Genomic DNA, 72,089 nt, shown 5'->3' on the forward strand with positions numbered 1-72,089 from the left:
ACCTGGCATTTGGAAAAGATTTACCCAATCAAAGAGGCCTTCAAGCAACTTCGCCTGGTGTTAGGGCATGAGAGTAGCTACTTAAGGTCTTTATACTTCGATATGCAATAATTGATGACTTATCAAGATATATTTAACAACAATAATCTCTAGGAACATTCACCCATTCATACATGGCCCATGCAATGACACAACGCTACAAAAGATCAGAATTCCCACAATTTCGCATAGAAACACAGTGAATTTCATATTTGTATAGCGAAAATCCCAGCAACATTTTATGTGACAAAGTAAATACAAGAATAAGCATGAAAAGGATCACTTACATGTACAAATGAGTATATCCAATCATCAAATTATGCCAATAATGAAGCTCCAAGACAAGAGAAATAGATCCAAACATCAAAATTCATCCATGCAATCCAAACTCGTCCTCCAAAAAGGAATGCGAAATTCTCCAGTAGCTACTAAACCCAATCCAAGTGATGATGATGAAAATGAATCATCTCACTTCTATTTATACAATCACTAATGAGTTAGATTTGCTTGATTTGGCCTAACTGAGCCCCAAATAATAAAATTATGTGCAATAATAACATCCCTTGGTGACAAGCCCACCAAGATAGCTCAATAACATAATAATAAGCCTCTCAAGAGGGTCGAATGATCAATAAAGTGAGTTGTTGGGCCTTTGAGGAGTCCTAATGAAGTCCTGAGTGTGCTATGATGTGAGAATGGACCTCAAACATAGTGGACAAGGGGTTGGCCCTTGTTTTCCAAGCAAAACTTTGTGGTGCCCCCAAGTGAGCGTGAAGGACACAAGGACATCCTCATGGGTCGCCAAGTGGATCGAAAATGGCTATAAACCATCTGTGAGGGCTAGGAGCTAGGATGATAACAGAAGCCCTCATCTGTACCCGAGAACATCTGCCAAGTGTATGGTGCAAGTGTGGAGTCGGCTAGGCATGGTGAATCAAGTGCATCATCTTCATCCAAAAAGGTGGAACATAAGCAATCAATGAGTGGTGTTGGGGATCCATGAAGTACTATCTGCTATGGTGGAGACCCATGGCTCTCAACGCTCACCCTACAAGTGCCAATGTGGCCCTCAGGAGAGCTAGAACCCCGTATAACCTAGTATAGGGAGACCAAGCCCCAAATGGAGACCCACTTGCAATCCTGCAAAAGATCCAATGCATCCCTTTGCCTTCCAATACAACAAATCATTAGAATAATCAAGTAAAAGAGTTTACAAGTCATGGAATCGATGGGGCACTTCATGGTGGCATGCCCTTCCATAGCGGGCTTTGGCATGTACAAGTGTCTCCAAGCTCAATGAGGGGTTAATCAAGGTCCATATTAGGTGGTTTCAACCTTTAAAGGGGGTGACATGTCCATGGTACATTCCTCAAGTGGCTGGTGGGAAATGATATAGTAATGGAACAGAGTGGGGATCAGCAAGCGCAGCTATAATAAGGGAAGCCCACACCTGGGTATATAAATGTAGGAGAGAGCAAATCATGGTACATGAGTTACCTTGGCCTTTGTTTTTCCACCCTTCTTCATATGCCTTTTGCCTTTGATTGATTTTTCTTCATAACTACTCGGGGTTCCAAGGGATGAGAGCATGTTGTATAATATATAGCAATTGATACCCCCTTAAGGTGGGGCACTTCATCGCCCACCAAGGGTTCCTTAATGTGGAGGGGGCTCATCTAAGGCCCATAGGAACTAGGGTGATGGCCATAAATAAGGGGTAGAGCTCATGTTTGGTGTTTGCCCACGTGCTATATTTGTATGTCCAAACCATCTTTTGCATTTTGTGGTACATTTCCTGTTGAGAGTGGCCAAATTATGCTTTTTCTTTTCTTTTTAGCTACATCAACTTCTGGGGCATCGTTCCAAACCCGAACCAAGGTGTGGACAAGGGGAGGGGGAGGCTAACACTATGTGGACCCAATGGACCCATGTGGGAAAAATGATGAATGGGGTTAGAATGAGCAGAAGGAGATCCCACAAGACTAGGATACAAGGGTAACCACCAAATCAGGTGAAGGAGACAAGAGTACAAACCTAGCCCACTCTTTTCGCTGATTCCCCCCACCAATCCATGCCCATTGCCCAAAAGTGTCCATGAAAAGTAAGGAAAGTTACTCAACTATAACAATGAAAAGCCATACCTTTGGGGTCAGTAGGCCCACCTTCAAACATACAATCATAACAGATGGGCGAGAGACCACATGGTTAGCTCAGGTGGAGGAGATAATGGCACATCAAGCTATCTGGTGGCTACAAAGGGCTGCTCGCTGCCGGCTGAGGACCATATAGGAGAAAAAAAAAATCTCCTATACACACTACCCACAAGTGGTGGGTATCAGTGCTAAAGCACTTGTCGCATAGGTAGCCCATTGTTTTCTTAACCCACTCAAGGCTGTCTTTACAAACTCCTCATCTAACACGGCTACCCCAAGAATTCCAAGTTTATCTCGAACTTGTTGAATCCTAGTGAGATATGATGCCATTGTGTTTGACTCAGTCATCTTGGTGTTTCTTGACTTTTCCCTCAACACCATTTTTCGGTTCTTGTTATCATTCTGGTATAAACTCATCACAACAGTCCACATCTCAAGGGCGCTATTCTTTCTTAACATGTGAAGGATCACATGATCCTTCATTGCATCCATGATGGTACATCTGCCTTTCACATCCTTCAAATTATGGGCAACTAGTGTTGTAGCATCTGCAAGAGGTGTAACTTGAGTTTTTACAAACTCCCATACGTTGTTCTCCATGAGAACCAACGCTATTCTCTCCTTCCACGGACTGAAATCATAGGTGCCCTCCAACCTCTCCTCAAACTTCAATCCAATCACTACCCTCTTCCCAAATCAGAAAATTAAAGGCTTGTTATTATACCCTGATTAGTATGGTTTCCTTCTCTTCCTTTAAGGGTTGACCTCCGCCAATTGCACTAGTATTAACATCCTTTCTGCCAAACTCTCATGGGCCTTAACCACACCTCTAGCCAACTACCCAAATCTACTAACTACTGAACACTCTTCACTATTTTGATTATGTTTGGACTAGTTGTCCTCTTTGTTGTCCCCCCTCCAATGACTCAGCCTCAACCACAGTGCTTATCTAGTGGCTAGTTGCAACACTCTGCAACGCACTTTTCTGCAGGGTGGAACCTACCTCCTGCACAAATTTTTCAATTGTTGGCCACTTCTCCCTTTGGAGGTTTGTTCCTAGTGCCTGCAGTTGTTGATACCCGATTACCCATTCCACTATTGTCACATGTTCTATTTCAACACTGTGGCCACTCCACCAATCCATCTACCTTGTCCAATTGTGCGCCTCAACTCCTTGGCCCAATCTGGCAGTTTTGCTTTAGCTGCCTCCAGATGACTTCACTTTCATTGGAATGCTTTGGTTTACACCTAGTCTGTCTCCCGCACCTGGCCACAACCCTTTGTTGCCATCGTTTCCTAGCCCATCTCTTGATCGGCCTCTACGTTTCTGCCCATCATTGAGCCTCCATGCACTGTCGCAACATGTTAGGCAGCAATCCACCCCAAAAATCTGCTAGTCGACCACAACTCCTATGCCTCTACGCACAACGCTTACAGCAGATGTTTTCTACGCAACCCGACTTTGTTATTTCGACAAATGTACCTTCCTCTTTGCATGCAGACAAAATGGTGCCAGCTAGTGGCTATCAACCACCTCATGACCCGATTCATTAGAAACTAGGTGCAATTGACCCTAATTCGTTAGAAACTAGGTGCAATTGACCCACTCGGCAGCCTTACAAATTTGATATTATTATTTACCTTTAAAACTCAGTGTCACAACTCCCCGCCCCCTTCCCCCCCACCCCTTTTCCTAAACTCAACAATTATCTTTTGTTCCTTCAACCTACAAAATTTATTTCTACTTCATATGATCACATCCAATCCTAGCCACAACGATTCCTATACAAACCTGGCTTCTAGCGTAATTCAAACATTGGTTTTTAGAGTTTCTCACTCTAATACCATGTTAATTTTTCCTTGAACCTAGCACACAACAATTCATTAACCTAGTAGATGGCAAACCCACTGAATGAAAGCACAGCTAAGTTCTTAACAAAATTAGTGGAAGCAAAACTACACATAACCAATCTCAATCATAATGACACAACTAGATTCTTCCCAATCAACGATTATTCATTAAATATGAACTTACTTGGGCTCTCGCCTTGGGATAATGGCCGAACTAACAAAATTACAAATACAACATATTTGGATCAGAACCAATAGATCAAGCTCTAGATTTGTCCTCAATCTCTTTGGCTGATCTGGATTTCCAATGATGTACTTCTACACTTCCTCAGACCCGGCACACCAAAGTGTCATATTCCTCACTTCAGAAAACACCTCTCTCAAAGGCTAAAGTCGTTGCATGGTGTGTCTTCTCATGTCCTTAGCCTTTTCTTTTATAACTTACATTGACCTAAATCCCTAACCCTAATCTCCAAAGAGATTGAAAGCCGAGATTATATCTCACCTCGCTTGAGATCAATGGTTGAAATTAAAACATAATCACTAAAGTAATTTACTTTATTTTTCTTAAGTTTCTTTAACTCAATTAACCAACATAATAATTATTTGCTTTTCCCAAGTTAGACTTAGGCTAAGTTACATTATCAACTTGCTCACTCTTGAGCAAGTGTCCTAAGGAGATCTATGGTCGACTTATTGCACGCATAGAGACATAGGCCTGTGCAGAAGTACCTGTTCGAGTTACAAACATTGACATTCTCCTGATAAATCTATATTTTTCTCTTGCTACACCACTGGTTAGATGATTTCTAGTATACAATATGCCGTTATTGAGCACAAAAATATCAGAGGTTTCACTTTTCAAGTCCATGAGCAAGTACACCTCAAGCTTTTCCATTTTTCCTGTAATTGGCCTTGCCAGTTGTTTCCAAAAGTTAAAACTTCATCATTCATAGAATATGCATTTTCCTGTAAATGGCAGGAAATTGATTCCAGTAGCAGAATGATTTGTTACAGTATATCTTCAGCGGTTATGGATGAGATCTCCTTGTGTAGAACTGATGCAGGAGCATCCGTCGTATGTAAGGATGATCAGGTGGAGCACCAGCAAATGCAGAGATATTGGCCAACGAGCACATGGGAGCATGAGAGAAGGGTGAATGGTGCTGGAGATCGGAGGGTTAGAGGTGGCAGTAAGGAAAGAGCGAACCAGATATAGGTAGAACCCATGGTGAGTGGACTTGAAGTTTGAGGGGATATAAAAGAATGGTAGAGCAATCATTGAGATGATGAGAGGAGGCACACAGGAGTCCACAGGGCAGGGATTGGCAAGCTAAGCGTTTTGAGGAACTTAGGAGAACGAGACAGCAGTAAAAGGCACACAGGAGTCCACAGGGCAGGGGCTGGCAAGTGAAGCGTTTTGAGGAACTTAGGAGAACGAGACAGCAATAAAAGGCATGCAGATCGTGGATGAAAATGGAAGCTAGAACAAACATGCAGGAAAGACAAACATTGAGATTTTCCAAAGAAACAAATAGATGTTGAGGGAGTTTGAATGACCCAACAGTTATGGGACTGTCATGAAGCCATAGATGGAATGATTATATCCATGGAAAATCAATCAAAATTGAATCAAGGGGCAGTTACAAAAGTAAGAGCAGATAATAAATAGAAGGTATCTTAATTAAATAAGTGCTCAACTTGTTGTGATATTGACTTCAAGAGGCGTGTCAGTCAGTTGAGTAGATAGTCAAGTTATAGGAGAGGGCAAGGTGCCTCAGATTGATAGACATAGTAGAAGAGAAATGGCATTGTAGCTTCAATTATATGCTGTAAAATGCACAATTAAATGAAAGCTTAGATCATCGTTTCTTTGTAGTCCTATTCATGAAATATCTTGCATGAATTTTATGAAATGATGCCTTTTTTTTCTTAAACATGGGAAACTGATAACTCATTAGGGAGATCTGGGCTAGGCCTGGGATCAAACCAACTGGCTGCCACTATAACCCAAGAGGATATCCAATGGCCCACAAGCCAGATATACTAATAATGTATAACCTAGAAAGGGGCGAGACATCTGGAGACACACCCACAGGTGGGTCAGGGGGGTGGGCGGAGTGGGGAGGGGTCTACCCTTCTAACCTTATCACAAGGGGCCAATTGTCTCATTGGGGGGATTTGAACCCCAAGTACTGAGATGACGCTTGAGTAATGAGAAGTTGTGTGTTTGTAGGACTGTGCATGAGTAATGAGATGCCCTTGATGTGCAGGGTTAGAACTGTGTGAGTTATGAGATGCCCTTGATGTGCAGGATTATCCATCTGATTTGATAATCTCATGCATTAACAGTGTTGTTGTATGATGCTTGGGTTAAGTGATGGCCAGTGTGCATTCTGATTTGCAGGGACCTGCAGGTAGGTCTGATTCAAGAACAAATCTCTAATAGGTGTAATGCAGGAATTAGTTGGCTACATTCCTAGCTATACACTCATGGAATCTTTAGGAAGAAAGACTAGGGGAGATATTAGAACTCACCAAGCAAGTACAAATAGATCCTTCAATGGGATGAGGGCATTAAAATATGAAGGTATAAACATCTGGAAGTAACAAGCAACAGGATTGATAATCGTTATACTGACATTTTATGCCAGTAACAAAATATTTAAACTCCCAAACTTGTAGAGGATAACATACCAAAATATAGCCTTACCTATTTACAATCATTGATCAAAAATGATATTCTTTGATATGAACTTGCATGGCCAGCTTGCATTAAAGACAAAAGCTACACAACAACTTTTACAAGAAAGAAGAAATGAACATTTCAATTGTTTATCATTATAAAAAACCATTTTTACCAGGATTTCAATTAACAGTAGAAAAAATTTAGATTACACTGTCATCACTAGCTTGCCATCGGTCAACATCATCTAATGAATCTTCTTCTGAGCTCTTTGGTGTCCTACTGAAGTTTCTTCTTCTCTTCAGCAACTTGCTCCTGTGTTGATCCTTCTCTGGGGATAAGCTCTTACCTTGGTCTCTCCCTTGTGACTGGTAGTAATTCTTGACTCTCCTTGGAGACTTGCGGTCTCCATGCCGTCTTTGCAGCCTTTCATGCTCTCTATTCTTCCGCGGTGATTTGTTACTATGATTGCCTCTCGACAACTTCATTTTCTCTTGATCCATGCTTTCTTTGACATGATCTTGGGATCTCCTTGATTCCCTGGACCTTTGTTTTTTCTCAGAGCACGAACTTTGTAAACCATCTTCCCTTTCAAATGTGAGCCTGCCTTTTGACTTATACTTAACAACATTATGATCATCATCCAATCTTACACAACTTCCTCTTCTTGAATCAGAGTGCTCTTTACCTGTAAGATCACTATCAACACTATCTGCCCTCTTTTTATCATTGGTATCATCTTCACAGGACTGCTCTCTGTGGTGCCTCTTTCTGTTCATCCCATGCATACTCCTATCAGTCCTTTGATGGGCCCCATCAATGATTTCTTTGTCTTCTTCAGCCATCTCATTTTCACCTCTCTTGGTTTTATCACTGGCTCCTCTATTTTGGCTGCACCTTATTTTATTTGCTTTTCTATTATATACATCAAAATCTTGATCGGAATCCGACCTGGTGTCTTTTGATTTATATTTAACAACATTATGATCATCATCCAATCTTACACAACTTCCTCTTCTTGATTCAGAGTGCTTTTTACCTGTACGATCACTATCAACGCTATCTGCCCTCCTTTTTTTATCACCAGTATCATCTTCACAGGAATGCTCCCTGTGGTGCCTCTTTCTGTTCATCACATGCATACTCCTATCAGTCCTTCGATGGGACCGATCTGTGATTTCATTGTCTTCTTCAGACATCTCACTTTCACCCCTCCTGGTTTTATCACTGGCTCCTCTATTGTGGCTGCACCTTCTTTTATTTGCTTTTCTATTATATACATCCGAAGCTTGATCTGAGTCTGACCTGGTGTCTCTTTCTTCTTCGCTACTATACTTTCTGGTTCTGTGCTCTTTGTATTTTGTTTCATTGTCATCACTACTCCAACGGTCCCTTTCGCGTAACCTATGCTGCCTAGATGACCTCCTGCAACTGCTCCTGTTTGAATAACCATGGCTATTCCGATTATCACGTTCTCTCAGCTTGTGATTATCATATTGAGTAATCCTTGACCCACCAAACAACATGTCCATTTTTATCATCCAGGACCTTGGAGGTGGATTGTCCCAATCTGCCCATTCATATTCCCCTCCCGGATTACGAAAGCAGTGAAGAAAGTTGCAAGCACTTCCATGTGAACAAGTCTGTCACAGAGCCCAAGGTTTTTAAAGACAAATAATGCCTACTAAGATCACTAGGATATTCAATGTTAGAAAAACAACTGATCAATGATGAAAACCAATTGTAGAGATAACTTGAAGATTACCTTATGGCGAGATTTCATATATTCCCCACAGATTGCCACTTTCCACCTTGTGACACCAATAAACTCGCAAGTAATCTGAGACATAAAAGAATGGGAAACATAATTTAAATATGTTTGGGCAATGTATGATCAAAAGGAATAACCACTAAACAAACTTACTATCACATAAGTAGTTTATTGTATGTTTTTTAATCTATCAAGAACTTTAACGTATGATCCATCAACGTAAGATAAAAAAAGATCAAGCTTCGAAGTGAAAAGAAGCCAAAGCTCACACACCTGACAAACAGTTTAAAGTATAGCTTAGCTAACATTAAGAAATTTTATTATAGCAAAAGCTAGAAAATGATTACATTCATTATTATAAAATGGAGAGACTGAAAAACTAATGAAAATACAAGAAAGGATGACACATCAAAAGCTAAAAGATTAATCAGTTTCAAAGTACGGAAACAATCAGCTTCAACATTGTTTGAGCAAAGCAGTTCAAAGAATGAACAAAATACTAATTATTTCAAAAATTAAGCTTCAACTGATAAAGCGGGATATAATGCTTCAATTGATAGTTAAGTAAGTTATTGAGCCCAGACCCAAGGGTTAGCTCGATTGGCAGATGCTCTTGCACCAAGTCAACAGAGGTCTTGGGATCAAATATAATCACTTTGCAGTTCCATCTAGAAATTCCATGGATGAGGGGAGAGAGCTCTGCAAGGGCTGTCCTAGTACCAGCGCTGAGGGTGAAGTGAGATTATTTCCTCAGGCCAAAATTATAAAATAAAAATAAATAAAGAAAACAAGCTACTGAGACTAAATTAATTTCGTTGGAAAGGTTATTCAGTATACATTGCTGTTAGTGCCAACAACCATATATATTATCAATATCCTTCTGGTGAATATTTTCAGGGATTTTTCCTCGATAAGGCCATCTGCTTCTTGTGCAATAAAATCAGAAGTATGATACAAGCTTTTTGAGTCAACATTCAGTTGTTCTCAAAGTCCCAATTTTTTATGTAAAAAATTGTCCTGTTTAGAGATATATACATATAAAGTTGGTCAACCATCTACAGCATGCTGGTGGGTTTGACAGCACGTATTCCTAAAGCATTTGGCTGCTGTAAGTGCCATTCCCTGAAATAAGGTCCATATAAAACAACTTCTGCACAAAGAACGTGATCTTGTTTTGTTAAGTACTAAGTAGAACTGCAATAAGAAAAAAAATTGTAAACCGGTTTTCCAACAGATCTTCTCTCTACATGTCAACATCAAATTCCAAGCTTATTAAGGCGTTTATTCACAGGCCTGGGGCAATGGACATTGTCACACAAAATAGGCACATACAAGATACACCATAGACTACAACCACAAAAATTTCACAAAGTATGCTTCCCTGCAATGTGCTGTTAGGAATGAAAATTATCAGCATGGTAAGAAGATAACATATACGCAAGAGTGGTTATTGGAAAGTACCCTTGAGGATTGCTGAACATGTCTGTGCAACAAAGAAATCAGGACTTCACTGAAGCTGGACTATTCTCAGTTCCTAGATATGATGTATGGCATTGAGTCTCCTGTCTAAGAATATCCATAATCATCTATAACTGAATGTATCAAACCCTTCTTTTAGTGGAGTGATTTATCCAGTTCATTCACATTCTAAGTTGCGTGATAAGGGGAAACGAATACACATTTCTGAAATGGAAACACACTGGAAACATGACCCCCCAAAATTTTGGAAACAGGAAAACACGATATATATATATATATATATAGAGAGAGAGAGAGAGAGCATTATGAATAAATGAGCAAGAACATTTAAATGACAACTAATGTTTCACTATCACTTATACTGGAATCCTAATCATTAGTATCACCCTTTGCCTCTACCTCAATACTCTAGAGACATCAGTCAGCACCACTCAATTTTGATGAAACTACCTAATCCAAGCTTTAAAATATGCTACAAAAAGCCTAGCATGCGTGATCAACTAAGTCACCTGACACGGGGATTCGGGATTCGTAGGATTCGGGAATCGTGGTGTCAGATTCGGACACGTTGACCCCCCGGAACAGGACACATAGGATTCGTTATATATTATTTTATTAAAAAAAAAATATATATATATATATATATATATATATATATATATATAAAAATTAGATATTTCCTACACAAATTTTAATTAATGATACAAATTTATTGATTTCAAACATAGATCTTCATCTATAGCTATTAGCATGCATAGTACATACAAAATTCAAATACATGTCAGTGGTACTGGTCACATAAATCATGATTCATAATTCATAACTGAAAGACAACTTACAACTACAAGATAGTAAGATAAACACACTAACAACTGTAGTTTTCTCATTAAGTCATCAAATCAAAATGTGTTACATAGGTAGTGCTGGTGCAATGCCAATGGCAAATAGAAATAGAAAATATAAAACAACTACAGGTATACAAGCCTCAAGGCATCAATCAGCATCAATGTCCTCATCATCATGGTCCCCACTGCTCTCCTCTGCATCCTCCTCCTCCCTTGTATCCATAGTCGCCTTTGCATCTGCTGGTGTGGAGGATGACCCCTCTAAGTCATCAAATCTAACAGGCTCTAGCACTGGATAATTGAGATCCATGTTGGCCAATGCCAACTCAACACTGGTGTCCAGACCCATATCATCAGGAACAGTGTTACTTGGGAGCGGGAGCGGAAGCGAAAACGAGAGCAGGAGCGACATTTTCAGAAGCTCCTGGTTTGGTGCTCTTGATTAAATACGAGTTCCATACCCTAATACATGACAAAATTCAATGGAAACATTGCAATCCCCCAATCCTAAAATCCTGAAAAACTGATAAGTCTCCTGGATTTTGAATGAAACCTAAAATTCTACTTTCTCCATATGAAATCCAATGAGGCCGGAACCACTCTCAAACATCCTAAGTCATTTCATGGTAATGTTAAAAATTTAAGTAAAAGGATGAAAATGAAAATTAGGGAGAATGTCACTTTTACTAGGGCCTAGACTTGATCATTAAGCTGCCAAAACGCTTGCCAAATGAAAATATGCGTGGCTGTAATGACCAAATGCGGCCTTTTCATACTCGCGCAGGTCACTTTTGCCGCCTAACGAGTCCTGGAAAACAGGACACGATTTCCAAAATCGTGACACGCTGCCAAAATCGTGACACGCTGGGGGATTCGACGTGTCAAAATAGGACACGATGTGTCATGTTTTTTGGACACGAATTTCGAGAGAATCGTGTCGGACACGACGGATTCGGATTCGTGGGCCCTATAGAACGAATCCGGTTACTTAGGTGATCAATGATTTTGGTTTGAGTGAAGGGTACATTTTTGTTAAGGCCATGACAGAGGAGTCCAACAAGCAATATCACTAACATTGATATACATAAAGGGCTTGGTGCTCTTGATTAACTACCAATACCATACCTCCATACATAATAGAATCTAATCAAACTAGTCCTCAAATTCTGGAAACTGTTAACTCTGCTAAATTTTGAATAAGGTATGAAATTCTACTTTCTCCAAATGAAGACTGATGAGGTTGGAAATACTCTCAAACATCCTGAAAGAATTAATGGTAATGTTAAAAATTTAAGTAAACATTATTTTACTTTAAGAATTTAATAATACCATAACTCAACATTTTGGTGCAAAGTGAGAGTGAAACCTTTTTTAAGAAAAAATTCTGGTCTTCCAGGTTTCTATAAGTCTCCTAAATTCATAATCAACCTTTGATTAGGCAATAAAACCAAAAATGTGGGTCCCAACAATTAAATCAAGGAAAAATCAGAGAAGTTTCATTTGGAAATGCATTGTACAGACATTGAAACATATTTGATTTGTATGAAACACATTTCCGACATGTGAATGTGTTTCATACAAACTGAAACACGTTTCAGCCGAGTTTCAGAGTTTCAAAACAGAAACGCGGCGGAAATGCAAGGGGGGGCAAGTTTCCTGCAACATAGTTCACATCTAATATAAACACAAAAAACATACATGATATGACTCATAGATGATAGCATACATTTCATCTTCTCATAGCTATATTATCTATACATATACATATGAGTCTGTGAAATGAAAACCAATTAAAGACAAAAAATAATTTACTAATAGGAAAAATATGCGGCAGCAGACAAATGCATCACACACCTGCTTCCCTGCAAAAAAACGACCATTTATGGCATTGTATGCAGCAATTGCAGAATCAAGAGACTGATAGTGCACATAAACATTTCCACGAAGATGAGCTGAAGCATTTCTACAGACCTGAATAATCAACTAAAAATTAGACTTGTAAAATTTAATTATCCATATAAAAAACTTAAATTAAAACACAAAATTTAATTTAAAAAATAAATATTTGAAAAAAAAAACACATAGGCAGTCATATTTCTTATGATAAGATACAGAATTATGACAAATAGAAAAGGTTACCAAATTAGTCAATCATATTTGTAATTACTTAACAAGCAGAAGGCCTGTTTTCAAAGACGATGAGAAACGGTGAGAAACACAAAATGATTACCTTGAAATTTACAAGTTCACCAAACTTCAAAAATTCTGTGTGTACATCTTCATAAAATTCATCATAATGAAGGGCAACCTCTTCATCTGTATACTGCAACGCTTCCCACAACAACAATGATTGAATGTAAATAATCAACATAAAAGTCATTAAACAAATAGTTATTTTTCAAGAACACATTCCACCAATCAAAAGCAAGTTATGACCAATGTTTTAATGTCCTCTTCAAGGTAAACTGCAAATGGCCCAGCAAAATAAACAATTCAATACTTGTAAATTTCTTACTGATATTTTGGTGTTTAATTTGGTACTTTAGGAAAAGTAATAATTTACCATAAACCTAATATCGAATGTTCATGGTATAATCTAAGTGGCAACCAGTAGTGAAATGCTTCTACACAGAGCTCAGTTCAGCAACATGAAAAGAAGTAAACAAAAATTTAACACTTCAAAGTTCAGAGATTAATTACGACCACTCAATTGAAGATTATTTTAAAGGATCAAACAACTACCTTCAAACCATTAATTATTTGAGATCCTATGAAATGGATAATGAAATCACCTTGGTTCTCAAACTTTGGATTTTTGAGTAATATTATTTAAATAACTTATCTTTAGACACATAAAATAAAATAAATAAATAAAAATTAAATTAACAAAAAAAAAAAATTACTATTAAATGGAAAGAGAAACCCATTGGTTCTCCAACTTTATAATACAAATCCAATTCAAACTTTCAATAAATATAAGTTTAGAACTCTTAACAACCAATACGCACCATTGCCAAGCAGAATGAAGTTATATTAACATGCCCTAAATGAATGCCAGATAGTAACTTTCAGAAAGAAAACAACTAGAATTTTCAATACCCATGAGTATTTGGAATTCGAAATATATCTACTTTGAATTTGCATTCATCTGATTCACTGCCAATCAAGTACAACCTCTGATGGGGCTAGCCGGAATCTTCCAAAGAAACAACCATGCAGCATCCACTACATAAGACACCAGCCATATACTGTCTAATGCCTTTTTGCAGGAACTACAGCCAGTTAAGGACCTGCCTCTTTTTTAGGGTAATTAAAGATGAAGGTTAACAACCATTGCAAAATCTGAAGAAGTCCATTTCAGAATAAACAAAAGATAAATCCCATTGCAGAAACAAATGCCATCATTAATACACTTATAACCAGTAAAATTAGATTAACCTTATGGACCATTGTACATGCTAATAAAAACAAAAAAACTGTGTATATATATGGGGAACAATACTTTGATGTACTAAACATGATAAAGATCACTCAAGCTCAGAAACCAGAATTTTTATATCCAGTGAATCTCCACTATCTACAGTCAGGATACATGTCTTCATCTCCACCGTTGGTCAATGCCAAAATCCTTGGATCTCCTTTGCACCATACTTTGAAAAGGATTTCTGAAGTAAAAGTCAAAGGAAAAGAAAAAAAGCCACTAGATATGACCAGCTTTGTGCGTATAGAACATAGATGTCAGAAAGCAATGACAAGAAAAAGATAACCATGAGAACAAATAAAAGGGAGAGAGGAAATTGATCTTCACAAACAAGTGTCAAACACAGAATATTCATGATGATTTACAAGCAACATTGCCAATTAACAAAAGATTACATCCAACACCTCTGCTTCACAATCTACAAAACAGCAATGCATGAAAATAGAATGCAATTTTTTATAAACTAACTACAAATGTTGCAGGGTGAAAGTCTATAATGATGTCTAAAGATAAGCCACTTCAGTGCTAAATTTTAATTAATCATACTTTGTGTGGGATTTATATTTTTTGTTGGTTGATGGATTTTATTTCAAAAAAACATCTGGAAGCTGTGCTTTATGGAGTAAATTTCATCAGCGTTTCAAGCCAATAAATCTGGCTCGTCATCAGGAGGTGTTGATGCTCATCTATTTCCATTACCACATAAATAAATTTATTTACTTAGTCATCAATTAGTATTTATGTCATCGATTAGTATTTGAATGTTCTGTGACTGCTGATTTTTCAATCTTGTTGTGCATTATAGCAGCACTGTGTTCCTTCAATCTTTCCTTGATCAAGCAACTAGTCTCACCTATGTAAACCTTTCCACAGAAGCACAAGATAGCATACACACCTCTCTGAAGCTTTAGATTGATAAGGTCTTTTGCTGAATCCAACATAGTCCTTGAAGAGTTCAATGGTGAGAAGGTACCTTTTATATTTCCTCTATTCAATATCTTGGTAATCTTATCAGTAGTGCCCCGACTGAAGCTTATGTCAATCAATTGTAGTTTTCTGTTAGTTAAAAGAGTATAATAAAATTTAATATCCCACATGGAAAACACAAAGAAGCTAAAGGGGGAACATTACTTATAAACAGGTTTTTAGACATTAGAGTGGGTGACTTATTCGGCAAATGTGTTATAGCAGGTAGTACCTAAGAGACCATTCTTGGCAAGGTACAGCGTCCATTCCACTCTTGGATTTGGGTTTGAGTTGGTATCCATACCTTCTCCAGGAAGCTTCAAGCTAAGTGTTATAGTTTTTTAATATTCAGGTGGATTTGCTACTGCTGGACTTTTTTGGTTGTTACTATGTTGGCATTCTAGAATCCGTATTAGCTGTATTCGCCCTGCAAGATACCCATTGCCCATAACGCTATGGACCAATTTATGAAAACTGTTCTACCAGATTTTAAGCTCGAGATCCTTGTTTGAATATGAGACTCAAAAGAACTCAAGATGATACCCCACACATGCAGTGCTAGCTTTTGATTCAGCAAAGGTAATAGTTGAATCAGCCGCAGGAAGCACCATTCCATTTGGATGCTTCATTCTAAATGTAGCCACGACCAATTGATGTATTTCAACCATTTCGGGCAAGAGTTCCAAGATTTGTGAAACATTCCTTTTCACTAAAAATATTATTGAACAATCCATAATTGCTGTAATCTTATCGCATTATCAAAGATGGATATGAACATGAATTATTGTAGTGTTTTCTATATTCTCAACTCACCGGTAAATGGTAAATCCTTTTCGCTGATCAAGTCATTGTCCTCGATAGTGGTTCAATTCATTTTTTTCAAGAAATCAGATGTCTCATCCCGACACATGATAAACAACTTGAGATGTCAAAGGACAGAATCATTTTGGTGCAGGGTCCACAATCTCGTAGAATTGAGATATATTTACATATATTATAGTGATATCCTTATCTAGAGAATCAACTTGGTGTACAAATTACTAGGCCTTGTCGAAATGTGTGTGGAATTGATTCAAAGGCAATCCAAGTCCGTGGGCTTACCAAAGATTTGAATGTCATACTAGCTGCATGCCCAGATATATTTATATTAATGGATGTTGTAGTCATACATGTGCCTAATGCTTGGGGTATGTTACTATCTAGGAAATGGATGGAATTGATTCAAAGGCAATCCAAGTCTGTGGGCTTACTAAAGATTTGAATGGCAGGCTAGCTGCATGCCCATATATATTTATATTAATGGATGTTGTAGTCATACATGTGCCTAATGCTTGGGGTATGTTACTATCTAGGAAATGGGCCTCTACCATGAGAGGTAGCCTTCAAATGAATGTCTTATGCAACCATTCCAACCTCTGATGGTACCTTCTTTATGCTCTATATACAGCTAATTGTGAAATACCAAGTACAAGACCCCCAAGTTCCTATGAAAGAGCTAATGAATAATTCATAATAAAATCACTAATTTATGTGTCTCTACAAACTTGAGATTGCAAATTGAAGAGTGTAAGGAAGTTACCAATATTTCCAAGTGCAAGCTTCTGTGATTCATAATGTTTATAAAAAGCATTTTTGGATAAATCACATTGATGTCAATATGTCAACTGTAGCAAATCATGACTACTCACCAGACCTTCCCATTTTTCCTTTTGCATTTGAGGATACAATTGATGATACATTTTCAACAAGAAGAAGGAATTATGGATGGAAACATGTGATTAATGAACATTGGAATCTGAGATCTGTTAAGGTTTTGACCCAAGGAAATGAAAATACTTTAAAGCTTTGTAAAGATGACCAAAAAATGTAGTTTTCATTAACACTACCCACCCTATGTTGGATCAAATAACAACAAATCAGGAAGTCTTGTACTTATCTGGGGTAGGAGAGAAGAAGAGCCCTTTGTGCAAGAAATGTCTAACTGGTTAACTTTAGTAGGGAACTGTGACCTTCACCTCCTAGTAGGTTGCCCTTAAAACCTTAATCCGTTGAAAACACTCAAGTCCTTTGGTTAGAAATTAGAATAGCATAGTTAAAGGTCCTGTTGTGTGTATGCATCTTGATTGAATTGTTTTTTTATTGATGTTGGTCATTGATTGATATTATGCATTCATGTAAGTTAGTCTTATATAAATAATAATAATAAAATATGATAAAATGAAAGATTTCCCCACGTTTATTTTATACTTTTCAATGTACCAGGGTGAATCATATCCCCTTACAATTTTGTTCCCAATAGTTTCATGTTAAAATGTAGCAGGATATTTTAGATTGAAGCAGGGGTGCAAATCTTGGATTTCCTGAGATGTTGAGATTCTCATGTGCTCTACGGTGACCACGTCTCCATGTTGGAGCCAAATGTGTTAATTTTCTTGAAACTCTGCAACTAATTAGATGAATCAACTGAAAATCAAGGCAACAGAAAACTGAAACCAAGTTTTAACTTTCACCAAGATGCAGAGTTTATTAACAATCAACATGCAACGGAAAATACTAGAGATAAAAACACATGCACACAAAATTGACACGCTTGTTTTACCCAGGAAACCCAAAAGGGAAAATCTGCTTTCTTTGTTGTGGTCTTTTATTGATTGTTCTTTGAGAAAATGGATCTATTACAATTCATGCTGCTACTGCAGCCAGCAATTTGTCACTGAGAAACCGCTAGGCTTATCCTCACTATTCTCAGCTCTACAATTGTTCTTGGCCTGCTCTTGATCTTGATTCTTGACCCTGCATACAAATGTTCTCTGCTGAAGATAGTCTCGACCTTCTTTGCAAATCCTGATCCACAATCCACAATCCTTGTGCACTCTTGCTCCTCAATCTATGCGTAGTCCACACAAACAATGATCAATTTTATTGTGCCTTCGTCCTTCTCTTTCACAACAGAAATCGATGCATGGAAGAAGGCCTAGTCGAATGACAGTTCACACTAGCGTCACGAGTTTCCTTTGCTAGTTAACTGGAGCAAGTCCCAGTTACACTTGGACTAGTTCTCAGTTAACTAGCTCGACTTAACTCGGCCTACCTGAACTTGTCACTACCACCTCATCCTGTGGTCTAACTAAAGAAGACTTCAACAAACTGAAGCTCCAACACTACACATGCAAACTTGATGACCATTCCAGTAAACTAGAAATCAACTCATCGTAACTGAAGTCTATCTCATTAACTCGCATTCATGCTAGAGAGAGACTAATTCGACGTCTTCACCGGCTAAGGCACAAGCTAGAAGACCTTCCATTGCTACATTTTCAACAAAATGTTATGCCCTCACTTCTAGGGATAACTAGAGGATATTTTTCTTCGATGATCCATATCACAAATAGTGATCCCGGTGATGTTTTTTTAGCATTCTCCACATACCATAGATGTCTCACATATCATGCTCACCTCACTCATTTGATGATGGTGCTGACCCAACACACATGAGGCACATTATTCATTGTTTCAGTGAATTGTTTATGTTTAACGTATTGGGCATATAAGAAAGGATCATTGGTTATTTAGTCAAGTGTTTCACTCTTGGGGAGGGCAGGACTATTAGGCGACTTTAATAAGGGTAATAGCCCATATCCTTTCCATACATAACATCCTCCATTGTTACCTCTCAATTGTCCTTTCTTTTGGGTTGGTTGTGGTACCCCAAAAAGGCTTGTACTTCATAATCCTATGAAAACAAGGGGCTTGGATGCCCAAAGTTGATGCATCTATATGAGAGAGAGAGAGAGAAAGAGAGAGATACAAATTTCAAAATGCAAAAGAAATATAAAAGAGTTATTAATGATAATCCCAAAAGCCAAATAAGCTTGAGCTCTACCCCCTTGCTGTAAGGCCATTGCACCAAATCCTAATGTAATGAGATGCTTAACTAAAAGGACTTATTTGAATTATCCTGATGCGTATACAATAAAATGTATACATACCAAAAGGAGGCTTGCAAAGCAAAACAAAGAAGTAAGAAAAAGGCAAGAAAGGGGTGGAAAGACACAGTGTCAAGAAAAGAGTAACTCGATGCACAAAGCACTCCCTTTACAACGGCGCTCATGGAGATTAACAATCACACCTGACCTTGCATGTCAAAGATGCCATTCCCATGAAGTATGTTGATGTTTGTACCGTTTCCGCACAAGTCTAAGTGTCAAGACATGTGGAAGTGATCCAAAGCCTTCAACCTTAGCAAATTTACATTGATTATATTAATTAATTCAATTCAATTTCCTTTTATAAAAAGTGAGTTTAAACTAATGAAATGTAAAGCTTTTTACATTAGTGAATTAGACGAATTTTAATCATTGATTTCAAGTGAGATGAGATCCAATCTCAGTGGTCAATCACTTTGGAGATTTGGGTTAATGGATTCAATCAATAGCTCAAGACTATAAAAGTAAGGCTAGGTGAAGGAGAAAGACACACAACTTACAAGAGACATGGAGTGCTTGAAAGTTGAGACACAAACGACTGTGACTCAAGGAGATCTCAACAAGGATGATAAAGAAACTTCATCCAGAGATCAAATCCAAAGGATGAGAGTGCAAGCAGTGTAGCAGCAAGAGGAGAAGAAACAAAAGCTAGAAATCGAAGGACTGATTTTCTGGGCAGTTGTATAGCAAGTGGGCAGTCATACAAGGCCACAGGCAAAATTGTACAGCAAGCGAGCAGCAGTACAAGGCCGCAGGTAGGGCCATACAACAAATGAAAATCCAAAGCAGGCCGTGAACAGGCCGTACGGACCACAAACAGGTCATACAAGCCACAAGCAAAGCCATACAGATGCATACAGAGTTGTACAGGCCACAGGGATAGCAGATTGCAAATGTTTTCTTCAACAAGAAACTTACCAGATTTTTGTTACAAATTGTATTTTTCCTCAATGGGCCAATTTCCCAATAAGGGAGCCCTTGTATGCAAGAATATTAATTTAATGAGCAGATTTGAAGGACAAAAAAAAATTGTGTGCATGTGTTAAAATTGTCTAATTTGCTTCCACTAAATTTTGTTATTTTTAACATTTAAAAATCCTAGTAGTGCATTTTAATCAGTAAGTTGTAATTTAAAGCAAGAAATTACTAGGAAGTAATTTGCCAGTTTACTAGGGTTTGGAAACTTAACATGGCATCAAAGCTTACGCTCTAATAGGGAAGCCAATTTCAAGTTTTCACAATAGATTAGCCAGTAGTGAGATTGGTGGAGGACGTACACTCCAAAGCAAGCATTGGCACAGGATCTAGTAGTTTGCAGCAGATTTATTAAATCTGCAAGGAGATCTCAACAGGTCTATAAACCAACAGTAAAATTCTTGTGGGTGCTTGAAGGAATAAGCACAAAACACTTTGATCAGATCTAGAAATGGCGGCAGCAAGTCTAAGATTTGAAAACAGGTTATATGGAGCTTCAAACTTCCTATATTGAAAGAAAAGAGTCACCATGTTTTTGAAGGGAAATCACCTTTCGGAAATAGTTGACAAGGTAATTCCTACACCGACAAATCCACAGCAGTTAGCAACTCGTGAGAAGAGATAAATCAAAGCCCAGCGGGTAATCATCAATGCAGTGAAAGATCATTTGATCCCTCGCTTAAATGAGTAGTGGCCGGCCAGATAAATGTCCAAGACACTAGTGGATTTATTCCAAAGTGACAACATGAAAAGAAGATGACCTTGAGGAACAAGCTCAAATTCGTGCAGATGTCAAGATATGATAATGTTAGCAGCTACCTCATGAAGATCATCCAGGTATGCAATCAGCTTGCTGTTAGGATATTCCGACACATAGGAAATAGTTAAGTTCAACTTGGTCTAGTATAGAGTTAGGTATAGAGTTAGGTAAAGTGTGTTTCTTTACCGTTGTACATTTTGTAACTTACAATCCGACGGTCACGATATGTAGTGATCCGACGGTTCATTCTCTCCTCGGTATTACCGACACTTGATCCGTGGCTTGACACCCGATTGGTCCATGAGTTCTATTTAAAGCGCATGGAGGGTCATTGTTCGGGTAATCCGTGCATGAGAGAAGCTTATGTAAATTTTCATTCTTTGATTAATAAATTGCTTGTAGTACCCACGTTGGGACAGGCCGTGGACTGTTTCCCTCTTTGAGGGTTTTAACTTTTAACCACGTCAAAAATACTGGTGTATTGATCTGTGATCTGGTTGTGAGCGGTGCCCTTTTGGTATTCTTTCTGAGGAACTTACCCTGTAAATTCCTACATGGTATCAGAGCTATTTGAGGGCCGCGTCCGTTGGTGATCCAAATCTGAAGCCGATAGAACTGCATGCGGCTGTCGTTTCCTAGATCTGCTGTTTCTGACTGCTTTCGGGCCGAGAGGACTGCTCTGTTGCGTTCGGAGCATCTGTTCCAGTGAGGAACCCCTTTCGTTTCACGCGAAAAGGTTTCCGGTAGCCCTAGCTGCGTCATTTTTCAGATCGGGAGGTATACAGTGTTTTTTGCAGTTTACTGTTATTTTCTCTCTGCTTATTTCGGTTTCGGTTTATTTAGCCCTTTTTTTTAACCGGATCTATACCTTTCATTTCTGCGTATGCTCTTTGCCCTGCGACTCTGTGCGATCTGGGCAAATCAGAAACAGAAAGGAAGGATTTTTCTCATGCGTATGCTCTTTTCCCCGCACCTTAGTGTGATCTCGGAAAATCAGAAACATTGAGAAAAATATTTAGTTTTTCGGCTAAAGCTAACTTTGAGATTTTTTTTTTAAAATTTTTAGTTTTTTGGCTAAAGCTAACTTCGAGCCGCAAGGTTCGTTTTTCTTTGCATATTCGTGTTGGGTTTTATGTTTTGTGTTTTGTAGGGAAAAAGAGTTTTCTCAAGGCAAGCACGCAAACCAAGCCCCCCCCCCCCTCTCTCTCTCTCTCTCTCTCTCAATTTTTTGTATAGATCAATTGGTTCAAAGCTATTTTAAGAGAGTAGAGGTCTTGGGTTCAAGTCTCCATTTTGTGGGGGCGGATTTTTTCATTCCCGCACATTCGCGCACTTTGCCGGCAACGTCAACAATTTTTTTTCAAAAAGCCATAACTTCTTCATCCAGAAGCCTTTTTCAGAGCCGTTTTTTTTAAAACCGCCTATTTTTTCGAGATCTATCCATTGGAACACTTACTTTCAGCATCTTCAGCTTCAGTTTTTTTTAAAAATGGAAAGTCCATGCCAAGTCATTCTTGACAGCACTAACTACTTCCAATGGGTATTCTACATGGAAGATTTACTTAGAAGTAAAGGTCTCTTCAGAATAGCCACAGACCAAGAGAAGAAACCAAAAGATGAAGACAAGGCTGCAAAATGGGAAAATAGACAAGATCAAGCACGTGGTTTGATAGGGATGTCTATTTCTCCTGATCTTAGATTCCACATTGCAAAACTTGAGACTCCTCATGAAGCATTAGAAAAACTCGCTAAAGTTTTTGGGATTAAAAATGAAATTAGAGCCCATCAACTTGAAAATGAGTTGCTTACTTTGGATCCTAATAATTTTTCTTGCATTGAAGATTTCTTGTCCAAATTCAAGACCCTTAGATATCTCTTGGAAGGTGTTAAAGTTAAGAAAGAAGATGGTAACCTTATTTATTCCATCCTTACTAAGTTGGGACCAGCCTACTCTGTATTTGTTTCCACTTTCCATTCTACAAGGGAAGCTTTCATTTGTCAATGAAAAGACTACAAGGCCCCTTCCTTTGACTCCTTTTGTGATTCCTTAATAAGAGAACAAGAAAAACTCTTACACCTTGGTCTTCTTAATCTTGGAAACTCTTCCACGAAAGCATTAGCCGCCCAGCAGCAACCAAATTCAAAGAATCCTAAGAAGTCATATCCTCAAAAGAATGGTCCTAAACCAACTCAGCCTCAAAATGAAAGATCATTTCAGCAAAATGATAAGACCAATAAAAAATGGAAGAAGACTGATAGACATTGTAACTTTTGTAATCGAGATGGCCACTTAGAATCTAAATGCTTTAAGAAGATGGAAGCCTTGGAAGCCGCAATGAAAAAACATAACATCCATGTGGAGCCTACTTCAACTTCAACTTCCGGAATGGCACTTTCTGCATGTCGTTGTCAATCATCTCAGTCTGGTTATGCATTAAATGTATCTTCCTCTTCTTCTCATTCTCATGAGTGGCTCATTGATTCTGGAGCCTCTTATCACATGGCCAAAAACCAAGCCATGTTTTCTTCTTTAAATGATTGTAACACCAAAAATATATATGTTGGTGATAATAGATCTCTTAATGTTGTAGGGACTGGAACTGTTCATCTAGACAATGGTCAGTTTAATGATGTATTATGTGTTCCAACCTTATCCTGCAACCTTCTATCTGTCTATCAGATAACTCATTCAGGTGAAGGTAAAATTGTTGAATTTTCACCTCATGATGTTGTAATCAAGGATCTAAAAGATCCTAAACAGATTCTAGCTACTGGTCTTGCTGATGATTCCACAAGGTTGTATAAGTTTCACAACTTTGGGTCATCAAATCTTCCCTCAGTATTTGTTGCTCATAATGATGAAGTGAGCAAACTTTGGCATGAGCGATTTGGTCACTTAAACTATCGCTCCCTTCAGCATCTATGTAAAGAAAATATGGTGACAGGTCTTCCTATGGTATCTTGCAGAGATGGTGTTTGTTCCGGATGTGTACTCGGAAAACATCATCGGGACAGTTTTGACAAACGTGCCTCTTGGCACGCCTCAGCTCCTTTACAGCTTGTGCACAGTTATTTATGTGGTCCTCTTCCTGTTGCTTCATTCTCTGGCTGCAAGTACTTCTTAACTTTCATTGATGATTTCTCCAGACGCACTTGGGTATACTTCTTAAAACTCAAGAGCGAAGTATTTAACACATTTTTGGCCTTCAAAGCCTTTGTTGAAAAACAATCTGGACATCAAATTCTTAAGCTAAGAATTGATAATGGTGGAGAATATGTTAAAAACACATTCATCAACTTTTGCACCGAAAATGGAATTCAAATGCAACATACTGTTCCATACACTCCACAACAAAATGGTGTAGCTGAAAGGAAAAATCGCACCTTAAAGGAAATGGCTAATTGTATGCTGCAATCTAAAGGACTCTGTCTTAGTTTTTGGGCCGAAGCAATTAATTGTGCAAATTATATAATCAATCGCACTCCTACTAAGGTTCTAGAGAATATCACTCCAGAAGAAGCTTGGAGTTCCATTAAACCAGATGTAAGTCACTTTCGTGTGTTTGGAAGTGAAGCATGGGCCCATATTCCAGATGAAAAACATAAAGCTTTAGAACCTAAGAGTGAGAAATGTACTTTTGTTGGATATTCTGAAGATGTAAAAGGTTATAGACTTATTCCATTTAAGTCCAAAAATGTTATCATTAGAAGAGATGTAAAATTTGATGAAAATACATCGGCCTGCGAGCCTAGTCCGGCGGATGTGCCACCTCTTCCTATCTCTTCTACGTTTGAAAACATTTCTTCTTCAGATGATGAAAGCGAGGATGATAATCCTCCCCCACCTTCTCAGGATCCTCAACTTCCAAGATGGGTCCGTGCTACTCGGGATGCAGCAGGTGATCTTGCCGGTGATCCTACAGATCAGCGACGTACACGTTCTCAGTTTGAAAGAGCCTCTTCTTTACTGGCTCAAGCTCCAGTAAATCATGATCCTGACACTTTTGCAGAAGCTTCAGGCCATCCACATTGGGAAGCAGCTATGAATGAAGAATATCATTCATTGATGACAAATGATACATGGGATCTTGTTCCTCTACCAAAGGGACGCAAACTTGTTAGATGTAAATGGGTTTACAGAACCAAGTATGGACCAGATGGGAAAGTTGATAAACATAAAGCTCGTCTCGTTGCTAAGGGCTTTTCACAGGTTGAAGGCATTGACTACACTGAAACCTTCTCCCCTGTTGCCAAAATGAACTCTATCCGCCTTGTTCTTTCCCTTGCTGCCTCTTTAAAATGGGAAGTCCATCAGATGGATGTTAAATCTGCCTTCTTGCATGGGGACTTGCAGGAAGAAATCTATATGGAACAACCCATTGGCTTCATACAAACAGACTCCAGCCTTGTTTGTCGACTTAAGAAATCCCTTTATGGCCTCAAGCAAGCTCCTCGGGCTTGGTATGCCAAAATGGATAGCTTTCTTTTAGAATCTGGCTTTTCTAGGTGTCATTCTGACAATACTGTCTACACCAAGAAAGTGGGCAACTCTCTTATCATCCTTGTTCTTTATGTTGATGATCTTATTCTTACTGGTAGTGATCCCAACCTTATAAACCATGTGAAGTCCAGCCTTAAAAAGAAATTTGAAATGACAGACTTAGGACACTTACACTATTTTCTCGGTCTTCAAGTCTTGCAATCCAAGGAGGGTATTTTCCTTTCCCAGTCCAAGTATGCTTGTGATATTCTTCGTCATTTTCACATGGAAGACTGTAAGCCAGCCCCTTCTCCCTTTCAGTCTCTTGTACTTCTCCTGAAGTTGATGCTACCTTATACCGTCAACTTGTAGGAAAACTCTTGTATTTAACCCATACTCATCCTGATCTTTCCTTTGTTGTTGGCCTTGTTGCTCGTTTTATGCAAAACCCCCGTGAAAGTCATTGGAAAGCAGCTAAAAGAATACTTCGTTATGTTCGAGGTACAGTACAGTTTGGGATTCATTACAGTGCCAAAGCAGCTCCTCTGTTAGTTGGTTTCACTGATTCTGATTGGGCTGGTGACCCTGATGATCGGAAGTCTACTGCCGGTTATGTCTTCACTTTTGGTTCAGGACCTATTACATGGGCTTGTAAGAAACAGGCTGCCATTTCTCTTTCGTCAGCAGAAGCAGAGTATCGTGGTGCCGTGGAAGCTAGTAAGGAAGCCTTGTGGCTTCGTCAGATCCTATCAGAGTTTGGCTTTGAGCAGCAGCATCCAACCACACTTTGGTGTGATAATCAAAGTGCCATTCAGCTATGCAAAGATCCAGTCCAGCATCAGCGCAGCAAACACATTGAACTACACATGCACTTCATCAGAAAGCTCATTCATGACCATGTTCTTGAAGTGCAATATTGTTCAACAGATGATCAGGTTGCAGACATCTTCACAAAGGCTCTCACAGAGGCGAAGTTCACTAAACTTCGATATATGCTTGGAGTTCCGGAAGTTGTCACTAAGGGGGGATAGGCTCTAGTGCCTCCTTCCTTCTCCTATTGTGTCATATTTGTAAATCCTTCAATCCTATCCCAAGTTGTTCTTAAGGGGGGATGTTAGGATATTCCGACACATAGGAAATAGTTAAGTTCAACTTGGTCTAGTATAGAGTTAGGTATAGAGTTAGGTAAAGTGTGTTTCTTTACCGTTGTACATTTTGTAACTTACAATCCGACGGTCACGATATGTAGTGATCCGACGGTTCATTCTCTCGGTATTACCGACACTTGATCCGTGGCTTGACACCCGATTGGTCCATGAGTTCTATTTAAAGCGCATGGAGGGTCATTGTTCGGGTAATCCGTGCATGAGAGAAGCTTATGTAAATTTTCATTCTTTGATTAATAAATTGCCTGTAGTACCCACGTTGGGACAGGCCGTGGACTGTTTCCCTCTTTGAGGGTTTTAACCACGTCAAAAATACTGGTGTATTGATCTGTGATCTGGTTGTGAGCGGTGCCCTTTTGGTATTCTTTCTGAGGAACTTACCCTGTAAATTCCTACACTTGCAGTGATTGGGGAGAAAGTGGATGATACAAAACTAGTTAATGTGGCACTTAATAGTTTCCCAAAGCCTTGAGAACCATTTGTCAAGGGTATCTGCGCTTGGGAGAAGCTTCCCAATTTTGAGAGGCTGTGAGATGATTGCATACAAGAAGAGGCTCAAGAGGAGTCCAAAGCCAACAGGCAAGGAGGTGGAGAAGAGAATCTGGCCCTCGTCAATCAAGCAAGAAAGAGCAAAGGAAAGGGTTCTAGAAAGAAGGGTAATGATGAGAAGTCAACCTCACAATCGAGGAAGAAGAAAGACTTGAGCAAAATCAATTGCTTCATATACCACAAGAATGGACATTATGCATCTCAGTGTCTTGAGAAGAAGGGTAAAGGAAAGTTGCAATAAGTAGAAGCATCAACAGCCATTCAGTGGGATGAGTTTGTTGTGAAGTTTGAAAAGGACTTCTCACTAGTTTCCTGCCTTTCTAGCAGCACAATCACCAGAAGTGCGTGGTACTTGGACAGTGGTGCATCACGTCACATGACAGAAGCATGGGAGCTCTTTAGCAGTCTTAAGGGAGAAAGAATCAGGAGTTCATGTGGAGCTTGGTGATGGTGCCAAGAATGCAATGATGGGAGAAGGAACTATCTTATTAGAACTTGAGTCAAGAGGATCATTGCTATATGTACTTGAACTAAAGAAGAATTTGCTTTGTCGCAGTTATAGAGGACAGGCGTATTTTCATCATGTTTCAGAAAGGACAATAACTCATTCGTCTAGAGGAATCTAGCCCTGAGCCAACAATGATCATTGGGGTTAGGGAGGGTAATTTATACAGGTTGCAAGGTAATCCAGTTCAAGCCTTGGTAAATGACAGTGACAACATATGTGAGCTATGGCACAGGAGGATCGGACACCTGCACTACATGATGTTATAGATTTTGAGAGAGAGATTTTCACTGGTCTCCCAGATTTCAATATTGAGCAGCAAGGCGTGTGTAGAGACTGGAAGCACTGTATTACATGATGTTATAGATTTTGAGAGAGAGATTGTCACTGGTCTCCCAGATTTCAATATTGGGCAGCAAAGCGTGTATAGAGACTGGAAGCACTGTATTCTGTGACGTTCATTGATGACTAAACATGGATCTACTTCATGGAGACCAAGGATGAGGTCTTCAATCGATTTTGGGAGTTTAAGGCTCTCATGGAGAACTACATAGGAAGATCGATCAAGGTCTTGAGGTTAGATAATGAGGGTGAGTACACTTCCACTGACTTCAAGAATTTCTACAAGGAAGCAATGACCAAGAGGGAGTTGACAATCTCATACAACCTACAATAGAATGGGGTTGCAAAGAGAAAGAATCGGTCCATCGTAGGGGCTTCCAAGGCTTTGATTCATGACTAGGATCTAACTGTTTCTTTGGGCTGGGCATGCAATACGACAATTTATATTCAAAACAAGAGTCCTCAAAGAAAATTGGGGGACAAGACTTCAAAGCAAACATTCATTGAGTTGAAGCTAGAGATAGGACATTCGAGGCTCTTTGGTTGTCCAATATACATCAATGTGCCTGTAGAGAAAAGGACGAAGCTGGAACCTTCACAAGGGAAGGGCATATGTAGGGTACCGCGGGACTTCAAAGGCTTATAGGATATTCATCCCATCACAAAGGAAGACAATTGTGAGCAAAGATGTGAAGTTCGAGGAGAACTTGGCATGTAAGAAATCTCGTGACCCACTACCAATGATAGAGGACGAGTAGCAAGAGGCTCTGAAGGATGAACAAAGTTCAATAGCTTCCAATTCAAGTAGTCAAACTTCAAGTGGGGAGGAGGTGTCAGTAGCCCATTCCAACTCAGTTAGGAGACCCAAGTGATTTACACAAACATTGAAGGATGCTCCAGAGCATGTTGAGGCTCCTAGTAGCACATCCAAGGAGAGCAAACCTTCGAGGAAGTTTCTGAGCTATATGGCACTAATGAGTAGCATCATTGAAAAGGCAGCATACTAGCAAATTTGGCAAGAAGTCATGGAGGAGGAGGATGTGTGGGACAGTGTGCCAAGACCATAGGGAAAGCCAGTTACAAGGGGCTCTTCAAGAATTTCCTTCCTTGCTAAGAGAAAGTATTGATGTTTGTAGCTCGAATAGGTATTTTCGCACAAGTCTGTCAAGATGTGTGGAAGTCATCCAAAGCCTTCAACCTTCACAAACTCACCTTAATTCAAGTGAATTACTTTTTATAAAAAGTGAGTATAATCTAATGAAATGTAAAGGTTTTTACATTAGTGAATTAGATGAATCTTAACTGTTGACCTCAAGTCAAGTGAGATATAATCTCACCTGTTAATCACTTCAGAGATCAAAGTTAATGGATTCAGTTAATAACTCAAGATTATAAAAGCAAGGCTCAGTGAAGGATAAAGACATGCAAGAGACTTTGAGTACTTGATACATGGATACATGAAGGATTGTCACTCAAGGAGATCTCAACAAGTGTGATAAAGGAGCTTCATCCATAGATCAAATCAAAAGGAGGAGAGTACAAGCAGTGTAGCAACAACAAGAGAAAACCCAACAAGTAGAAATCGAAGGACTAACTTTATGGGTAGTCATACTGTTTACAAGGTCATGGGCAAAGCCATACAACAGGCAAGCAGCAGTGTTGGGCCGCAAGTGAGGCCATAGTACATACAGTAGACGAGCACCCAAAGCAGGCAACAAACAACTCGTACGGGCTACAAGTAGGTCATGCAAACCATGGGAAAACTGCGCAAGGCCGCAGGCAAGGTGAATGAGCCACAAGCAGGGTGAACGGGTCAAAGGCAAGGTGAACGAGCCACAAGCAGGGTGAACGTACCACAAGCTGGTAATACAAGCCGCAAATAGAGCCATACAACCGTAAGCAATGTCATACAGGTCAAAAAACAACATAGAAAAAATGTTTTATTCAACAGGAAACTTACCAAGATTTTGTTGTAAACTATATTTTTCCTCAGTGAGCCATTTACCCTGTAAGGGAGTCAGAAAAATTGTGTTCATGTGTTGAAATTGGCTAATTTGCTTCCATTGACTTTTTTGTTTACCAATTAAAAATCCCAGTTGTACATTTTATTCAATAAGTTGTAATTTAAATTTTAAAGCAAGGAAATTACTAACAAGTAATATGCCAATTTAATAGAGGTAGGGAACTTAACAAAGTAGACCCCAAGTCATACCATTATCATACACACTTACACCTTGATTAGTTTCTTAGGAAATACTCTAATTCTTGGGTATTGGCATAACTAATAGAGTTCTATGTCAGTCCTCCCATACTTAAACTTGACAAAGTACATAAGATACCTAATGTGAACTACTTTGTGGCTTTTGCATTAAACATGACTCACTTTTCGTTACATTGACACTTGAACACAGGTTAGTTGGTCTCACTTGATTCTTGAAGCCCTTACTTGTGCACAAACATGACCCTTCGGAGGACACTAATGGTTCTTCTTCCACAATTTTCATTAAGGATGTTGGTCTCACTTGATTCTTGGAGGCCCTACTTGTTGATGCTTGCACAAACATGGTCCCTTGGAGGACATTGATGATTCTTCTTCCACAACTCACTAAGGACATTGCCTACCCTTTTGAGGGTGTTGGGGCCTTGGGATGACATGATGTCTTGTTGAGACATCCTAGATTGGATGATGGACGCTACTCCTTTGACGATGGATGTTGGACCTTCTATGATGTTGGGTTTCTTGATGACATGGCACCCCTCTTGAGACACCTCTTCACTCACTAGAGATGGAACACTGCACATAAGAGATGAGACATTGCACCTATACATTGATGTGGCACCATGATGATGGGACACCTTTTGATGATGACATCACACCTATTGAGTTTTATGTGACCCTTAGAGATGAAATTTCGTGACTTTTGGAAACGATGTTCCACGTTTTGAGTTCTTATTTGCCACTTGGAGTGAGTTGTCCACCTTTTATGGCAGTTATGCCACATGTGTGACCTTGAAGCACATTTACGATGAGAACTTGCATTTTGAGCATTATTTCTCACTTATGAGGCATCTAAAGGGGTCTTGAGACCTATTCACTTATGTATCATGGGTTATTTCATGTATTGTTGCCTTATCTCTAGGGTTTGTAAGAGATAAAGGAATTATTTTATGTTTTAGGGATTTTTATTGGATGACGAAGTGTTAGATCTCTCATATAGATATGAGAAGCATTCCTCAATTGTAAAATCATTGCTACTTCTGGAGTTATTCACTTCTTGTCTACGTTTCTCATCATGAGAAAATTTATGGAAGGATTGTTGATTTACGAAAACCAATGCCTAAGTAAATTTATCAGATCCAGATTTACACTATTAGAATTCTTTAGCCAAATAAAGCAGTGGAAAAACTTAAAAAAAAAGGGTAAATCTCGTGCATGCACAATTTTTCTGCTCTTCAACATCAGTTCATCATTCAAATAACTTACGAACTTACAAGAGCTCCAATACTAGGAAAATGGCTCTAAGAAAAGAATACAAATTTAACATGGCAAACCTGAATTTCCAACTCTTGAAAATTTGCCTTGAATCACCTCTATGTTGGACTTTATGGTTTGTATGGCCTACAAATTAATGGCTTCCCTCTCCTTTGTAATATCCTAACGGAAATATTAAGTGAATAACATAAACATGCACTATAACAACAACTAGGAAATTCAACACATACGCAGGAAATCACAACATGAGGAAATGCACCAAAACTCTGAGCTCTTTTATTCATTTATGAGCAAAATGGAGTACAAATGAGTATGAAAGAGGAACTTGGGCTTGCTATAGCAAGCAAATGCAAACCCAAGTGATCATCAAGCTGCCCAAATGCCAGATGAGCTCCCCACCATGATTCTAGGCTAGCCCAAAAAATTACAGTCATTGTTGTTGTAGGTGAACTAAGATTTTGGCCCTCAAATCTACTCCAAAAATTCTGCAAAATTAAATGTGGGTTATCCACACCAGCTCCAACAAAACCCAGAAATATCTCATAGACCCAAGTGGTGGAAACGGTCCTGGGGTAAATTGCACCCTCCTCCAACAAGTTACACTGCTAACTGCTGAATGGAACTAGGAATTATGCCCTCAGAAGTGCTCAAAAAATTCTAAAAGATTAATCCTAGCCTCCTCTCACCAAACCCACAAAAACCCAAAAAGGGTTTGGGCTAAATCCACCAAACCCCGATGACCCCCAATAAGTGTAAATTACTCAATTTGGCCAAAAAACGCCCTACAATTCAGATATTGCTGAATTTGGCCCAAATATCCCTCCAAGAAATCCTCCCTAACTCCTGCAAATTTCTCCCCTCAATCACCAAGCAAATCCCAAATCGAATGCTCCCTAAATTTTGAATCTCTGCAAGTGCACAGAAGTTGCCAGTAAACCTCTGCGCAGGCCCTGGAATAGATAAATTCAGTCCTCCAAAATGCAGCACTCTCGGCCCTGTAAATCCCCAAGGAAAAATTCATCCTCCCTATAGATAATTCTCTGCAAAATCTCCAACCAAAACTCCACCGCCTGCTAGCTTCTCTCAGCCCCTTCGAATTTCCTTCTGTGCCCTAACAGAAGCATGCTCCATCTGGAAATAGTATGCAATGTAGCTCCTAGAGAAACCATGAGATGGACTCCTTCTTACTCCCCTAGGGTGAAGGTAGAGGTGGAATTCCCACTCGAAAATTCCTTATGCTACACAACACGGTTGTCTTGGTTAAGCATCTCAAGAGAACTAATGTTGAAATTGTAAAATGACAAAAGATGCCAAAAGTGAGGCCCCCAAGATCTACTTATAATTTTTTGGCCTCTTCTCTCCTTGTGGTCCCCACTCTCTCTCTCTCTCTCTCTCTCTTAATTTGCACTTCCTTCTCTTTTCTCTCTTCTCCAAGAGTGTGAGTTCCCTCCTTGGGTCGAATTTCTCTTTCTTGTGCCCCCCACATTCCACTTGCGCTGCAATTTCCCTTTTTCCTCCTAAGTCCCAACATCGGAATTGTGTCCTCTTCCAAAACTCGTCTCTAATGCTGAAAATCAAAATTGGGGATATTACATCCTTCGTTGTTGCTGCAATTCTTCTCCTTGCCCAGAAAATCAAAAGGTTCTTCTAATTTTCTCTCTCTCTCAAAATCCTTCTTGAAAAAATAATTAATGTGTCCTCTCTTTCACTTGGCTTCCTTTTATAATTTTGGGTTGGGCCAAATCCCTAATCTCAATGGTCAAGATTAAATCTAATCTTGAGTTGAGATCAAGGGTCCAAAATTCAACTTAGATTACTAGTATGTAAACTTAGGCACTTTATTAAATTAAACTCACTTTATAAAAAGGCATTCACTTTATTAATTAACAAGGGTCCAAAATTCAACTTAGATCACTAGTATGAAACTTAGGCACTTTATTAAATTAAATTCACTTTATAAAAAGCCATTCACTTTATTAATTAATTAATAAAGTGAACTCCCAAATCTAAGAGTCATTTAATGACAATTCTCGACTTTGACACTTACTTTTACGAAACACCTATCAAAGCTACAACCATCAACAAGGATGACTAGAGTGACTTCTTGCGCACTTTATTAAATTAAATTCACTTTATAAAAAGCCATTCACTTTATTAATTAATTAATAAAGTGAACTCCCAAATCTAAGAGTCATTTAATGACAATTCTCGACTTTGACACTTACTTTTACGAAACACCTATCAAAGCTACAACCATCAACAAGGATGACTAGAGTGACTTCTTGCATTTTTTAAGCATGTTCATGACAAGGGTTTGATGGATGACCTTGATTTTACGAGTAAATGGTCTCTTTAATCTTCTTGAGTTTGTTAATGGATGATTTAAGTGTAATTGTTCTTGTCTAGTAGAAATGGTGCATTTACTTGGTTTCTATTGAATAAATCCCTTATTTAAAAGTTAAAACCATAGGAAGCTTTCTAGTGGAGAAACTTCCCTTTAACCTTTTGGATTTTGTAAGGTACTAGGTAGATCTTCTAGGTTTAGTAGCAAGGAACCCTAGATCCTCTTACTCTCTCCCAAGGGAGTCCTCAGTTGACCCCATCTACCCCCAAAATAAGTAGGCACTAGTCTCTCTCCAAATGGTCAATCATAAAATCCAAAATTTTACATTTTATTTTCTATTCTAGGGTGAGATCAGGGATATGTGTTTTTTTACTCCAGGACTCAAGAGTACAAGTTTTGAGGACTACGGTACTGTCGGAATACCACACTTAACAAATGGATTTTCCACTGAGGATGCTTGTTGGGACAAGGTCCCCTGGGGTAAATTTTGTAACTAATTTTGTTAATTATGTAAAGTCTCCGCATTTTGAGGGAGCAAAGCGTGAAGATCATAGGAGTAAAAAAGGGCTTTAGTCCCTTAGTTTGTTAGAAGATAGAATGTTTGTGACCCGCCCATGGTTCGCAAACCATGGTATTGTAAAAGAAGAAGCTATATAGAGAAGTCATAGCAAGTCAAAGGAGGAAACTAGTAATTGAAGATCATTGTATGGGCAAGTAGTCTGAGGCGGGGAACTCTGTTTCATGTACTTAGGCGAAGGGGAAGGCTCCTGCAGCTGTGTGCACGGAGACCTTGGTAAGTCCCCAAGCTAAGTGCACAGGCCCCTGCAGCTGTGTGTGCAGGGAAGAAGAGTCTGTAACAGAAAGATTATATCAATAAAGACTGTTTTTGGAGCAATCATTGTGTATTTGTGCCTTTATATTTACTTATGCAATTTATATTCGCTCTATTTTCTGCATTTATCTAAAGAAACTCTTAACTGGTGCGTGAAGGTAGTAGATCTGATAGTTTACATAAAGTTATGAATGTTTAAAGTGTTCCGCAAAAGGTTAGATTCTATTTCTGTAAATTACTGTGATTTATGCATTTTAAGGGTTAGGGTCCACGAAGGTCGGGATAAAGCCCTAGAAGTAACACAAAATCCATCACACAGGCCTCTAGATGCAGGAACCTGGTTCTGTCATCCCCCAATACTGCTTCGTGTGAGACTGTAGCCTGTGCTACATGGGTTGTTGCCGAAAGGGCCAGTAGTTTAGGGTTTTGTTGGTTGGCGCAGCTAACTCTGAACCTGGGTCAGGACCCCTCAAGCCAACAATGCTACATGGGAAAGCCCTAAAATACTGCACCATCCAACACTGCAATCACTTTGGCCAAAGAAATTTTAGGAGAGGGGGACCATTATGATGTCTAAAGATAACCCACTTCAGTGTTAGTTATCGGTGCTTTGTGTGAGTCATTTATATTTTTTGTTGACAAATTACTTTATGTTAAGATAAAGTTTATGACAAACGACTGTTCTTTTCTATTAGTTAACTAAGTATTATGTAAAGTCTAGTTATCCCACATGCAAAAGAAAAAGAAGCTAAAGTTGGGACATTAGTTATCAACTATGAAACCGGATTCATTCCTCAGCCCTCATGTGTCCCGAATAGGGTGAATTAGACAGGATTCAGTGGGACACGTGTCGTCCGAATCGTGTCCGAGCGTGTCCCATCGGGACACGAACATGTCCTGATTCTGGGACATGTGTCCCTCTTTTTTAACCTCCGCGCGGCCATAAATGGCCGATTTGGGCCATTCTAACATCACAATACTCATTTTCTCTTGTTGTGGGTTTGTTGTGGCTGTGTGAGAGTGAAGAGAAAAGGGTGTGGGATCATTTTGGAGGCAATTCAAGCAACAAGTAAGTGCATTTTGTCTCTAGTTTTTTTGCATTTTTATTGCAGTAATTTGCATGTGTATTTTTTTTACAAATTTGTGCATTTTTTCTTTATTTTTTTGCAGCATTCATAGCTCAAACAAGGGCAGTTGGGAAGGGGCAAAGGAAGGGGAAGAATGTCCCCATTGGAAATGCCTCTCCTCTTCCAATTTTATCAGGGTCTGCAAGTGTTCCCTCTATTGGGAGTTGGGCTCCAACAGCGACTTCAAATGTTGAGGGAAGACAACAACCTCAAGATAACAAATATCCCTTGTGGAAATATGTCACAAGGGAGCAAAGGCCAGGCAGTGAGATGAAGGGAGGAGGCACTGTTGCTTGGAAATGCAACTATTGCAACAATCATTTCATGAGCACATATTACCGTGTGAAAGCTCATTTGTTGAATTTACCAAGTTGTGGAATTGCAGCATGTACACAGGTGTCTTTAGCTAAGAGGAAAGAAATGGAAAAAGAGGTCAACGTTGGTATGGCAAAGGTGGCTACAACATCTAAAAAAACAGGAATGGTGATCCCCTTCCATTCTTGACGAAAAGCAACAACAAATTTCCATTTGAGAGTTCTGGTGGGCGACAAAGCAACAAAAAGTAAGGCAATGGCACTTGGTCCAATGGGCAAGATTTTTCAGAAAGAGAAATGGGAAGAGCTTGATCTAACCATTGTATTTTTTCTATCAAAACTTCATATCCTTTAATGTTGCACACTCAACTTTATTTATTGAGATGTGTTGAGCTCTAACTCAAGGGGCTCCATCAGAATATATGCCTCCTGGGTCAGAGAAACTTAGAACCACATTGTTGACGAAGGCAAAGAAAGAGGTGGACAAAATGCTTGAGCCTATTAGATCAGCATGGCCAACATATGGGGTTAGCATTGTTTCTGATGGATGGACAGATCCAGCACGACACCCACTCATCAACAACTTCGTGATGTCTTCCTTGAATGGTCCAGTTTTCTTGAAATCAGTGGATGCACTTGGACAATACAAGGATGCACAATATATGGGTGAGTTGTGTTGAGAAATCTAGGGCATGGATAGTTAAAAGATTTCTCTACTCGATAATTGCTTGCAATATGCTTTTACTTCTTATCTTATGATCTTTTCTTCGTTATATTATTATTGTGTTCATTTCATCAAGACAATTACCAATAATAAAAGACAAGTGTCACAGTATGTAGGCTTGTTAGCCAAGGCCAAAACCTCTCACCTCTTGAGAGGAAAATCGATCAAAATTCTTCTTCTCGATCTTTAATTGATGAGTACCAATACCATGACAGAGACCCTTGACTCTAGTATCCTCCCAAGAACATTGTCACTCACCTTGATGCTCTGCCTCTTCTCTTGACTTTCTACTTGATCTCAAACTGCTCTCCTCGGCTTCTTCTAGAGAAACTTGGTCTCTATACTTCACATTGCTTCTTCTCGGTTTCCTCTAGAGAGTCTCGATCTCTAAGTTTTTACTGGTCTCCTGTAGAGAAACTCAGCCTCTAGATCTCTATCTCGGTCACCCAGAAGAATCCTCCTTCGCTGCCCCAGAAGAAAGTTCCTTCTTTGTTGCCCAGAAGTAACTCTACTTCTTTGTCCCCATAAGATAATCTTCTTCGCTATACCCAGAAGATATTCTCCTTCACTGATCCAGAAGAACCCTTCTTCGCTGCCCTAGAAGAATCTCTTTTGCTGGCCCAAAAGAATCCTTTTTCGTTGACCTTTCTTCGCACTTCTCTTGATCGAATGCAAGTTGAGTTACTTGTGTCTAATGGAGGCCGAGTGTGGCTATATATACACTTCATCATATGTCCTTTAGGCCGACATGATAGCTAGAGGTTAGGCCAACTTAATCTAGCAGCTTCTTCCATCGTTGTAGGCCGACTTGAAGAGGATGAGTGACAAGGTCTTAGAGGATACTTTACATAGACAAGATTGACCTTTTACAAAGCGTAACATGACTTCATTACATGACAATGATTCTAACATTTTATAACTAGGTGACAAATAAATCCTAAAGACTCTCAATGGGAGTCTTGACTTCAAAAATGAAATTTCTTGCTCATGAAACCCATGTAGCAAGTCAATACAATAATTTTATTTTTCTTCTTTACATCTCATTATATAAAATCATAATTACATGTCATTATGAAGACCGAACCTAGTTACACTTTTCAACAAGTTGTTTATTAAAGTTATTGAAAATGTAGGTGTTGATTCTTGTGTGCAAATCATTACAAATAATGCACTTGTTTGCAAGGTTGTTGGTGTGATTGTGGAAGCTAAATATCCACAAGTATTTTGGACACCTTGCATTGTCGATTCTTTGAATTTAGCACTTAAATCTATTGCTTCTAATGTGCTTTGGATTGGAAACATTATTGAGGATGTACGGCATATCCGCAACTTTGTACAAAATCATACAAATGCCCTCACTATCTACAAGGAGTATACCAATCTATTATTGTTGAAGATTGCACATACACAATTTGCCTCTCCATTCATCATGTTGAAGAACTTGAGGGAGGTCAAGACCGCTCTTGGGACCATGGTTATTTTAGAGATTTGGTCTTTTTGGAAAAAGACAGATCAAGCAGCCTCAAAAAGAGTGAAGGACACAGTGTTAGATGATGCTTGGTGGGAGAGGGTAGATCTACTCATTCAGATCATGGACCCTATCATTTCTTTGGTTCGATTTGCAGATACAGACCATCCTATCCTATGATAGGTTTATGAGGGATGGGATTCCATGATTGAGTCTGTGAGGAGCATTATTTTACAAAGTGAGTGCCCCGAGTATGAAACATCATCAAAGGCCTTTTTCACCACCATACAGGATATACTTGTCAGCATATGGGACAAGAATTGCACACATTTACATTGTTTGGCTCACTCATTGAACCCAAAATACTACAACCATGAGTGGCTGAATGGTGGACCTTCCCATAGATTCCCTCCTCACATGGATGGTGAAATTTCACAAGGGAGGAAAGATGCATTGAGGCGGATTTTTCGGGATAGAGCATCTCTTGATGAGGTGGAGGATGCCTTTGCAGAGTTTTCCACTGGCACTAGTCGACTTGCAGGATATGATGTGATTAGAGACGGGGGGCTAAGAAGCCCTATTCTTGGTGGGCAACTCATGGGGCAGCAACAAGCCCTCCTCTACGGCAGTTAGCCATGAGGCTCCTCTCTCAAGTGACTTCATCCTCTTGTTGCGAGAGGAATTGGAGCACATATGGGAATTTGTATAGTATCAAGAAGAACAGGCATGAGCAGTGCAGGGCAGAGACAATTGTGTATGTGCACACCAACCTTCATCTTATTTACAGGCAGAGGGATGAGTGGTTGAAGGGAAAGACAAAGATGTGGGATGTCTTCCCTGATGATATGGGTTTGGACAGCGGTGTTGAGTTGGCATTGGCCAACTTGGATCTTAATGAGCCAGTGTTAGAGCCTGTCACTTTTGAAGATGGTGACACTGTAGAGGGGTCATCCTCCACACAAGCAGATGCAGAGATAACATTGGATACAGAGGAGGAGGATGCAGCAGAGGAGAGCAGTGGTGACCATGATGATGAGTACAGTGATGCTGATTTTGATGATTAGGATTGATGACTCATGAGCTACCTACTACCGTGAGGCTTGTAGTTGTTTTGTATTTGCTATTTCTATTTGCAATTGGCATCGCTACTACCTATGTAACACATTTTGATTTTGATGACTTAATGAGAAAACTACATTATCTTGTCTTTCTCCTATTGGATCATTGATGAATATGTATTTATGTCACAATTGTATTTGTAAGCATAATGTTACTTTGTAAAACTTACATCTAGATGAAGATCTATGTTTGAACCAATGAATTTGTATCATGAATGAGAATTTGTGTAAGAAATATATAATTTTTATATATAATTTGTCCTAACATGTCTTGTTCTGGGGGGTCAACGTGTCCGTGTCCTTCCTCGAATCCTCGTGTCACCGTGTTAGGTGACTTAGGTTATAAATAAATGCTTAGGCATTAGAGTGGGTTTTTTTTTCTTTTTCTTTTCTTTTTTGGCGAGTGTAAGAGGGAGGTCGGTATTAATTTATTTAAACCCAGTTACAAATTTATTGTCTCAAACATTCACATATATGAAATAAACAAAGCTTTCTAATCCGAATTGTAACAATAAATATTCTGGGTTTTTAACCAAATAAACAGTAGAAGTAAAACTACTCGAAACCAATCACATGCAATAGAGAATAACACAAATATACCCTTGAAACCCCAATGCAGGGAAAACCAGCAAACATTGGGCTTCTTATTCAGCTTCAGGAAAAATATTTTCTTACAGCAGTTACACAAGAATTTGCTCCGGCAAATACCCAGCAAAAGATGTCAGCCTTCTTTCTCTCACTCTGTTCTTGTACAACCCACACATGTGGCCCAGCAGAAAACTTTTGCATATAAAGAAACTTGGCCTCTCTACTGATCTCGCTTGCCCTGATCTCACTCTAGCTAACTCGATCTAGCTAACTCGATCTAGCCTTTTCTCGCTCTCATTGCCAAATACTGCACTCCGCTGAATCCCAAATCATGCCGAATCAAATGTGCATCCCCTTTGGCTTAAACCTCCTGTTATAAAAGATAAAACCCTAATCTCAATGGTTGAAATTACGTCTCACTTTACTGAGATCAATGGCTACAACTTAATCATTGACTTATTTTCCCTTTTATAAAAAGGTACCCAGCAATTAAATTAAATTTCCGTCTAAAGTAATGATTTAGAATTATTCATTAATTGACTGCTGTAGGAGATAATTAAGGTGACTCGCTGCATGTCATGGCACCTGATCCATGCAGAATCACCTTCAGGCTTCCAAGCTAAAATACAACAGAGGGTTGGGGTTATGGGATGTATTATTGCATATCATCTGTAAGAGGCTATTTTTAGCCAGGTGCAATGTCCATACTGCCCTTAAATTTTGTGCCTAAGATGGCACCCATACCTTCCCAGGGAAGTTTTCATCTTTAAGTGCTGTAGTTTCAAATATTCAGGTGCTGTTGCTACTGCTGTACATATTCTGCTGTTACCTCTAGCATCTGCTATCAGACTTACTGCTGAAATCGATGTAATTACAGTCGTTAGCTCTGAACTTAATGCTGTTAGTGCTGAACTTAATGCAGTTACTACTGGATTTTTTGGATGTTTACTACTGTTGAAGCCCTATTAGTTTCAAATTTCATATTGGTTTCCAACTTCAAAACTTCTGTTTTCAGTTTTAAAAATAAGATTTTTGAATTAGCCTCATAACGCAGTCAATATGCCAGTTCAATTCTCAGGCTATAATACATGTTATTTTAATAATTAGCAGCTCATGATTTGCAGTAAGCGACATGACAATTGATTTATGTAGGTAGCTTATACAACTGCTAGATGCACGTTTTTTAATTACCATGGTATCTATTATTGAATACTGTATCCACTGGCATTTTATTGTTATTTCATTCCACTCACACACCTACATCATCTTATACACGCAATCCATCTAGCAATCTACTACTATATCACTTTTGTTACCTGTAACTCTCCAAATTTGCCTCTCCAGCATGAACATAAAAAAATTTAAGCTATGAATTAAGAATATATCTATCCATTTCTGCAGATCTTCTTCATGTGCTACTTAGCTCTTTATCCATCTAAAAATCTTTCTATCTGTCTACATATCTGTTTGTACATTTCCTATATTGCCTTCAACATTGTATGAAGACTTCCTACAGATCAGAAAATGTGAAATGACAAGAAAGATAATAAAGTATGCATCATTAACTTATTCATAAGTTAAATGATGCAACAGGATACAGTAATAGGCACATGAAGACATAAATATGACAGACCTCAAGCCCTTCGTCCTGTTCCCATGTGAGGCCTGGACCATTGTACATGCTCTTCATAAGTAATGTACAAGATTTGTCTGGATAAAAATGAGCTCTGCTGCATCGAGCTCCAAAGCGACAAGCTCCAGTTTTGATATGAAAAGGACAGTGAGCCTTATCCTGAAATATTTAGAATCAGTAATAACAGCTTAAATTAGAAATAAAAGCTAGAAAAAAACGAAATCCAGCAATAAGATAAGAGCTCATAGTTAAGTGATAGTTCTGTTAATGTCCACAAGTAACCAAAAGCAGCTAGAGAGACCGTGCAGGTATATCAAATACTCTATTTTTGCAAGCTAGAGTATTTTAACTATGATTTACCGAGGGCTCTACCTTTCTAGGCACAGGGGGGTGGAACCTTCAGTCGATAAGTTCACAAAAGTTCACAATAAATAGCATAAAAAACTAAAACCGGCAGGATTAAGTCCAATGGAAATGGACTGAAAGGCTCAAAGGATGCTCAATAATAGGACAAGGGATCCTACATGCATGACACAACATATATTAAGTGGGAAGTGCCATGATATCCTAATGTCCAAGTGCCTGAGCTTGAGGTATGGCAATGCTGCCAGTGAGGTTAACCCTGCCCCCCCCCACCCCCACCCCCTGCCCCCCAAAACAAAACAAAAAAAACACTAAACAATGAATACATTGAACGACCTTCAGAAGGTAGTAACTACAAAACAAGAGGACCAAGAATTCAAAGGAAAAGAAAAATTAAAGGAAACACTAAAATGCAGTCAATATATCAAGAGTTCTAAAATTCAACTAGAATTAGCATGCACAAAAACATGTTGCTTGACTACTGTAACAGAAAATATTGGAGTTTTGAATAAAAATATTGATTGAAATTTAAGGAAGCAAAACATTTTACATATATGAAAAATGCGGCAAAAATAGACATGACAAGCAAACCTGCTCCGTTCCAAAGTTTGGTATCTGCTGTTCAATTCCATCAAAAACCTTGAGCCCAGTGGTTGAAGATGTGACTTTCTGGTAATCCGCAAAGGCAGCATGTTGTGGAGGAAGAGGATTAGATATAGGTTGGTCTGAATCCTGCGATGACTAGCATAACCCTTTCAGTGCCATTTCGTTATTAGATCCAACGAAACATTAAAAACAACCATTCTGAGTATATACCACCCACTGCTCCATGAATGAATTACCAGTATTAAATCCACCCAGTGTTGGTCGAATTCAAGAAAAGATAAAACACCGGTAGCTCCATTATACAAGCAATTATTTATTTTTGATGTCTAGACTCTAACTAAGAACACAAGCCAAATGGCTCAAACATAAAAAATTAGTCAACTACTTATACCTCAACTTTCACATCTGAATTTTTCTTTGGTACTCTGATCCTTTTCTTTTGAACAATTATCTCATTTCCTTGCCAGATAATTTCCGCTGGTCCCTCCTCGACATATTCCCAATTCTCTTCTTCTTCCTTCTGAGCTGCCTGTTCTTCCTGTAATAATTTGACACAAGATAAAACATTGTTGGAATAAATAAGGTATATGCCTGCATGCCTCTTAATCATATATATAGCTCATACAAAATCCAGATGTAATATCACACAGCTGTTGCTAGAAAAATGCAAAATATCAATTCTGCTTGTAATGTATAAATAAAGACTTGTCTCTCTATTAAGTACATAGATCCATCTTAAACCCAGATCTATTAAACACCAAGAGGGATTTTACAAAAATTAGGCAAAAACCTTCTCGGAATGTAAAAGATCTAGCATTAAGATGGATCTATACTAGTTAATATATATTTGTGTGTAAGCATACATAGAAAACCTTTTTGGTGTGTAAAAGAACTGACATTAAGACGGATCTATGCTAGTTAATATATGTGTACATATACATCACCTTGAGGTAGTGGTCAAACAAGTCCTTGCACCCAAAGAATTATATAATTATATTAGATGATCTCCTGACCCGTACACACATAAGTGGATCAAAGCCCACTTCCATGTCTTTCAATTTAAGAAGTCCAGTGAGTTAGCTCAATCAGTTTGAACCAATGTTGTTAAAAGCGCGAGCGGGATTAAATCGGCGCCGGGAATGAAGCGGAAAAAATCGGAAAAAGCGGGAAAAAAGCGGAAAAAAGCGGGAAAAAAGCGTTTGGTACAAAAATATTCATTTTTTTTCAATTTTCATTATAAATCGCGCTGCCAGGGACCCCCGAGCTTTTTTACGAAAAAAGCGGGCTTTTTTCGAAAAAGGCGGGCTTTTTTCAAAAAAGCGCGCTTTTTTTGAAAAAAGCGGCAAAAAAAAATTTAGGCGCTTTTTTTCCATAAAAAGCACGATTAAATCGGCTTAGGGAAAAAAGCGTGATTTAATCACGCTTTTAACAACACTGGTTTGAACACTTTGTTTCAAGGCACTCCCATGAGGTCTCGGGTTCTAGTGCAATTGAGGTTACAGTCAAACAGAGTCCCACTGGGTTATCATCTGTAATTCTGGCTGGTGGTTAAGCTGCCCTCCATCCCATTATTCCAGTTAAAAAGGAGATCTCAGTAAGTTTTCATTGGAATATATATATATATATATATATATATATATAGAGAGAGAGAGAGAGAGAGAGCGCACCGAGGTTTAGCTTGATTGATCTTGAAACCAGACAAGAAACCTCTCAGAGTTGGGAGGTCACAGGCTCAACTGTCTCAAATTTCAATTACCTTGTTCGTTAAGCGCCGTAACCAGCACCAAAGGTTCACCCCATTGATCATCCGTAGATCAAGGAGAAATACTCAGAGGGTTCTCTGCAAGGCTTTCCTCCGTGTGTGTATATATATATGATTGGGTTTTTTTGTCTTGACAGGTATGGAGAACCCTGATTATGGGTACCTGGAACCCCAAAATCGGGTTCTTTGGGGTTCATTTTAGTTTTTATTTTTAAATTTATAATTAATTTAATGGGCATCCCCTAATATTCTAGGTAGCTAATTTTTCATCTTGCGAGAGGAATTGGAGTACTTATGCCTTTATCCATTCAGTAGAGAGAAATATGTTGGGCTCAAAGAAGGTAGAGAACTTAGTGTACATTCATAGCACACTTCGTCTTATATCTTGAAAAGACCCTTGGTACAAGGAGGGTCCTTTCAAGAGATGGGAACAATACACAGATTGACGAGGAGATACAACCAGATGGACTTATTGAGCTGCCTCCAGTTGCTATGGATGAGCAAGAGCCTCAAAATGAAAGTGATTCCTACCTGGAGAGCATGCTAACTGAAGATCTGAGTGATGTTGATGACATGGCTTGAAGAAGCCATTGTCCACTATTAGCTATTTTTATTTTAGTATTTTAAAATTTCCTAGTTCTTGTTTGGAGATGCCTTAAAGACAAATTTTGAATGTAGTATGACAATGGACATATATCATGATTCTTATTAATATTTAAACTCTAATTTGCACTTGATATCAAACTAAAAATTTTGAAATTTGGTTGTGCATGTTGAATGTTCAATAATGTGCATGTTTAAATATTTAAAGTCAAAATCATAAATATTATAGTTTTTGTTTGAAGTTGAAAAATATACAAATTCATATATATTATAATTTATAAAATATAATATTTATATATTATACCCTGTTTAATTTATAAAATATAATATTCATATATTATACCCTGTTTAATTTATAAAATATAATATTTATATATTATACCCTGTCTCAAAAAATGACGTCCCCGTAACAAATGACGTACCTGTCCCCGAACCCACGTTTACTGGCAACATAGGCTAATATTTATCCTATATATCTTATAAGACATGTTTCTATGGCTAATGAGGCTATGACATGCAATGTCACTGGAGTGTTAAGCTGTCCACCAGGGTTCTATATATTTATGATCTCGAATTTTTTTAAATTTCTAGACCGCAAAGTGCACCTCCTGCAAAAACATACTTTCTTTGGCTAATGTTTATCCTATATATCTTATAAGGCATATGTTTCTATGGCTAAGGAGGCTATGACATGCAATGTCACTGGAGTGTTAAGCTGTCTACCAGGGTTCTATATATATATGATCTCGAATTTTTTTAAATTTCTGGACTGCAAAGTGCACCTCTTGCAAAAACATACTTTCTTTGGCTAATATTTATCCTATATATCTTATAAGGCATGTTTTTCTATGGCTAATAAGCCTATGACATGCAATGTCACTGGAGTGTTAAGCTGTCCACCAGGGTTCTATCCTTTTGCTGCGGTCTGTCCCATTCACATGCCATGAACATCAAAGAGATGAGGGTGGGTACGAGTCATGGGAAACTTTAACAGAATAAATACCTCTGAAAGCTGGTGTAAGGATAATAAAGTATGCTCTTTACGGCGCTGCCATGGGTAATGTTTCTCGAAGCATTTACGTATATGGTGTATAATTTTATATAACTTGAACACTTGAATCCGGAACTGAAAATTGAAAGGCCGTAACCTACACGCCCATGCCGGTGCGCCCAATTCTAACCACTCGACTCGCTTATTGCAACTACAACGAAGGTTTAAAATATTTTTTTCTCGCCATTATCGAAAAGGGCATCACATAAACTTCAATTTAAGCCCTAATTTGTGCCTATTACCTCCACCCACAGATATAAAAGAAAGAGCTTTGGAATCTGAAGAGCGCGTTGCATACCTGCTGCCTCTGGAGCTCTGCCTGTTGTTTTCGCTGGGTTTCCTCGGTTGCTTTCTTGTGATTTTCGAGCCATATCCTCTCCTGCTCTTCGAATTGCTTTCTGGCCTTTTCCACGGCTTCGGCCTCCGCCTGTTCCTGCAACTGAAGTTCAAGCTGCGTCGCGGGGTCGTTGAGACGCGCCTCCTCCTCGGCTCTTTCTTTCTCCGCGACCTCCTTTCTGATTGCCTTCCTCTTGAGTTTCTTCAAGGTTTTCCGCTTCTCCTTCCGGCTCAAATTCCCGAGATTTTCCATTACAGGCAACTGATCCCATTTTGACGATTGTTTATGAGTCCCTGGAGGCAGTGTATACTGGTGAAAGGCAGGCGCGGAGCAGCTCGTCGTAGGTAAATCGTTTTCCATGGGCGTAAAAAATCCGTGTACAGATAGATGGCTACAGCATTTTGGTTGCAAAAAACATTTGTAAGGCTATTCCTATTGTGCTGTGCACAGTATTACAAAGGAATTGCCGGACTGTAAGGAGGGCCAGCACATGATTTTGTAGCAACAAACGAGACATGGTTGCAATAATGAACCCCATTTACTTTAAGTGGGATGTTTATAACCATATTTCAGTATTATACTTTATTCAAATTCTAATTGAATTAGTATGGACATATGGGTTTATTAAGTATTTAATGTGATAAAATTAATTAATATCTAAATTTTGGATATTAAGCTTTTATATATATATATATAATAACAGCAATAATGTATGAGAACTATAGTTCTTTCGTAGTGGAAGATACAACAAACGAAGACATGGCAGTAAAATGTGTGTTCATGAAGTCAAGGTAGAATGTCATGCAACAATTAACCATACATTGTTGTATTATATAACAACAACAAATTACTTATCACATTTAGCTAAGTTAAATATGTTGACCAGTATCATATGAAGTACCACGTATTTAATATATATTATTAAATATTAATGTATACCATGTAATTTGTTTATTTGTGGTATATTTATGTGTATACCATGTCATATTTTTTATATATGCTATGCGTCGTTAATATGTATTCAAATGCCCATGTAGAAGGCCCAATATGCAAGAAGTAGGACTAACATAATGGAGCGATTAGAGTATACTGAGAAGGCAAAACGAGTTCGGAAGAGAGTAATGATTACATAATGGTGGTGGTTGAACTTTATCAAGTCACTAAATGAAAAGACAAATCAATTACAAAAGGAGATTAGTAATGAAGAGAGCATTGAAGGAAGGTTGAAGGAGTTGTATAAGTTGAAGAGACAATGAGAGTTGGTTAGCACTGAAAGAGAGAGAATTAACACTGGAAGGGATTCTACTAAAAGTAAGTAATGGTGAAGGAATGTCTACAGAGTCGAAAGAGAGGAATGATATGCATGTGCAAATAGGAGTTTAGACCAAAGAAGCAGAGTTTGCTTCAAAAGAAGTGGAACAACCTGAACCTAAGGAACTTGAGAACACTAAAAATGGTGAAGACTTAGATGAGGTCGTCATGGACATATTTTAGTTGGTCCATAGAACAGAACCCCCCCAACTCGAGGAAGTCCTACCAGATTGGAAGGAACCATACCAAACCTCATCATCCCCTAGGCATCTCCAAGCAATAAGGTATATTTAGCTAGTTTTCCAACTTTGTAATTTCTTGTTTTATAGAATCCAAATAGTAGCAATGGCCCATTTTAAGACTTAGCGGCCTTAAAGCATCTAACTAGAAATAGGAAGGAGAACCATAATTGGTACCTCATATTGTACTTATATTTATGGATGATCATTTGGCAATCAAACCTCGTGTTGCCATTACGTTGGTAAGCTTAAGCTCTTTGATCAAAGATAATGAAAGCAAATTAACAATTCTTTTGCAGCAACAACATTTCTCAAATATGGAAATCGATATGAATATGAACGTTGTTATGCTCGAGGTCCCAACATTTGACCTACTTATCATCAGCAGAAAACATGTATAGATGTCGAGAACTTACAGTCAAATGTGAGACACACATAACTTAATAATCACGCAAAAAACTTGTATGGATGTTGAAAACTTACAGTGAATCGTGAGACACACATAACTTAACAATCATGCAAAAAAAGGTAAACCTCCTAAAAAGGGCATTGAAAGCTAAAAATGTCATTTTAAATAATAAACATGGGAGCAATGGTTTCAAAGATTATCCATTACAAAATTGAAAAATAACTCCTAAAAGACCATTTCTTCATGGTCAAAAAACTTCCCTCCTTTGGAAGAGCAACTACAACCCTGACTTACAGAGACCGACACCTAACAATAGAGATAGGGGCATTTCTTTCAAAAAAAACAAAATGAAATATTGATACTGAAAAAGGAAGAGCACAAGTCTTAGAATGCAATACAAAGCACTTTAAAAAATACACAGGGAGCTATTGAAATTAGAATTTTGTATTGTACAGGAAATTTAAAATATGGTATTGATATTGAAAAAGGGAGAGCATAAGCTTTAGAACGCAATAGAAGGCACCTACAAAAATATAAAGAAGACTATTGAAACTAGAATGATACTCATATTGAAAAAAAAGTTACACGGTCTTTACAATGATACTAGGAGTAAAATGTTTAAAATATCTCATACTAAAATAAAGATATAATTGGTTGGGTGTAACACCCTCCTCCCACATCTACCCAAGTAACCAACCAACTAGGGTAAACAAGTGATGAGAAGTTCTTATGATGTGATTCGACCTCCTAAGTCACCTTAAGGAAGTGGAACCGATGGAAACACACCATATGGACCTTCCACATCAGCAACAAGACTCCCAGGAACCATCACAACCGCTCAGGTAACTAGCCCCTAGGTCCCACTGAGTTTTTTGACCATTAAACTCCTGGAAGCTCCCTTGATATGGGCATGCATGCAACCAAGGACTTTTTTGCCCAGTGTTGTGCCTGTGTCTCCAAGATTTGAGCCACTTTTTTAGGCCCAAAGTGTAACCACCCTCCTCCCACATCTACCCAAGTAACTGGCCAACCGAGGTAAACATGCAACGAGAGGCTACTATGATATGATTCAACCTCCTTGGTGACCTTAAGGAAATGGAATTGACGGAAACACATCAACCATACCTTCTACATCAGCAACAACACCCCCAGGAGACATCCCAACCACTCAGACATCCTGCCCCTGGGTCCCACTGACCTTTTAGACCTCTTGACCTCTAGACGCTCTCATGTTATGGGCATGCCAGCATCCAGGGACCTTTGGATGCTCTCACAGGCCTGCATGCCTGCATCTAGGGACTTTTCCCAACAAACATGTGCCAACGTCCACAGAATTTAAGGCACTTTTCTAGCCCATAATTCCAGCCACTGCCTAGAACTTGCTGTAACTTTCAGAATCCATCAAACACATGATGATAAGACTAATAAACCAAAAATCAACTTTAGGACTAGTCTTGACGATCCCTAACCGGGACAAACATTATGTCAAACACTTGGCATCAATGCAACCTACAAGTCTATCATACAAGACAAAGCATGAATGACTGAAAACTCTTTTGATACATGATAAGAAGGATCACCACCTTCTCCCTTGAACTGTTATGACAGCAATTAGGTCTTGCATCCATCATTTTAACAATTACAAGTAAATACATGAAGTAACCATGCCATGAACCAATCAATTAACCATGCTTATAACTAGCATAAAGCCATGGAAATAACGGAGATATAACAACCATTAAATCCACATATAAACAAATACAAATGCAAGAGAACTTAGCTTTCATTAATCATAGGCAAATCTGACCAAGTTCGGGACTTCCATGTACCACCCAACCATAGACATGGCTGAACCAAATCTTTCTTTGAGCCAGTCACCCCCATACCATATTCCAAGCATGAATGTGGGATCTCATGGATAAACCAATCCAAAAACAACCAAGGGAATCCATAGGTCAAACCACCTCCACCCTCACCTAACTGTGATCACACCAAAACTGGTGCTTCAATCACAAAACCAAATCGAACTTGGAATGTCATCCGGAATCCATCATTATCCTTGAGGAATTTTTCATCTCCTTGTCTCTCAGGCTTTATTATAATCTAATCTCGGGCCACTAGGCCCTAAATTGAGACGAGTCTCTCAGGATTTACCACAATCCAAACCCGGATCACTATGCCCTAAACTGAGACTCCTCCCTCAGGCTTTACCGTGTATCCCACCAAAACCGGTCAAGGGATTCCTAGGCCTTTGGGAATGAACCTTAAGACCACCTCCACCCTGGATTCCGAAATCCATTCAACAAATCCAAAGCTCAAAACCGAGATAAACATCCCAACACACCATGGCATCCAAAAAAGGCAAGGCTAGGCTGAAAACCATTGTCATAACCTGACAAAACCATGCCACTGACAACAAGAGAACCATACACCAACATGCAAAGCCATGCATGTCAAAACCAGCTAGGAAATCACACATGCAATATGTTACCTGCAAGTATTCCTGCTGAAGTTGCTTGATCCTGCTCTTCCTTGCTTGATCCTTGCTTTCCTTCCTTTCCCTTTGCTTGCTTTTCCTTCCTTGATCCAAAGCTAGAGTGCTCCAAGAAAACTCTAAGTGACCAAGAGTGAGAGAGAGAGAATAATGAGAGAGCTCCAAAACTTGAACTGACAAAAGGTTACCAACTGATCCTCATAAGCCTTTTTATTAATGAGGCCTCTATTTTCTTCATTTTCCATTATTTTCCTTCAATTTCCTCCTACAGGCAACCAGTACCTTTCACCTTAATTTTCTCCTATTTTCCTTTATTTGCATAAATAAATGTGCCAAAAATGCCCTTTTTTCCTTTTAATGCCTTTGCCTTAGCCTTTGCCAATTTCCTTAGCCATAAACACATCCATTGATGCCCACTAGGATATCTTTGCCCAACATTCATCTTGGAATACATGTCCCTTAACCACAGTCTTATTTTATCTTTATTAACTTTTATTACATGAACTTTTCACCAGGGCTGTTACAGAATCCCCCCCCTTAGGGAACACAGTCCTTAGTGTTAAACCACACCAAGATCTTAGTGAAACCGCAGAAAAGCAAACATACTGCCCATGGAGCTTTATAACTTAGCTCGTTGTAGTATTTACAATGAAAGACCTACTCAAAATCAAAACATCATGACAACATGACAAGATAACAACCATACCGCTTATTGGAGCTTTATAACTTAGCTCATGGTGGTATTTACATCCATATACATATATACATATACCAAAACATCAACAAAACATATGCCAAACATCAAACCAAAACTGCTTTGCCTCAACCGGCAAACAATGAAGGATACATGGCCCGCATCTAATCCGTCATCTCCCATGTAGCTTCTTCGAGCCCAAAGTGTTTCCACTACACTTTAACTTGCTCTATGGCTCTATTCCTGAGCATGAGATGCTTCCGCTACAATATGCATTGAGGCTCCAATTGGAACTCTCCTTCTTGCTCCACTTGCAATTCAAACCAATCAATAACATGATCAACATCCTTTATATACTTCTTAAGCAATGAAATATGGAAAACATCATGGAATTTCACTATTGGAGGCAGTGCAAGTTGATAGGTCACTGGTCCAATCCTCTCAAGGATCTCAAAAGGCCCACAATATCGTGGTACCAACTTGGCACATGATGCAATCCCCAAAGAGTTCTTATTGGGATGGATTCGCAAATACACATGCTCCCCAACCTTAAACTCCTTGAATACCTTGTGTTGGTTTGCATAACTCTTTTGTCTATCATGTGCTGCCTTTAGGTTCTTCTTTATAATTTGCATTTCCTGTTCCATGTCTGCCAACATATTCGGTCATTAAGTACCCTATTCACTGGATCACTCCAGCTAATGGAGGTATTACAACTTCATCCATACAATGCCTCAAAAGGACTCATCCTCAATGACTCCTGATAATCATTGTTGCATGTGAACTCAATTAATGGAAGATACTCCTCCCATCTCCCATGTTGGTGCATCACGTACATCCTCAACATATCCTCCAAGATCTTGTTGACCCTCTCTGTTTTTCCATCTGTCTGTAGATGATAAGTTGTACTGAAGGCCAACTTTGTACCCAAACTTGCAAATAGCTCCTTCCAAAACTTGGAAGTGAACTTTGCATCCTTGTCTGACACAATCTTCTTCAGAACACCATGTAATCTCACTATCTCTCTGATGAAAACTTGTGCCACCTCATTGGCTGAATATGTAGTCTTCACTGGAATGAAGTGAGCTACCTTTCTCAACCTGTCGACCACGACCATAATAGAATCATGTTGTCTCACTATCCTTAAAAGACCTAATGAAATCCATGGAAATAACCTCCCATTTCCATTCTGGAATCGCAATAGGTTGTAGTAGACCACATGGATGTTTACACGTTGTCTTTACTTGCAGATAATCTAAACATCTAACCACGAACTCTACCACTTCCTTCTTCAGATTCGGCCAATAGTAGAACTTCTTTACCGTCGTCAATGTATTTTGATATCCTAGGTGACCCGAGTATGGCTTCACATGAAACTCCCTCAAGATAAGCTTCTTGAGTTCACTGCAATTCGACACATAGATCCTATCCCTGAATCTCACTGAACCATCTCTTGTGAGACGAGCGTTTGCATATTGATCACTTGTACATGTACCTGTACTTATACCTGCACCTATATTTATACATGTACTTGTACCTGCACCTATACATGTGCCTGTACCTATACCTGTACTCTGTTGTAACCTGCACATGATCTTCGTGTACTTGTCATCTCGTTGTCCTGCTTGCAAGATCCTATCCTGTAACTTTGTCCCATAAGAGCTCATAGTTGTTATATGATTTACCTATACTATCATGCTAAGAGCATCTGCAACTCGGTTCTCCTTTCCTTTCATGTATCTGATCTTGAAGTCGAACTCACTAAGGGTGGCCAACCATCTAGCTTGCCTGGTGTTTAGATTTGGTTGGTCAAACAAATACCTCAACCCACTATGATCGTTCATCAATACAAACTTCCTACCAAGAAGATAGTGCCTCCACATCTTCAATGCATGTATGATTGTTGCTAGCTCAAGATCATGCGTCACATAGTTTTACTCGTGCTCATTCAGTTTTTGTGACTCATAGCACACTACTTGTCCTTCTTGTAATAGAAATCCACCAAGTCTCTCTTGCAAGCATCTGTACACACTACAAACTCCTTGTCCGGATGTACAATCTTTAGCACTGGTGCATGTGTCAACAGTTGCTTGAGCTGCTCAAAACTAGTTTCACATCATTATGTCCATTCGAACTTCTTACCTTTCCTCTGCAATGATGTGATAGGATATGCAATGCGTGAGAAGTTCCTAATGAACCTCCTATAGTAACCTGCCAATTCCATGAATGATCTCACCTCATCCACATTCTTAGGAGTTACCCACTCCATGATGACCATTATCTTTTCTGGATCTACTGTTATGCCTTCCTTGGAAATGACATGTCCCAAGTAATGCACTCATGTTTGAAAGAAGCTGCACTTGCTAAGCTTAGCATACAACTGATGCTGTCTTAGCAATCTCAACACTGCTGCTAAATGATCGACATGCTCTTCCTCATTTTTAGAATATACCAATATGTCATCAGTGAATACAATAACAAACTTGTCTAGATAAGGACACAACACACCATTCATCAAACACATAAATGTGGTTGGAGTATTAGTCAAACCGAATGGAACTACAACAAACTCATAATGCCCATACTTGATCCTGAATGCAGTCTTGAATATATCCTCCTCCTTGATGCGTACTTGATGGTATCTCGATCTCAAGTCAATCTTAGAGAACATTGTTGATCCCTTCAACTGATCAAACAAATCATTGATCCTCCGCAATTAGTACCTATTCTTTATCGTTATTATTCAGTTGCCTGTAATCAATGCACAATCTGAGAATACCATCTTTCTTCTTTACGAACAACACTGGTGCACCCCAAGGCGATACACTTGGCCTAATGTATCTCTTGTCTACCATCTTTCTTCTTTACGAACAACACTGGTGCACCCCAAGGCGATACACTTGGCCTAATGTATCTCTTGTCAAGCATCTCCATTAATTTCAATTTCAACTCTTCTAGCTCTGGAGTGCTCATCCTGTAAGGTGCCTTCGATGTTGGTTTTGCCCTTGACACCAACTCAATAGAGAAATCCACTTACCTATGATGAGGTAACTCTAGAATCTCTGCTGGAAACACATCCTGATACTGCTACAATAAAGGGTACCTCTTGAAGATTTAAGCATCCTCAATATCTTTGCCCTTGTCACTATTATATGCACTGCAAACATCACACAACCTTTTTTGCAACTACACTTAGCTTGCATAGCAATAACCATCCTCACTGATGTAGGCTTCTTCTTCCCCTGCAAAATTCTCTTTTCCCCACTATCATCCACACACTCAATGGCCTTGTCAAAGCAATCCACTTTGGTCATGTGAAGGTACAACCAATCCATACCCAAAAGCATACTATACGATCCCAATGGTAGTACATTCAAGTGTGTTGTTGTAGGCATACCATTTAACTCAAATGCACAAGCTCTTACCCAATGGTGAACTCTCTTCTTTGTAATTGCAGCCAACTGTATCAACCAAGATTTTGCATGCACTTCCTTTCTCAAACCACACTTATCCATCAAGTCAGGACTAATATAACTATAGTTAGATCCAAGATTAATCAAAAGGGAAACAACTTGATCACAAAGCTTACTATCCATTTCAATGATAGATGCCTGATGATCCACCTGCATGTTGTCCACAACTTCATAGATCCAAGGAATGCTATAACCAATATCACCAATTGTATGCGCCTACTGAGCACTATAGATCTGGGGTCTACCACCACTCTGATACTACGGACAGTCCCTCCTACGATGATCCTTACCACATATCCAACACTGCAATGGTTCTCTACCACCGTCTTTAGTCTGTTGCTCTCCATGTTCCCTCTCAGTTGTATTGAACTTCCTGTAAGGGACTACATTTTCTTTCTCACTTTCATCTTGAGGTCTTCCTTACTTTGGTGGCCATTTCTGTTATGAACCATGTCACAAAAAGATAGAAAAGATAGATCAACGACTTCAAAATCAGCCTCTTCGAGGGGGCAACCTCCTTTACATTACAAAAATGAACAATTCTTGGATGATACAAATGACTAAACCTCATTTCTATATATAGGAGTCTAAGGGGTCACAATATAATCAAAGTCGATATAACAATAATAATATAAGGGCTACAATGACAATCGTAACAGGATAATCAGTAGTATTATAGGGACTTAACATGCCCCTCTCCTTCAAAAAGGTGTTGTCCTCAACTCTTGAGTAGTTTTGGATGCTTCTTTATAAAATTCTCATCCTCCCATTTGGAATCTTTAGCGGGTAAGTTCTTCCACTTGATGAGATACTCCGAAATTAATCGATTTCGTAGTTGTCGAGTTCTTGTTTCTATGACTGCTTCAGGTTCCAATATGATTTTTCCTTCCTCATCAAGTTCTGGCAATATTGTTTGAACTGGGAGCTTGTCACCTATAACCTTCTTTAAACATGAAACATGGAAAACTGGGTGCACTCGGGAAGCTGCAGGAAGCTCCAATTTGTATGCCATAGTACCAATCTTTTGCAACACCTTGTATGGACCATAATTGTTATGAAACCAACTCAAGAAAAGATAGAAAAGATAGATCAACGCCTTAGAATTTAGCCTCTTCGAGGGGGAAACCTCCTTTACATTACATAAATGAACAATTCTTGGATGATACAAATGAAAAGACCTCCTTTCTATATATAGGAGTCTAAGGGGTCATAACATAATCAGAGCCGACATAACAATAATAATGTAAGGGCACAATAATAACAATAGTGGGCTTCTATGGGGCACAATAGTAACAATATGGGCACTACATGGGTACATCATTATAATAAGTGGGTTATACTAATAACAATAAGGGGTTACACTAGTAGTATAGGGGCCTAACATGCCCCTCTCCTTCAAAAAGCGTTGTCCTCAACGCTTGAGTAGTTCTTGATGCTTATGTATAAAATTCTTGTCCTCCCATGTGGAATATTCAGCGGGTAAGTTCTTCCACTTGATGAGATACTTTGAAATTGATCGATTTCGTAGCTGTCGGGTTCTTGTTTCTGTGACTGCTCCAGGTTCCAATATGATTTTTCCTTCCTCTTCAATTTCCGGCAATATTGTTTGAATTGGGATCTTTTGCAACTTTTGAATAAGTGGCCATAATTCTTCGTCCTTCTTCCATTCATCCCTTGCTTCATTTATCCAATCTGTTTGGATAATATAAATAGCACAAAACAATGCTTCCACATCCTCATCCTTGAAGAGTCTTCCCATTCGGTAAGGTCGCCATTTTTTAAGTGCATGTAGTATTGCCAACATTTCCTTCTCATAGATAGCTTGCTTGAGATGTAGCAGTAAAAATACCCAATCACCTACATCAAAACATTTTTCACTACGATGTTGATCTACCTGTTGTTTCGTTTGATTTTTCACCGAAGTGGCGTTATCCTTTAAAAGTTGGAGAACTTGTTGTTGATGCTTGATGTGATCTTTCACTGCTTGAGCCTTTTTCTTCTTGATATGTCCTTCTATCTCTAGAGTTTGAGGAGTGGTAATTTCTTCCAATCCTTTACAAGATATGGTCGGATTCATTTCTTGATGCTTGATGTGATCTTTCACTTCTTGAACATTTTTCTTCTTGATATGTCCTTCTATCTTGATAGTTTGAGGAGTGGTAATTTCGAACAATGAATTACAAGATATGGTTGGATTCATTTCTTCTTTCTCGATGTGATCTTTCACTTCTTGCACCTTTTTCTTCTTGATATGTCCTTCTATCTTGAGAGTTTGAGGAGTGGTAATTCTTGCCAATGCTTTACAAGATATGGTCTGATTCATTTCTTCTTTCTCTAGGATGGGGTCCTAGCGTATATCTTCTTCTTTTGATGTTTCTTGATCCTTTTCTTCCTCCTCTTCATATTCTATGTAAAATAATTTCTTCTCAGCACACTTATGACCTTTAGTGCATTTGTTATCACAATTGTAACAAAGCCCTTTTTCTCTTTTTTCTTCCAATTGTTGTGGTGTAACCCTTGTAGGTTGTGGAAGGCTAGGAGAAACAACACTTCCATCTTTATAGTTGTGAGGGGTACGCTTCCTCGTTTCCATAATTTTTCTTTCCACTATGTCACAAAGCCCTTTTACTCTTTCCAATTGTTGTGGTGTTTCTCTAAAGAAGGTGTTGCTCTTTGTATCCTCATAATGTGATATCATTTCCTCCGTGAAAATTGACCACGTAACAAGTTGTTTATGAGAACAAAGCCTTTCGTACCATAAAAATTGATCTAGTTCTAAATATGAAGATGCAATACATACCTTTTGTAACAGTTGTACACCATGTAGATCAAAATATTGCTCCATTTGAAGTATCCAATTTACCGGATCCTTGCCATCAAACTTCCTCATCTCGTTTTTTCTTGATTTTAGGAGCTCGACCTTGAAACGACTGTAACTCTGTACTTTCGGATCTTTAAGTTCTGAAATTGTGACCTATAGTAGCCTCTGTGTCCTCTTTCCAATGCCACCAGTCTGATCCAAATTAGATTCTCTAAGGAAGAGTTATGCACAATCTCCCAAGATGACCTGATTATAGACCTTTCCAGAAGAGCGAACTTGTATGAAGTGCCACGTGTCACTGTTTCGACCTTTGGATTTGAAAAATTCACACTAGAAACTACAGTCCGTCCTCTTTCTGTACCTTCTTACGAAATTTCAATCCGATCCCCAGAGAGAAAGTTATGATGATTTTCCCCAGGTCACCTGTTTTGAATGTAATTCAGGAGTCTGCAAAAAGACCAACTTCCTTAGATCATATCTCCGCAAATATCACGCAAAAAGCTCTAAAATTCGGAGCCAAGGTTCAGCGCGATTTCTTCTCAAATGGGTTTTTTTTGCGACTTCATGAGATACTCCGAAATTAATCGATTTCGTAGTTGTCGAGTTCTTGTTTCTATGACTGCTTCAGGTTCCAATATGATTTTTCCTTCCTCATCAAGTTCTGGCAATATTGTTTGAACTGGGAGCTTGTCACCTATAACCTTCTTTAAACATGAAACATGGAAAACTGGGTGCACTCGAGAAGCTGCAGGAAGCTCCAATTTGTATGCCATAGTACCAATCTTTTGCAACACCTTGTATGGACCATAATACTTTGGTGATAATTTATTATCCTTCTTAGCTTGCTTGAGGGACATTTGTTTATAGGGTTGTAGCCGTAGGAATATCCAGTCACCTACATCAAAACTTATTTTGTTGTGATGTTGATCTTCCTATTGTTTCATTCTATTTTGCGCCAAAGTGAGGTTATCCTTTAAGAGTTGGAGAACTTGTTGTTAATGCTCAATGTGATCTTCCACTGCTTAAACCTTAGAATTTTCTCTTAAATATGATGTGATGGATGGTGGATGATATCCATAAAGTGCCATAAATGGGGTCATTTTTGCTGCAATATGGAAGGAAGTGTTATACCACCATTCAGCCACAGGCAATCATTGGACCCATTGTGTCTGTTTATCAAAGACAAAGTAACGAAGATATCCTTCCAAACATTTTGTTTACTATCTCAGTTTTCCCACCAGATTGAGGATGATAAGACAAACTATGAGCTAACTGAGTATCGAGAGAAGAAAATAATTATGTCCAAAAATTTCCAGTGAAAATGGGATCTCTGTCGCTTACAATAATCTTTGGGTTTCCATGTAGCTTTTGAATTGTTTCCATAAATGCAGTAGAAACTGTACTGACTTTAAATGGATGAGATAATGCACAAAAGTGTGCATACTTGGTAAGTCTTTCAACTACCACCATGATGACACTCTTTCATTCGGACTTGGGTAAACCTATGATAAAATCCATTGAAACCTCCTCCTAACATTGGCTTGGAATGGATAAAGGTTGTAATAGACCTGGGGTCTTAATTGTTTCAACTTTATTTTGTTGGCATACCAAACATTCCGCCACAAACTTTTGAATATCCAATTTAAGACCATCCCAAAAAAAATCCTTCTTAACACTGTGATAAGTTTTAAAAATCCTGAGTGCCCTCCTAAGGGAGAAGTGTGCAATTCCATAAGAATCTTTTGTTTGAGTTGGGAATTCTTACATAGGTATAAGTGATCTTTGTACCATAACAAATGATTTTTCCAGCTAAATGTATCAGATGTACTGGGATCTTGTTGTAACTTTTGAATGAGTTCCCACACTTCTTCGTCATTCTTCCATTCATCCCTTGCTTCATTTATCCAATCTAGTTGGATAATAAAAATGGCGCAAAGCAATGCTTCCATATCCTCATCCTTTCTTGAGAGTGCATCTGCCACAACATTTTGCTTCCCTTTTTTGTAGATGATTTCAAAGTTATAACCCAACATCTTTGTGACCCATTTTTGCTGCTCTTCTGAAGATAATCTTTGTTCTAAAAAGTATTTAAGACTATCATGATCCTTTTTACCTTGAAGTGTCTTCCCATTAGATAGGGTCGCCATTTCTTAAGTGCATGTAGTATTGCCAACATTTCCTTCTCATAAATAGATTTGTGTAAATGCTTTCCTTTGATGGGATGACTTTCGAAAGCAATGGGTCTTTCTCCTTGCATTAAAACAACACTAATTCCATTTCCTGAGCCATCACATTCCACAATAAAGGTTTTCGTGAAGTCCGACGTAGCTAAGACCGATGCTTGGCACATTACCTCTTTAAGATGTTCAAAGGTCTTTGTTGCTTCTGGAGTCCATGAAATTGCATCTTTCTTCAATAATGTTGTTAGAGGTGCTGCTATTCTCCCATAATTCTTAACAAACTTGTGATAATACCATGTCAACCCGAGAAATCCTCACGGATTCTTTATGGGTGTGGGGATTTTCCATTCCTTAATGGCTTTAATTTTGCTAAGGTCTACCTTAACACCTTCATGAGATACAATATGACATAGATATTCCACCTCTTGTACTCCAAAGAAACATTTGGAGCTTTTTGCATATAATTGTTTCTCCTCCAATAGTTTGAGCACCTTGTCAACATGTCGAACATGATCCTTCCAAGACTTGTTGTAAATTAGTATATCATCAAAAAATACTAACACAAATTTTCTTAGGAAGGGTTTGAAAATGGAATTCATCAAACCTTAAAATGTAGAAGATGCATTGGTAAGGCCAAAAGGCATGACCAAAAATTCATAATGACCCTCAAGAGTTCTAAATGTTGTTTTCAGAATGTCTTAAGTCTTCATTCTGATTTGATGATATCTTGAACAAAGATCCAACTTGGTGAAGTAAATTGGTCCATGCAATTCATCAAATAATTCATCAATGATAGGAGTGGGAAATTTATCTTTAATAGTGGGCTTATTGAGCTCCCTACAATCCGGACACATGCGTCATGATCCATCCTTCTTGTGCACCAATACTATTGGAGCAGAGAAAGAACTTTGACAATGTTGAATTATACCAGCCTCTAGCATTTATGCAACCATACGTTCAATTTCACTCTTTTGGGCATAGGGATATTTGTAAGGCCTGATGTTTGGAGGAACACTTCCTGGAATCAAATGAATAGCATGATCATGATCACGAATAGGTGGGAGGCCTTTGGGAGTATCAAATACCTTGAAGTGGTCATCCAAGACTTTTTGGAAATATGGAGAAATAAATGATTTTGATGTGGGAACCTCTAGCGAACATAATTATGCAATTACGCCTCATTGTTCTTTCTTTAGAAGCTTTGTCATTTCATTAGAGTTGATTATCTTTCCTGGTTTCCCTGTGATACCCCTTAATTCAACTTCCTTTCCTTCTAAGCAAAATTTCATGAAAAGTTCTTGAAAATTAAAAGCTATTGTAACCATTGGACTCCTAGTACAACATCAATACCACCCATTGGAATGGAAAGCATTGGGCTATTCAATACATATTCTCCCATGGATAGCTTGATATTATGGCACTTCCCAGAGCAATTTATCGTTCTTCCACTTGCAACCATCACTTCACACTCTGGTGCTGGATATAGGAAGCAATTCAATTCCTTGGCTATCTTATAATGAATAAAATTATGGGTACTACCCGAATCAATCAACACTATTACTTTTTTCTTCTTGATATGTCCTATCTTGATAGTTTGAGGAGTGGTAATTCTAGCCAATGCATTACAAGATATGGTCGAATTCATTTCTTCTTTCTCTAGGGTTTGTTCCTGGCGTAGATCTTATTTCTTTGACATTTCTTGTTCCTTTTCTTCCTCCTCTTCACAATATATGTGAAATAATTTCTTCTCAGCACACTTATGACCTTTAGTGTATTTGTTATCACAACTGTAACAAAGCCCTTTTGCTCTTTTTTCTTTCAATTGTTGTGGTGTCAACCTTGTAGATTGTGGAAGGCTAGGGGCAACAACACTTCAATCTTTATAGTTGTGAGTGGTAGGCTTCCTGGATGCCATAATTTTGCTTTCCATTTTTCTTGCCAACCTGAATGCCTTCTCCAATGAATCAGGTTCCCAAAGGCGAACCTCATGTTGGATGTTATCCTTTAAATTCCCTATGAACACATCAATCCTATGCTCCTCTTGAATATCTTTTACCCTTATATTCAATTTTTGGAAGTCCTCAATGTGCTCCATCATTGAACCCTTTTGTTTGAGATTTATCAATTGGTTAAAAAAGGTGTTGCTTTTTGTAACCTCATAATGTGTTATCATTTCTTCCGTAAAAATTGCCCAAGTGACAATTTGTTTACGAGAGCAAAGTCATGGATACCATACAAACTGATTTGGTTCCAAATATAAAGTTGTAATGCGTACCTTTTGTGTGTTTTGCACATTATGGAGATCAAAATATTGCTCCATCTGTAGTATCCATGTTACGAGATCCTTACCATCAAACTTCCTCATATCGATCTTTGGAACATCGTGGGTCTTCAATCCAATGTTAGAGTCTATGAAATCATGGTTAACATTTATTTTCTTCTCATCATGAGTTTCCTTTACTACCCTTTCGCCATTAGTAAACATTTCTTGTAGCAACTTTGTCAAATCTGTCTTCAAATCTTCCATTTTGCCTTGCATCTTATCTTCCATGTCATTCATCTTATCTTCCATGCCTTTCTTTAAACCATCCATCTTAGCTTCTGTTACTTTTTGTGAGAGTGAATTTTGTTGCACTTGGTCTCATAATTTTGATATATCATGTTGCATTTCTTCCTCTTCTTCATGAGTCATGCTAGAGATTTCAAGTTGCTTACTAGGTGTTTCCATTTTATTTCTTCGGGGCATCAATTAATGAGAATTATGCTTCACTATTGCCTTTGAATTCCTTCAAAATATTTTTTCAAACCAAACTTATGCAAATTAAAAAAAAAAACTACACATCTTTTTTCACTTTGTAGGAGCTTGATATTGAATCTGATGTATCTCTTAAATTCCGGATCTCCAAGGTCTGAAATGCGAACAGTGGTAGCCCTCTAAGTCCTCTTTCTAGTGCCACCAGTCTGATCGAAACTAGATTCTCCAAGAAAGAGTTATGCCCAATCTCCCAAGATGGCCGGATTATACACTTTTTCAGTAGAGCGAACTTATACGAAGTGCCACATGTCACTATTTCAGCCTTCGGACCTGAAAATGATGCACAAAAACCTACAGTCAGTCCTTTTTCTGTAAATTCTTGTGAAATTTCAATCTGATACTCAGAGAGAAATTTATGGCGATTTTCCCAAGGCCACCTGTTTTTGGATGTAATTCGAGAGCCTACAAAAACCTTAACTTCCTTAGACCATATCTCCGAAAATATAGCGAGACAAGATTTGAAATTCGGACTCGAGGATCATCGAGATTTCTTCTCAAATGGGTGTTTTTTTAGCTTCTGAAACGTCGCAAATATATATATATATAGCGAAAATTCCACGATGACCTGTTTGGAGTAGCAAAACCCTAGAATCCAAAGCTCTGATACCAAATGTTATGAACTAGCTCACAAAAATACAGAAAAGATAGATCAACGACTTCAAAATAAGCCTCTTTGAGGGGGCAACCTCCTTTACATTACAAAAATGAACAATTCTTGGATGAGACATATGACTAAACCTCCTTTCTATATATAGGAGTCTAAGGGGTCACAATATAATCAAAGCCGACATAACAATAATAATATATGAGCACAACAATAATAATAGTGGGCTTCTATGGGGCACACTAATAGCAGTCTGGGGACAATAGGGGCACAATAACAACAATAAGGGCTATAATGACAATTGTAACGGGGGAATCACTAGTATTATAGGGACCTAACAATTTCCCTTTAGATTTCTCATTTCCTTTCAAGTCATGCTTAGGCTCAACTTTGCGCTTCGACTGCTCATAGAAATGTTTCAACTTTCGAATGGCCACATCCAACGATCTAGGCTCATCGAACTCAATCTGGTCTTTATATGCTACTGGTAGTCCACTGATAAATCTCTAAACCTTGGCCTTCTCCTCCTTGAGGTAAGGCACATATCTCAATAGCTCCAAGAACCTGCTAGTATACTCATCATCTGTCATGGAACCCATTCGCAACTCATAAAACTCCTTAGCTTTATCATCAAAGTATCTCTTCGATAAATAATTCTTCTTGAAGAGCCTCTCAAACTCATGCCAAGTCAGATCATCCTCATGTATACCTTTAACATTCTTCACATCTTCCCACCAAATATCTGCTTTACCTTTGAGACTGAAAGTGGCTATCTTTGCTTTCATGTTTTCTGAATAATCATGCAATCTGAAGAACTTCCTCATACCAAGCAACCATGCCTCTACATCCTGTGATTTCTTCATCTCTCCATCAAAGGTAGGTGGCTTTGATTTCTTAAACTCATTTGGCAGGTACCCCCTATCACTCCTCCTATAAGGATGATAACGATGACGATCATGATGCTTCTCAGAACCAAAACTAGAATAGTACCTATGTCCATCACCTCTCCTATTCGGAGTGTCCAACAACCTGCCATCTCTGATCATGTAATTTTTTTCCGACCTGTGACCACCATAAGACCTGCTGCCATATGTCCCATTAGTTTTGTTCTCCTCCTCATGGCTGATCCGAAGTGGTCCCTGTCGCTGCAATTCTAACAAACTCTAGAGTAGTATTGCATTAATCTCTACTTGTTTCTCTTGTGCCGGCATGATTTTGTCATTGTCTACCTTACAAATCCTTTTTTCTTCCTTCAAGCTTATCAATGTATCTGCCAAATCAGAATATTTCCCAACACCACGATGCTCATCTCATTCATAGGGAGAGTCTTTGTAGTCTACCATCTTGCTAGCCATTTTTATCTTTCTCCTGCAAGGCATACTATGTCAGCTAAACCAAATCATAATAAACCAACGTACCTTAGCATAGTTTGGGGAGGATATCTCATCTACAAGATCATCAAATCAACGTGATACATGTATAACATAATCATAACATCATATAGACATATGATACATAAGCATATAACCATGTAACCATCAGTCTAGCTAGAGTTCGGTCATCAACACATGAACATATCAACTACACATACCATGACCTCATGCATGACAACACAACCATATCACTATATATTGATCATACGCAAACATAAACAACATGTACCCAATCATACACCCATGACAACACACTTCACACAATGACATCCTTATTCCCATGGCGACATCACTACGACCATGACCAACACCATGCATATGCAACAAGCATTCAAGGATGACTGGCACATGTGCAACCGACATGAATGCATGATAAACACATTCACCCAAGGAGAGTGCAACCATGCTCTGATACCAATCTATAACCACCCTCCTCCCACATCTACCCAAGTAACCGGTCAATTGAGGTAAACATGCGACAAGAGGCTACTATGATATGATTCAACCTCCTTGGTGACCTTAAGGAAATTGAATAAAAAAAAACACATCAACCATACCTTCTACATCAATAAAAAAACCCATAGGAGACATCCCAACCACTCAGACATCCTGCCCCTGGGTCCCACTGACCTTTTAGACCTCTTGACCTCTGGATGCTCTCATGCTATGGGCATGCCAACATCCAGGGACCTCTGGACGCTCTCACAGGCCTACATGCTTGTGTCCATGGACTTTTCCCAGCATACCTGTGCTAGCGTCCACAAAATTTAAGGCACTTTTCTAGCCCAGAATTCTGACCATTGCCCAAAACTTGTTGTAACTTTCAGAATCCATCAAACACATGATGATAAGACTAATAAACCAAAAATAAACTTTAGGACTAGGCCTGGTGATCCCCAACCAGGACTAAAATTCTTTCAAAGTCTTGGCATCAATGCAACCTACAAGTCTAGGATATAAGACAAAGCATGAATGAATGAAAACACTTTTGAAACATGACAAGAAGGATCACCACTTTCTCCCTTGAACTATTATGACATCAATTAGGTCTTGCATCCATAATTTTAACAATTACAAGTAAATACATGAAATAACCATGACATGGACTAGTGAATTAACCATGCTTATAACCAACATAAAACCATGGAAATAACGAAGATATAACAACCATTAAATCCACATATAAACAAGTACAAAAGTAGGAGAACTTAGCTTTCATTAATCATATGAAAATCCGACTAGGTTCGGGAATTCCACATACCACCCGACCATAGACATGGCTGAACCAAATCTTTCTTTCAGCCAATCACCCTGTGCCATATTCCAAGCATGAATGTGGCATCTCATGGATAAACCAATCCAAAAAAAACCAAGGGAGTCCAGAGGTTAAAACACCTCCACCCTCACCAAACCGTGATCACACCAAAACCGGTGCTTCAATCACAAAACTGAACTGAACTTGGAATGCCATCCAGAATCCATCACTATCATTAAGGAATTTTTTGTCTCCATGTCTCTAATGTACCACAATCTAATCCCAGATCACTAGGCCCTAAACGGAGACCATTCTCTCAGGCTTTACCGTAATCCAAACCTGGATCACTAGGCCCTAAACCGAGACTCCTCCCTCAGGATTTACAGTGTATCCTGCCAAAACCGGTCAAGGGATTCCTATACCTTTGGGAATGAACCTTGAGACCACCTCTGCACTAGATTCCAAAATCCATTAGGCAAATCCAAAGCTCAAAACCGAGATAAATATCCCAACACACCATGGCATCCGGAAAAGACAAGGCTAGGTTGAAAACCATTGTCATAACCTGACAAAACCATGCCATCGACGTCAAGAGAACCATACACCAACATGAAAAGTCATGCATGTCAAAACTAGCTAGGAAATCGCACATGCAATATGTTACTTGCAAGTATTCTTGCTGAAGTTGCTTGATCCTTCCTTTCCTTCCTTTACCTTTTCTTGCTTTTCCTTCCTTGATCCAAATCTAGAGTGCTCTAAGAAAACTCTAAGTGACCAGGACTAAGAGAGAGAGAAAGAATAACGAGAGAGCTCCAAAACTTGAACTGACAAAACGTTACCAACTAATCCTCATAAGCCTTTTTATTAATGAGGCCTCTATTTTCTTCATTTTCCATTATTTTCCTTCAATTTCTTCCTCACATGCAACTTGTGACCTTTCACCTTACTTTTCTCCTATTTTCCTTTATTTTCATAAATAAATGTGCCAAAAATGTCTTTTTGCCTTTTAATGCCTTTGCCAATTTCCTTAGCCATAAACACATCCAGTGATGCCCACTAGGATATCTTTGCCCAACATTCAGCTTGGAATACGTGTCCCTTAACCATGGTCTTATTTTGCCTTTATTAACTTTTATTACATGAACTTTTCACCAGGGTTGTTACACAGAGCTCAAGTCACTGCCCATAAGTCAATGACACTTTCAAAATTGCAAGATAACAACATAATAATGATACACATACAATTTATTAAACAAAGACTTGATTGGACCCCTACTAGCCATGACAGACATTTCATCAAACATATCACAAATATGTAATCTATAGGTTTAAACAACAAATCTGAGCATAGTGGTCTCGTACTCATCTGAGAATCACGAAGAAGCATTGATGCCTCAACACATTAGCTGCAGTTTCATCCATTAGGCAATAGATACATTGTTCATTCATTTACAAGTAAAAACATGATGAGAGCCATACATAGCCACTGTCATAAAGCATATTCATAACCAACATCATAGCAACAAAAATACAAAGGAAACCATAGCCATATCATCCACATATAAACTGGTATAATATTCATGAAATAATAAGAATAAATAACCTCTTATTAAGGATGCAAAGGACAACGAGTTGTGGGACTTCCACGAACCACCCGACTATAGACATGGTTGAGCCAAATCTCTCTTCAGTCAGTCACCCCCGTGCCATATTCTAAGCATGAATTTGGGATCTTATAAAACACATCAATCAAAACCATCCAGGGCTTCTAGAGGCCACACCACCTCAACCCATCAAATAGTGATTCCACCTCACAGTTGGACATCATGAAACCATCACCAAATTTGTCTCTACCCAAGCCTTCCAAGGCTCCAGAGCGTTTGTTCCAACCACGGCGTCAGGACTAGTAACTCAACCCACAGTTTCCATCGAGCTCCAAAGCGTTTGTCCAACCAAGGCTCCAAGACTAGTAACTCAACCCACTAAAGGCTCTAGAGCATTTTTCCAACCAAAGCTCCAGGATTAGTAGCTCAACCCAAGTTGTTACAAGGCCCCAAAGTGTTTGTCCAACCAAGGCTCCAGGAACTAGTAACTCAACCCAAGCTAAAGAAAACATGAGAACCAACCAGAAAACAAAGAAATAAACCCACAACACCATGACTATCTAGGAAATGGCAAGGCTAGGAAAATCCACTGTCAATCTAGGAAATCCTCCATGCTAGTGACAGATCATGACCAATAAACCACATGTATATGCCATGCATGCCAAAACTAGTGAGGAAAACATACATGCAACTAGGTACCAACAAGAAAAACTCGATGTTGCTACTGATCGCCATGTCCTCTTGCGCTTTCCTGCTCTTCCTTTGCCTTCTTGCTCCAAAACTCCAAGTATGCCACACTCTCCAAGAGTGCTCCAAGAAAAACTCTAAGTGTCCAAGAGTATGAGAGAGAGAGAATAGAGAGAGAGCTCCAAAATTGAATTGATCCTCAAAAGCCTTTTTATTAATGAGGCCTTTGTTTTCTTCATTTTCCATTATTTTCCTTCATTTTCCTCCTCACATGCAACCTGCGACCTTTCACCTCCCTTTTCTCCTAATTTCCATTATTTTCATAAATAAATGTGCTAAAATGCCATTTTTCCTTTCCAAAGCCTTAGTCATTGCCTTTGCCAATTTCCTTAGCGATTAATCAATCACTAGTGATCCCCATCACTATGAATTTTCCCAACATTCAACTTGGAATAAATGTCCCATCAACTGTGGTTATTATTTTGCCTTTATTAACTTTTATTACATGGAATTTTCACCTAGGTTGTTACATAACCCTCCCCCTTGGGGGAACACTGTCCTCGGTGTTCAACAACACCTATGACCAACAAGGTTGTTGTAACCAACACATACTTCCCATGGATCTTTATAACTTAGCTCGATTCAATATTTACAATGATCATCCTGCTAAGAAGCAAACCAACATGAGAACACAACAAGTATAACATCATAATGACATGACATCCATACCACTTATTGGAGCTTTATAACATAGCTCATGGCAATATTTACATCCATATACATATGTACACATACCAAACATCACGAAAACATGTACCAAAAACATATACCAAAGCATATACCAAAACATCCGCTCAACCAGCGAATAAGGAAGGATACATAGCCCGCATCTGATCCACCATCTCCCATGTAGCTTCGTCAGGCCCAAAATGCTTCCATTGCACTTTAACCTGCTCAATTTCTCGATTCCAAAGCATGAGCATCTTTCTCTACAAAATGCACTGCGATTCTGGCTGGAATTCTCCTTTTGGCTCCACCTACAATACAAACCAGTCAATGACATGATGAACATCTTTAACATACTTCTTAATCAATGACACATGGAAAACATCATGAACTTTCACTATTAAAGGCATTGCAAGTCGATAGGCTACTGACCCAATCCTCTCAATAATCTTGAAAGGTCCACAAAACTGGGATTCCAACTTGGCACATGATCCAATCCGCAAGGATCTCTTCTTCGGTTTGATGCGCAAGTACACATATTCCCCAACCTAGAACTCCTTGAACAACCTGTTCCAATCTACACAACTCTTTTGCCTATCATGTGCCACTTTCAAATTCTTCTTGATTACCTGCATTTCCTGCTCCATGTCTGCCAACATGTTTAGTCCAATCAATACCCTGTTAACTGGATCACTCCAATTGATGGGAGTATTGCAACTTCACCCATACAATGCCTCAAATGGAATCATCCTGAAAGATTCTTGATACCCATTGTTGTAAGTGAAATCTACCAGTGGAAGGTACTCTTCCCACTTCCACTATTGAGACATCACATACATCCTAAACATGTCCTCCAATATCATGCAAATAACTCCTGCCAAAACTTGGAAGTGAACTTCACATCCCTGTCTGACACAATCTTCTTCGAAACTCCATGCAATCTAACCATGTCCCTGATGAAGACCTATGTCACATCACTCGCTGAGAATGTAGACTTCACTGGAATGAAGTGCGCTATCTTTGATAACCTATCCACCACTACCATGATGGAATCATGTTGCCTCACTATTCTTGGCAAACCTATGATAAAATCCATGGAAATGACCTCCCATTTCCACTCTAGAATCGTAATCGGCTGTAACAGTCCACCTAGATGCTTACACTATGCCTTCACCTACTGACAATCCAAGCACCTTGCCACAAACTCTACTATGTCTCTCTTCAAATTTGTCCAATAATATAATTTCTTCACAGTTGTTAGCGTCTTCTGATAACCTAGGTGACCCGAATATGGTTTCACATGAAACTCCCTCAAGATCATCTTCTTGAGCTCACTGTTATCTCGCACATATATCCTGTCCCTAAATCTAACCAATCCATTTGTCATGAGCCAATAGTCCACATCCTGTGCATCTACACCTGTACCTGTACTCATACATGTACCTGTACTTGTACTTTACTGCAGCCTGTGCACAATCTCCATATAACTGACATCACGCTGACCTGCCTACAAGATCATATATCTGTAAGCCTGTCCCATAGGAGTTGATAACTACTATGTGATTTACCTGTATCCACCTGCTAAGAATATTTGCCAATATGTTCTCTTTACCTTTGATATACTTTATCTCAAAGTCGAACTCATTGATCGTGGCCAACCACTAAGCCTACCTGCCATTCAGATTTGGTTGGTTAAATAGATATCGCAACCCACTGTGATCACTCATAAAGAAAAACCTCCTATCAAGAAGATAGTGCCTCCACATCTTCAATGCATGTATGATCACTGCCAACTCAAGATCATGCGTGGGGTAGTTCTGCTCATGCTCATTCAGTTTTCATGACTCATAGCATACCACATGTCCATCTTGCATAAGGACTCCACCAAGTCCTCTCTTGCAAGCATCTGTACATACTACAAACTCTTTGTCCAAATATGTAATCTTTAACATTGGTGCGTGTGTCAACAACTACTTGAGTTACTCAAAACTAGTTGCACACTCCTCTATCCATTCAAACTTCTTACCTTTCCTCTGCAATGATGTGATAGGATAGGCAATCTGCGAGAATTTCCTAATGAACCTCCTGTAATAACCTGCTATCCGCATGAAAGATCTCACCTCCTCTACATTCCTAGGAGCTGCCCACTCCATGATATCTCTTACCTTTTCTGGGTCCACTGTTAGGCCATCCTTGGAAACCACATGTCCCAAGTAGCGTACCTCAATATGAAAGAAACTGCACTTGTTGAGCTTAGCATACAACTGATGCTCTCTCAACACTCTCAACATTGGTGCTCAATTCTTAGCATGCTCTTCTTCATTTTTTGAATATACCAATATATCATCAATGAACACAATAACAAACTTGTCCAAGTATGGACACAACACACTATTCATCAAGCACATAAAGGTAGCTAGAAAGTTGTCTTGTAGATGTCCTCTTCTCTAATGCGCACCTGATGATATCTGAATCTCAAATCAATCTTCGAGAATACTGTTGCTCCCTTCAACTGATCGAACAAGTCATCAATCCTCAGTAATGAATACATGTTCTTGATGTTCACTTTGTTCAACTGCCTGTAATCAATGCATCTGAGAGTAGCTTCCTTCTTCTTCACAAACAATATCGATGCAGTCCATGGTGATACACTTGGCCTAATGTATCCCTTGTCAAGATTTTCCTTCAACTGCAACTTCAACTCTACCAACTTAGGTGTACTAATCCTGTAAGGTGCCTTTGATGTCGAAGCTGCCCTTAGCACCAACTCAATAGAAAAGTCTACTTCCCTATGAGGTGGCAACTCTGAAATCTCTACGGGAAATACAACTTGAAACTGTTGTAGAACTGGGTACTTGCTCAAAACAATTGCATCCTCAACTTTCTTACCTTTGTCACTAGAAATGTGCATTGCAAATAAAACACACCCTTTCCTGTGACTGTGCTT

General features: G+C 38.8%; 1 protein-coding gene across 3 annotated transcripts; it reads right to left on the reverse strand.

Annotated features, from left to right (window-relative positions):
* Positions 1–6,862: 6,862 nt before the first annotated feature.
* On the reverse strand, positions 6,863–46,927 carry LOC149238523 (Zinc finger C-x8-C-x5-C-x3-H type family protein). Of its 3 annotated transcripts, none has more exons than XM_089373066.1 (8): positions 46,359–46,927; positions 43,036–43,182; positions 42,630–42,779; positions 41,676–41,834; positions 13,055–13,147; positions 12,679–12,795; positions 8,495–8,569; positions 6,863–8,372 (listed from the first exon to the last, which is right to left on the reverse strand). In XM_089373066.1, exons 1-8 carry the CDS (start codon positions 46,755–46,757, stop codon positions 6,933–6,935), a joined length of 2,580 nt encoding a protein of 859 aa, XP_089229192.1. In that variant the 5' UTR covers positions 46,758–46,927; the 3' UTR covers positions 6,863–6,932. The 3 variants fall into 3 exon arrangements, with proteins under 3 accessions (XP_089229192.1, XP_089229193.1, XP_089229194.1); XM_089373067.1 differs by having other exon boundaries at positions 42,630–42,770; positions 46,359–46,926; XM_089373068.1 differs by lacking the exon at positions 12,679–12,795.
* Between the last annotated feature and the right edge of the window lie 25,162 nt (positions 46,928–72,089).

This window comes from Pinus tabuliformis, chromosome 8 (assembly GCF_031772625.1).
Source record: "Pinus tabuliformis cultivar Carrire ecotype Pingquan chromosome 8, CPIR1, whole genome shotgun sequence".
Lineage (NCBI taxonomy): Eukaryota > Viridiplantae > Streptophyta > Pinopsida > Pinales > Pinaceae > Pinus > Pinus tabuliformis.

What these genes read in the sequence shown, in the direction of transcription:
- LOC149238523 (XM_089373066.1), bottom strand. Translation starts at nt 46,757, where the DNA reads ATGGAAAACGATTTACCTACGACGAGCTGCTCCGCGCCTGCCTTTCAC. An exon ending in CAGAGCTCCAGAGGCAGCAG is followed by an intron (nt 43,183 to 46,358) that starts GTATGCAACGCG and finishes AAATTATTACAG; the next exon opens with GAAGAACAGGCAGCTCAGAA. An exon ending in CAAACTTTGGAACGGAGCAG is followed by an intron (nt 41,835 to 42,629) that starts GTTTGCTTGTCA and finishes TAAATATTTCAG; the next exon opens with GATAAGGCTCACTGTCCTTT.